Raw genomic sequence first — 72089 nt, 5'->3', positions numbered from 1 at the left:
ATGCATCGCTAAATCGCCATAACTAAACATGCATTGTCATTTTATCGAGTTTATCGACCGTGTCAATTAGAATTATCGTAGTTCACCGCTTTAGTTCACTTAAAACGTGATAGATAATAAATTGACATGACCTCTCGCTAAAACAATTAATTGAGACATAGCCTTACCAAATAGTAGAAACCATGAAAACCTATTTCGCGAGGGAGTGCACTCGGCTACCCCGGGGTACAAACCTTGTTACGTAGGGGAAGTGGGTGATAAATGTTAATCCACCGAATTCATGTTGATGAGGGTTTCATCGGCTACCCCGTGCCTAAGTTAATGTGGGTTTGGATAATGGACACATTTATTCGAAATTTGGATTGAACTCAACAAAAGTAATTGATAAGGGTTTCATCGGCTACCCCGTGCCCTTGTTGATGTGTTTTGGGCTATAGATAAATATTAGAGTAATTTTATCGACCGAGAGTTCTAAAAGTAGAATCGATTAAAGAGTTAATCCACCGAGTTATATTGATAAGGGTTTAATCGGCTACCCCGTGCCCAAGTTAATATGAATTTGGATCTTGGAATCATTTATCATAGTTGGGTAGAGGTCACTATGTAAATGCTATACTTGTTTACAAGTATTAAATAAAATGATAAATGTTAAGTTTTCCACTATTCCGTTGTTATATTGTTCTATTTCTTTACCACAATTCATATACGATATCGTTTCGATTTTTGATTCAAATCTCCATTAAAACATCGTAACTAAAGACAAAATTTGAATTTTCTTCTAAAACCTCAAATGGACCATTGATAAGGATCTCTTGTAAAGAGTATAGATAAAAGTTATTCATTATCAAACAGGTTTTTGATTCATGACTAACACTTCTACTTACAATGGATTATGTTTCATATACTTAATTGAATTAAGTACCTTGAAGCGATAAATTGTTTTGGTGATTAGATTTTCAGAATTCATAATTGACCAAAATAACGCAACCACTTCAATGAAAGTTTTAAGACTAAACGAACAAATGAAGAGTAATCTTCGTGAATTCAATTTTGCTTCTCAAAGCAAAGACTCGTTGAAATGAGTGGGAGCATTCTCTTAAACCGTTAAGATGAGGACGAGGTTCAAGAAGTAAAGATTATAATGGAATTGATACAAGGTAATGTTACAAGTAAAGTCATTGAGGAATGACGATACTAAACCTATCAATCCCGACCAATAAAGTTTCCATTGTCTTAAATGTTGGACACAAGAAAGGAAACTGCCCCAAATTATTGAAGAATCAACAAGTTAGTTGTGGGACATCTAATGGGACCTTCTTCGTTAAATGTTTATTTGATTAAACATAAATTTTGCTAGTATTACTTCGTCAATATTAGAAACCGGTGGTGGTTTTCATCATTATGTTTGATACATAGGATGATTAGAATATGACGACTAGCAACAATGAAATCAAGAGATAGAGTCATTGTGTACTAAATCTAGTTTTCGGGTTTGGAGTTGTACTTAATTGTGACTATTAAGTACATAAACTCTAAATAAGAATACAATTTGTTAAAGATACAAAAGAGGTTTCACTTTTGTGACCCTATACACCATGATTTGATGAATGGCTAGCCCATCATCAAGGTGATTATATTCTAAACCAAACTAGAATGATATATTATGAAGATGATGCAAGACTCAAATTGGTAACCCAAGATTAAACCTTAAATTTTGGAATGATGAACGCAAAGAGTTATCGAGTACTCTTGAAACCATTAGATTGTTAATGGTATGGTATATGCGTATCTTGTATTCAAAGCAAGATGTCTCGTGCCTTTTGGTTGAAAAGGAGATCGAGGTTGTATATCATCGATCCAAAATAGGTTAATCATTTTCTTTTACCAACGATTTAAGTTGACGCTAATATGTTCACTTAATAAGGTAAAAGGAGAAATCTTTGAAGAACTTCAAAGAGTTCAAGGAATCACGATTTAGTCGTGATGGGATTATCAAAGTGAAGACTTTGATATAAGCCAAAGGAAATGTGATATAGTATCACAAGTTAATCTTTCTTAGCACGCATTATGGAATAATGTGTGATTAGATAAGAAATCAAACGCTATTCGATATGGTTTGGATTTCAATCAAGTTACTTTGAGTTACTTGATCCTTTTGGGGATTTTATCATTTTTGTCTAAATTATTTTTCCACTAAATCGAATCATATGAGATATGAAATGGTAAAAGTACCATGTTTGTAAGTTTTCACAAGAAACAAATGCTCATTTTTCCCTTTCTTTTCTCACGAGTACGACGGGTTTGCGGCTCGTGAAGTCATCTTTCTAAAATACAAGTTTATTTTAGAAGACAGAGTGGGAGAAATTATTCAAGAGCCACAAAGAATGCCACAGAGAATGTTATGTCGCAAGAAACTGGTCCTTCTTGGCTACATGAGACGTTTTGTGTAAAATATTGTTTCTTTAAAACCTAGGAGGTTAAAATTCGTCACTTGTTAAAAATGATGAATTCATGCTACTTTTAAGAAAGTAAAGAGCTTATAACTTACAAAAGAAATTGTTTGATTCAAGTTGATTACTTCTAGAAAGTAATGGACATATGACTTACATAAGAGTGTTTAAAGTCACAACTCATTACAAGGCTTAGAGCCATGAAAATCCGAAACAAAAAGGCTTGATTAGTGACAAAGAGTTTTGCACTAATAAAGAGATATTTCAAAGCAAGATTGGTTGCAAAGGGTTTTGCACTAATTGAAATGCTTAAGTCTATTTGGATCTTCTTAGGGATTGTGTTTCATTATGAGGTTATGAAATACGAAGCAAGTGATAAAACCCACTTCTTCAAAAGAAGGAATGTATTCAATACATGTCTTGAGTTTAGTAGATTCTTGCAATCCTAAGATAATGTGAAACTTAAGAGAGGGTCTTAAGTAGGACATCAATGAGTTAGAATCAACATTTTGATCATGTGATAAAACATTTCTCGATAAGTCGAGAAGTTGTGTTTATACATGGAGTTTAGTGGGAGTTACGGAAATTTTAATTAGTCCGATATGTGGATGACACATTGATCATTGCGAATGATTTAAGACTTTTGGAGTATTATAATACATCTTGAATATCCGGATTTATGAAGATAAATCCACATGATATTAGGGTCAGTAAGAAGTCTTATGTTGATAAGATTCATGACTAGTTCAATTAAATTGAACATATTTGATTGATTTCATTTGCTTCCATTTGCCGAATCAATTAAAAAGAAATGATGTATAACACTTCATATGCTTTGAGTATGATGAATTGTTTTCAAAAATCGAATTTAAGTAATCTTTACCAAGTAAGCTAGAAAGATTACCCTTAAGTGCTTGCAGAAGCATTAAGGAAGTAAAGCAAAGTGTTTATGATGCAATATTGTGTAAGGGTGTTACACAAGTGACAATTGACAATTGAGATTGCGCATGGTTTCCGACAAAACCATAATCAAAACACATTAGGATGGTTAAGATACCATTGTGGCAATGTTAATTAAGAAGTAGATTTTCTAGAATCGTTCTAGGCAATAAAGAACAATGAGAGATATTTATAACGGAAATTGAGTACACTTGCGATCATGAGATGTGCAAGAAGGATGAGTCCCGCACACTGTGAAAACAGTGGGAGCTATTCTTAGGCTAGAGGGCCTATGTCTTGATTGGATCTCGACACGTACTTAGAAAGTTTTGTAATGCAAATGTATACATTACAAAGGAAAACGAGTATGTAGTGAGGTTGAGTAAGGTACAAGAAGTTGATAAAACCTACTAACCAAAGCCTTCTCAAAGGCTAAACATGATGAGTCATGTCATTTCAATTGAATTGAAATGAACAACTACGTACAAGATCAAATTAGATTATAGAATATGAAATAGTAATCAAGCATTGACTATTCATATGTGATAATCACATTTGTCGTTCGAGTTTTATTTTTAAAACTCTTTTATTATACTTTGTTACATCCAAACGGGTTGTGGAGACAATTGAACCCCGTTAAAGTGAACACGGATTAACATTGTATTTGCCCATAGTTACTTGTATGAGGTGACGTCTCGAAGTGACTAGAGTGTGAGGCGATTGATGGCAAGTTCAAGTGCCATAGAGTCATGTAAGATGACTAGTCGATCACATAGGCAGGATGTTAGGAACATTTTGTCGGGCCTTATGACCGCTTATAGAGTTCTGGCAAATTTATATAGCCTGGTCGTGGCGAGAGCTACTATAGTATTCTAATGAGTCGATTCTTTTGACTAAAGACTATTCTCCTAAGATGGCACAGTTTCAGATTAACTTTGATTTGTGTTACTACGACCTTCGTAAATGGGGTCAAATGGGCATATTTTGGGTTATGATGGCTGTGGCTAGTCGAAGGGAATGAGTGCGATAGGAATTGTCCATCCCCTTGTCAGGGTTAAAACAATATCTCAGGGCCACTCGAGGAGTAATGAACTGGAAATGCGTGGCCACGCTCGGAAGGTATCTATGATAGATAAATCCGGTCAATCAGTTATTCTCCAGATCGAGGAAACCACTCTCGATATGATCACTTGCAAGTACGACCTGAAAGACACCTTGCATTGAGTGGGAGATAGTAATAGGACAAGAGAATTTGTGAAGCACACTTGTCGAGGACAAGTGGGAGATTGTTGGGAAATGTGTCCTCAACAATAGTGCGATCACATGATTTAAATATCATTATTAAATCTCATTTTAAGAATACAATTGGGAAGTAATATTGTTACTGTCAACTGGTCAACATATATCGGTAATGATTGGCTGACTAGAGTTTGACATTACTGTCGTGTGACGGTGGTGATCAGTTGACCCCCTAGGTCATACCTAAAGGGCAATACTCTTAATTGATCATTTAATTAATCGTATAATGTTACGAGTTAATTAAATTACTTGAAAAATTGACGGACGATTTTGGAAGTAAAATTTACGTATCAAATTGAAATATGATTAAATGAGATACGGTCTGAGTAATCGAATTGTTTCATTACTCGGATGAAATTGTTGTTTAAAGAAACAATCGGAATTGAATGAATTATTATAAATGTGATTTATAAATTGGTAAAATATTTTGGTATAAGTAATTATGAATTACTAAGTCGATTTTTGTATATGACGTATTTTTATTAATACGTTGATTTTTAATATGATAAAAATACATTGCATTGTTACATGTCATGTAACATGTAACATGTGACAAAATTGACAAATGACAAAATATAAAATGGACTTTCCATTTTATAAGTACCGAAATATTAAGAGGGTTTTAGTGGAAAAATTGTGTTAATTATTTTAATAAGAGAAAACACAATGATGATCTACCTATGTGTAGCCATGCAAGCCTACATTTCTTGGGTAGAAAAATTAGCCCATGCATTGGGCTCTCCTACCCTCCCAATCGGTTCTACATAGAAAAGAACAAGAGTTCTTTTACTTAAAATAATTATTATTCACCATATGTATGTGTGGGTGATTATTATTATTCATTCAACCATGTAAAATTATTTTTAGAGAGATAAAAATAATACTCTTCCTCTCCACATCTCCTACCCGGTTTTAGGAGCTAAAATACCAACTATTTTGGTTCAATTTTTCATAAGATTAATATTATACTAGATCAAATAATATTAATTAGATTAAGAGAAAGCCTTGGGTATAAAGCTTAGGGAGAGATCTTATACTTAGATCTTGTTCATCCATAAGGAAAGCTCAAGAACAAAAGAAAAGGAGATTTCTTTTGTGCCCTATTAAACCGAAATACCCATTGTAAGGATGTGATTTCTCTTCTATTTATATTTGTTTGCATGCATAAAATCCGTTTTAATTTTATGACAAATTTTTAGACATATATGAGTATGTTAATATGTATATGAATCTACATTTCCTTCAACTATATCACATTTCCTTTGGCTTATATCAAAGTCTTCACTTTGATAATCCCATTACGACTAAATCGTGCTTCTTTGAACTTTTGAACTTCTTCAAAGATTTCTCTATTTACCTTATTAGGTGAACACATTAGTGTCAACTTAAATCGTTGGTAAAAGAAAATGAACAACCTATTTTGGATCAATGATTTACAACCTCGATCTCCTTTTTAACCAAAAGGCACGAGACATCTTGCTTTGAATACAAGATACGCATATACCATTAACAATCTAATGGTTTCAAGAGTACTCGATAACTCTTTGCGTCACTACAACAAATTGTCACTTGCGCCACGAATTATGTCACGGGAATTTATAATTCGTGGCTAAAATCTGCTTAGCTACGGGAAAAATGTATTCATTATTTTGGAAAAAATTTTATGCCACGGGATGACTTTTTCCGTGGCAAAAAGTTACTTGCGCCACGAAATAGGCTACACCCGTGGCAAATAATCATTTTAGGCACGAACTATGTCACACACACATTTAAATTTTAATTAGCCACGAATTGTTCCGTGGCAAAAAAAATTTAGCCACGAACTAACAAACTCCCGTGGCGAGTATCTTTTCCAACTTAAATTAAGATATTTTCATGTTAAGGCAAACCTAAAATCTAAAAGAAATTTAATCAAATATAAATAATATGAAAATGCATTTAAATATAAAATTTTGCAAACAGTTTGATTAATTTAATTAATATTTTTTTATTTACTTTAATAAGATTTTAAAATTTTATAAACTTATATGCAAGCAAAGAAAAGTTTATCGTCTAAATTTTTTTATTCTTTTAGAAATCACAATTACGTTTTGCAGGTTTTTCAAAACATTTCTAATTTAAGAAATTTATTTTAATATATAATTCTGTTTATTAGAGTCATGAGTTTCCTTTAATTTTTTAATTAAAACATTATAATCTTGAATAACAATCTTAAATGATCGTATCACATTTAAAAACATAGCATAAAAAATTAAATAAAGAAGTTATTTATCATCTATCTTTGATAAATCTAAAATTAACATATTGTCCAATTGGTTCATTTAAAATTTGATTGACAACTTTATTTGTAACATATTAATAGAAAAATTTGAATTTGATACAAAATTTAACTTGTTGAGAAAAAAAGTTTGGGAAAATTTTTTTTAGGAAAGAAAAAAAACGACAATTAGATTACAAAATTGATTAAATAAAATAAGTGCGCTGAGAAATAAAAGAAAAAAATGATCTTCCACAAATAAAATAAGAAAAAAACATATCGGAAAAATTATCAATATAAAAAATTCAAGGGTTAATTGATAAACAGTAACAATATAAGGACCATTTTTCATAATCAGTACCAACATAATCAATAATAAGTAATCACTACCAAAATATTAACTTTTTTCTACGATCGGTACTAAGTCGCCTGAAAATCTAATCTCAACCTACTTGAAAAAGTCCAAAAAGCTATCATTCAAGTACAAATCTCCACTCGCCCACTTCCAAAATCCCTCTCTTAGATGAAAACACCTTTAAAGTAGGAAAAAAAATTAGAGTAAGAAGGCGACTTGGTACCTATCGTAGAAAAAAGTTAATATTTTGGTAGTAATTACTAATGTTTGATTATGTTGCTATTGATTATGAAAAAGATGACTAAAGTTGGTAGTTTTATCAATTTACCCAAAATTCAATATGGAGAAATTTTTTTCTTTGAAAATGAGTACATCAGAGGGAAAATATAGAAATTATAATAATTTAAAGTCACATGTGCAAATAATGTGAAAAATTTGAGATAAAAACGGTAAATCATCACAAAGAGAAATCAGTTTAAGAAAATAAGAGATTTTGTTGTATGATAGTGTTTTTCGTGTTTTTTGAGTAAAAAGTGACTATTTTTTGGTTAATAGTGACCAATTTGGGGGGGGGGGGGCTTAAGTTATAAAAAGTGGTCATTATTTTACCAAAAAATGCTTAATTTTTCATATCGTAGGTACAGCGGTCATACAATAGCATTTGCGTAAAAAAATATACGAAAAAATGAGTAGAAGAAAAATGAAAAAAAGAATGTCGATAAACTAAAGAAATAAAAAAATGTTAGGAAAACACGATTAAATTTACTTTTTAGAGAAAATGGTTTTGCTAACTTGGACAAAAAAATGACGTCAAAATCATTAGTCGGGAGGGTAACATTGAAAATTTGATTGTTTTGGCCAAAGTAATGTTTTTCCCGCAAAAATTCGTAAATCATGTAACATTTTTGTAATTAAATAGTACTAAAGGTAAATTTTGAAAGAAAAAAAATAAACTTAAGAGGATTCAAAGTACTAATTATATCAACAAAATTAACTTTCAATTTCAGTAGCACATCAAAAGAACTCTACAGTTAAGCGTGCTCAGGTGAGAGTAGTATTGGGATGGGTGACCTCCTGGGAAGCCTCTTTGATGCGCGCGAATGCATGACCGGTGAAACCAAAGAACGTTCAAATGAATCGAGTTAACTAGCGAATCCAGTACCGAAATTGTCACTTCCAGATATGATAAAATATCGATCGTGAAAAAAATTTATTTAACATTTTATTTATTTAATTTTCATGTATATTTTTTGCCACGGGAATTATTTTTTGGCCACGGGAGGTATTAGCCACGAGAGAATTCGTGGCTAAAAATTTAATAATAGCCACGTTCTTGATTTTCCCGTGGCTATATCTTTGCCACGGCCACTTGCGTCACGGAAGGTATTCCCGTGGCCAAATGATTTAGTCACGGAAATTTAACACTTGCGCCACGAATTTAGCCGTGGCCCAAGTGCTCATTTGTAGTAGTGCGTTCATCATTCCAAAATTTAAGTTTAATCTTGGGTTACCAATTTGAGTCTTACATCATCTACATGATATATTATTCTAGTTTGGTTTAGAATATACTCACCTTGATAATGGGCTAGCCATACATCAAATCGTGGTGTATAGGGTCACAAAAGTGAAACCTCTTTTGTATCTTAACAAGTTTATATTCTTATTTAGAGTTTATGCACTTAATAGTCACAATTAAGTACAACTTTAAATCCAAAAACTAGATTGAGTACACAATTACTCTATCTCTCGACATTATTGTTGCTAGTCGTCATATTCTAATCATCTTATGTGTTGAATACAATGATGAAAACCTCCACTGGTTTCTAATATTGACGAAGTACTACTTGCAAAATTTATGTTTAATCAAATAAACATTTAAAGAAGAAGGTCCCATTAGATGTCCCACAACTAACTTGTTGATTCTTCAATAATTTGGGGTAGTTTCCTTTCTAGTGTCCAACATTTAAGACAGTGGAATCTTTATCGGTCGGGATTGATAGGTTTAGTATCGCTATTCTCAACAACTTTACTTTTAACATTAACTTGTATCAATTCCATTATAATCTTTACTTCTTGAACCTCATTCTTTTCTTAACGGTTTAAGAGAATGCTCCCACTCATTTCAAAGAGTCTTTACTTAGAGAAGCAAAGTTGAATCTTATGAAGATTACTCTTCAATTCAATCGTTTTAGTCTTAAAACTTTCATTGAAGTGGTTGCGTTATTTTGGTCAATTACGAATTCTGACAAATCTAATTACCAAAACAATTTATCGCTTCAAGGTACTTAATTCAATTAAGTATATGAAAAACAATCCATTGTAAGTAGATGTGTTAGTCAAGAATCAAAAACATGTTTGATAATGAATAACTTTAATCTATACTCTTTACAAGAGATCCTTAGCAATGGTTCATTTGAGGTTTTAGAAGCAAATTCATATTTGTCTTTAGTTACGATGTTTTAATGGAGATTTGAATCAAAAAACGAAATGATATCGTATATGAATTGTGGTAAAGAAATAGAACAATATGATAACGGAATAATGGAAAACTTAACATTTATCGTTTTATTAATACTTGTAAATAACAAGTAAAGCATTTACATTGTGACCTCTACCCAACTATGATAAATGATTCCAAGATCCAAATTCATATTAACTTAGGCATCGGTAAAGCCGAAAACAAACCTTTATCAATATAACTCGGTGGATTAACACTTTAATCGATTCTACTTTTAGAACTCTTGGTCGATAAATTTACATTAAAATTTATCTTTAGCCCGAAACACATCCGTGAAATCGAGAATACTTTCGTTGAGTTCAACCCAAATTTCGAATAAATGTGTCCATGATCCAAACTCATATTAACTTAGGGCACGGTGTACCGAAATACCCTTCATTAACATAAATTCGGTGGGTAGACATTTATCACCCACTTCACCAACGTAACAAGGTTTGTCTTACGGTAAAGCCGGCTCAACTCCTTTGTAAACCGGTACTTCATGGTTTCTACTATTTGGTAAGGCTATGTCTCAATTGTTTATTTTAGCTAGAGGTCATGTCAATTTATTATCTATCACGTTTTAAGTGAACTAAAGCGGTGAAATACAATAATTATAATTGACACGGTCGAAATACTCGATTAAAAAAGGATGCATGTTTTAGTTATGGCGATTTAGCGATGCATGCGACATATAAATAAAATGCAAAGCATAAATTAAATCCTAGTATGGCCTTCCTAAAATAGAAAATCTAATTAACTATTACATATTCGGAAACCAACTCCATTGGTCCCTTGAACTTCGGTTGAGGCACGCATCTCGAGGTAACACCGTCTTTAATGGATTTCCTTCTTGAGTGACACCGTCTTCAAGGAACTCCGAAATAAATAAATTACATAACAAATTACATAATTTCCTATTATACATTTGTAATTAAAATAAAATAAATCTATTAAATTACAAAACGGTGATACGAGATCACAATAAATTACAACCGAATCGATATTCCCATACATTTTGGGTAATATCAATTAAAAACTAAGGCCATACTAAGTAAAATTACATAAAATAAAATTACATAAAATAAAATTATGACAATCATAAATAAAATGTAGGATTATAATATATATGAACATGCCCAATTTTATGCTATATCGCCTTTAAGGAGCCAATATCGTATATTTATCGGTTTTTACGGATTTGCTTGATTCAACCTTTTAGAATCACAATAAATTACATAAAATCATATTTATGCACAAGTTAATTACCCTAACCAACTTAGGACTCAAAATTAGTCTCCACTAACTATTTGACTATAATTAACTCATATTTTTTAAAATTGTTCATTAATGGACTCAAAATTACAATAAAATGCAATAAACTTCAAATAAATCACAAAAATTTCAAATAAATTTGAAATTTGAAATTTAAAACTCATGAACATTCTGGAAAAAATACCATGACACTCATAATGTTCAAAAACTTAGGTTAAAATTTCGAAAAATTATCGGAAAAACTATGTTGCGGTTTATCTTATTTATCAATTATAATCATAAAAACATGAGAAAATTATATTCATAAACTTTTCAATTTTAAATCTGAAAAAGATAATAAAATGCAATATTTGACGTTTTTCCTTAGTCATGAAGTATGTTTTAGCAATTTTTCACTAATTAAGTCACTATTTATGCTATTTTTCATCAAAAATCCATAAATCATGCATGAAGACTTCATTATAGCCTATTATTTTACACACATCTTATAAAATTGCATGTGACAACATACTAAATTTCTATGACCAGATTCGAAATATTTCTCATATTAACCTATTTTTCATCTAAATCCGATTTTTATCATGAAAAATCCATATTTCGAGCATAAAAACTCAAAACATTCTAAACATTTCCAGATCATCTAAAAATAATATATGTGAAAACATATCCAAAAACCACTGGAAAATTCGATGTTTAGCTAATTTTCGTCCAAAAATGACATTTTTATCATAAAAATCACATTTTAATGCCAATATTATATAAAATGAACAATAAAATCCATAAATTAAACCAAAATATCCTAAAACATTTTAGGACCAAAAACTTTAACATGCATAATAAATTTCGTGATATTTCATAATAAACACAAATTTATAAGTTTTGTTTGTTAATCATATAACTCGGAAAAACAATAACCGATTTGCATGCAAACAACCTTGTGCTCTTGATACCGCTTGTTAGAAATCTATATCTCATTACTTAACATATTCATATATGTATCATTTTAATTTAGTCATAAAATTAAAACTAGATCTTATGCATGCAAACTAAAACAAAAAGAGATAAGAAAATCAATTTCTCACCAAATAAATTTCGGTCAAAAGGGGCACCAACAAGATCTCCTTCTTGTTAGTTCTTGAGCTTTCCATGAATATAAGGTTGATCCTCCAAAATCCCAAAGAAGAGATTCTCCTCTTGATTGCACCCAAGACTATCCCTTATCCCCACTAAATAATATTAGCTAGATATTAGTTTAGTAGTTTACCTTAAAATTGATTACTAACACTCATATATTACATTAATAATTTTAGTAATCTTTTAGAACAATTTGAATCAAAAACTCATCTAATTGATGAAGATTAAAGAGAGAGAAGAGAGAAAATACATGAACTTTTTGGATGTGATATTAGAATGAATGATAAGTAAAATTAAGAGAATAAAATTCTCTATACATCCTCACAAAACCGGTTGGAGGAGTTGTGAAAGACCAATGCATGGTCTTTCCTTTTTACTTTTGTTCTTATTAAGTAAAGTGGGTGTAAGACTACCCTACATTATAGGTAATCATAGTGTTTTATTTGTCTATTAAACAAAACACCCACTCACCCATACAACCTCCAATATTTCGCTTTACACATAATATGGACCACCATTTTATTTTGTCAATTTGTCAATTGTCACACAATATGTCACATGTAGTATGATACATGTTATTAATTAATTTAATGCATATTTATCACATAAATATCATTTCATGAATTAATTAAATTACATCCAATAAATTGACTAGTGATAGTTGATCACATAAATAAAATGGGTCATGTGATTATAATTCACAACATCTTGTAATTATAATTAACCATTCATTCCTATCTCTATTGTTTCTCAAACAATAAATAATTTTAGTAACAAGGCATTTTATTACTAAAATAAATCTTATTTAATCCCATTACAATAAGATAATTATTCTCTCTTACAAATCGAATTGTTCAATTTTAAGGAATTGATCAACTTGCATCGTCATACAATTAATCAACTTTATAGATAAGGGCATCATCCTTTAGGTGTGACCTTAAGGGATCAACTGACCACCACCGTCCCACGACAGTAACGTCAAACTCTAGCAAGCCAATCGTTACCGATTAATGTTGATCAGTTGACAATATAATTGAATCATCCCTTACGTATTCTTTATATGAGATTTAATAATGATATTTAAATCATGTGATCGCACTATTGTTGAGGACACATTTCCCAAAAAGACGTACATGCCATGATGTGATATATGCCTAGGGCATGATGAGACAATAACAAAATAATTCCCATGATATGGCTTGTGAAAGCCTTAAAGAACAATTGAAGACTTGTTCATATGTTTGATGATAAACTAAGTTAGGTGTTGAAGGGTTGCACAAACTTTAGTTTCCAAACTTAAAAGGGATTTGTTGTAATCCTAGGCTGATTTTATTGACGAAGGAGTAAGAAACTAGAAAAGTGTTTTAGTTTCGTGCATTGCAAATTCTACAAAAGAAATCTAAGTAAATTGTGATAAGCTGGTCAAGATAGGGATTAAGAGTGAATCCATCTATAAATGACTTTATCACAAGTTATGTGATAACAGTGGGAGCATCTTTCAAGTTAAAGAGCCCAAGTCTAGTAAGAAGACCAGACAAATACTTAGAGATAAATTCAAGTTATTAGAAATAACATTGAATAGAAGGAAATAGCAATTGACAAAGTTGGAATTTATGGATATAGGGTATATCCACTTGCCAAGCTTTTATTGCATTTCAACCAATGTAAAAGGTACACTATAGATTATAAGATATGAAGTAGTAATAGTGTATTGACTATTCATATATGATAATCGCATTTATCGTTTGAGTTTCATTAAATTCACCCATTACCTTGTCGCATCCAAATGGGTTGTAGAGACAAATTGAACCCCATTAAAGTGTAGTGGATTGACATGGTATTTCGCCTCTAGTTACTTATATGAGGTGACGTCTCGAAGTGACTAGAGTGTGATGCGATTGATGGCAAGTTCAAGTGCCGTAGAGTCATATGGGATGACTAGTCGATCACATAGGAAGACTGTATGGAACACTCTGTCGGGCAGTGACCGCTTATAGAGTTTTGGTAATTCATAAAGCCTGGTCGTGGTAAGAGCTACTATAGTATTCTTATGAGTCAATTCTTTTGACTAGAGACTATTCGTCCAAGTTGGCACAATTTCTGATTAGCTTTGATTTATACTCTACGACTTCGTAAATGAGGTCAAACTGGGTATATTTTGGGTTATGATGAACTGTGGCTGAACAAAGGGAATAGTGCAATAGGAATTATCCACCCCGTGTCAGGGTTGTTTGAAATCTCAATGCCACTCGAGGAGTAGTTAACTGGAAATGCGTGGCCACGCTCGGAAGGTATCTATGGTAGATAATTCCGGTCAGACAGTTACTCTCCAGATCGAGAAAACCACTCAAGATATGATCAAATGTAAGTACGACCTGCAAGACACCTTGCATTGAGTGGGAGATTGTAATAGGACAAGAGAATTGGTGACGCACACTTGTCTCGGACAAGTGGGAGATTGTTGGAAAATGTGTCCTCAACAATAGTGCGATCACATGATTTAATATCATAACTAAATCTCATATTAAGAATACGTGAGGGATGATTTATTATATAATCAACTGGTCATCATTAATCGGTAATGATTGGCTGACTCGAGTTTGACATTACTGTCGTATGACGGTGGCGGTCAGTTGATCCCTTAAGGTCACACCTAAAGGACAACTCCCATAATAGACAAATTGATTAATTGTATGACGATACAAGGTAATCAATTCCTTAAAATTGAACAAATCATTTGTGAGAGAGAATATTGATATCTTATTGTAATGGGATTAAATAAGATTTAGTTTTGTAATAAAAATGCTTTATTACTAAAATTGCTTATTGTTTGAGAAACAATAGAGATAAGAATGAATGGTTAATTATAATTACAAGATGTTGTGAATTATAATTATATGACCCATTTTATTTGTATGATCAAGTATCATTAGTTAATTTGTTGTATGTAATTTAATTAATTTATAAAATGATATTCATGTGATAAATATGCATTAAATTAATTAATAACATGTATAATACTACATGTGACATATTGTGTGACAAATGACAAATTGACAAAATAAAATGGTAGTCCATTTTATGGCACATGGACCGAAATGGAGGGAGTGTAAGTGGGTTGTGATTCGTTTATTTTATGTGATAAAATATAAACAATTGTACCTAGCCTAATCTAGCCTTACACACCTAAGTTGTTGATAAGAGCAAAAGGGAAAGGAGATTCCATTTTGGCTTGTTCCCCTTGTCCCCCCACATGTTTCCTCTTCTCTTTATAGAGAATTTTGGTCTCTTATTTCAATACTCATTCAACATCATTCATTCACACATCTCTTACATGCAAACTTTCACATATTCTCTCTATCTCTCTAAAACAAGATTTTGAGATTCACAAGCATTTGTTCATCCATTCTAATATCACAATAAGATTACTAGTGTAGTAATAGTAATAATATTAGAATCATTTTAAGGGTACTAGTATAATAATCTAGTTAATTAGTATACTAGTTTAAGGGTAAGTCTTGGGTGCAATCTAAGGAGGATTTCTATACTTGGGATCTTGGAGGATCATCCATCATATTAAGCTCAAGAACAAGTGAAGGAAGGTGACCTTACTTGTGCCCAATATTTCGAACCAACCTACAATGTAAGGGATATTGTTTTTCTTATAAATCTTTCATTTTGTTATGCGTGCACTAGATCTAAAGAATAAATAATTAAGAAGTTGATTAGTTCACTATTAGAGGAGTCTAATAATAGGTATATGAACCTAACACTATCATATTAATAAAAGCCCTTACCCCCTGGAGCAAAGGCACCGAAATATTCATTAAGCTAGGGATAGTCTCCCTGACCTACACAGAAACAAAGAAAATAAAATTTTTTGTCCAGGGACATCCCCCCTGGATGGGCCAATACCAGCAAAGAAAAATTCAAAATTACTGCTTCTCCTTAGAAACAGCATCAGCACTCCCACTCTTGGCCTGACTAGCCTCAGCATCAACATCCTGCTCCCCTGGAGAATCGACCTCTTGTTCATTGCCCATATTGTGCAGATCAGGATACTTAGAGGCAGCAAAGGCCATCTCAGCTTCAGGGTTCCAATTCGCCTTAGCCTCCACAGGCTCCGACATAGCAGCTGCCCTACCCTTAATATAAAAATACAGGGAGGCATCATCAAGCTTGAACTCTAAATCATCCCTCTCTAGGGTAAGCTCTTCATTCCTGTCCAACGCCTCCTGTAAAAGCTGTTTGTTTGAGCCTCCCTTAGCCTTAGCAGCATCCCTCTCAGCCTGCGCCTTCGCCAAATCAGCAGCCTTAGCAGCCAGGTCAGCCCGAGTAAAATCCAATTCAGACTTCAGCTTATCATGATCGGACCTCATAAGATCAATCCTGGCTACCAGAGAAGTAGGCTGATAAGCGTTGTGGAGATAGGCCGCGGCACCCTAACCAAAAACAAAAAGAATAGTATAAATATTATGTCATAATAATAAAAACCTCCAAATAAAATACACATATTACGAAATATACATAATAATAAAAATGGCGTACCTCCCTTACAGCAGTCAAGGCACTTGCCAAAAGGCTGACAGAGTGATCTACTGAAGTAACTGCCTGAGTAGCAGTCTCAATAGGATCAAGGGTGAGCATGACATCTGACTTGGAAGCAGCATAGTCCCTGATTTTTACTTTAGCAGCCTCCACATTATCTACCCTGGCTCTCACTTCCCTGACTGGGGAAAACATATCAACATCTTCTATTTTTCTCTTCTGAGCTGCTTCAACAGAGGCAGCAGGAATAGTAGAAACCTTGGGAGCATCAGATAACTCGGTTAAATCAATAACAGGCTCAGCATCACCGCCTTTCTGGGAGCCTTCCTCCTTAATCTTAGCCAATCTGGCTGAAAGATCAGCCATACCAAATCTGGCAAGGCGAGTAGATGACCTGATGGCTATAATATGAAACACTACATTAGCAATAAAAACTAACTATCATGGAAGAGCCAAAATAGGAAGAAAAAAGAAAACAAAATAGACTTAATGCCTGAAGTAGAAGCACTAACATCTTTTGAAGGTTTAGGTACCCTAGTAGCACCATCAGCTTTCAGGCAGCGAGGAAGATGGCCAGCCCCGCAACAGAGAGACCAAGACCTCTCCAATGGAGGAATAGCAAGAAAAGCAGAAATCTTTGCAGTAAGATACTCAGTTTCAATAACCAGATCATCAAATGCGCACACAGGAGGTATGATTCAATATAATTTTATTTTTTACTAACGAATAAACATGCAGGATAAAGGAAAAGCCAAAGTACCCACCAGCAACGCAAGCTTCATAGTTCAAATATGTCAGATTAGGGCCCACAGAATTGGTCATGATAAACATGTACCCAGCAGTCCAGTTCTTGTCATAGCCACTATCCAGATTGCTGAGAAGAGGAGTAGTGGAAGGCCTGACCTTGAAGCTTATATGGCCAGGGCTATTGATCTTGACAGCATAACAGGTCTTCAGGTCATCGAGGGAAAACGAAATATTGTGTTTTTTGCAGAGATACTCAACATAGCAGACTACTTTCCATACCATATGCATCATTTGATAAGAAGGAACACCGATTTCTTTAATAACCTCCACCATAAGAGGAGAGAAAGGAAGCTTACAACCTGCTCTGAAGGCCCAGTCATGAATACAGAACCAACCAGGACAGGCCCAATCAGCCTTGATAGGAGAATTTTCAGGGATCCAAACTTCGGAATCAACAGGAACAATTCCTTTATCTTTCAGCACCTTTTCAAATTCAGGCTTCAGGCGATTTGAGAGAGACTGATCATCTTTCAGAGCTTTTGTGGGTTTGAATTAGAAATCACCATGGAAAATTGAAATCATCTCGAGAGGAGAATCATTTGGTTTATCAACCACAGGAGGTTGAGCAGTAGAAGATGAAGGGAAATTTTCAGAAGTAGTTTCTTCAGGGTTTTGCACAAGTGGAGTTCCACCGCCCCCTGGAAGATTTCTTTTTTGCGGCCATTGTTGAAGGATTGTTAAAAATTAATCGAAGATTAAAAACTGGAAATTAAGGAACTTAAAGAAGAAGATTATTAGAAGAGAATAAAGTGGATTTTTTGGTGAAGATCAACTTAATAAAGTGAGGAAGTATTTATAGTCGGTGAAACTAGGGTTTCAACCGCAACTTGGAAGGGTAATTATTAAGGAAGTTGCAGTAATTGCAACACACGTCATAAACTGAACAACTAGCCGTTACAGAAACTGGTTAGTCACAATTCAACCGTTGAGCAGTTTTCCATAGTTGGAGGTTATCTCCTTATTTTTGTCCCGACTCATCGAAAATAAGGAGATAAGGGGCAATTGTTGGGCCTGGAAATCCGCAGATATCCCTGATCAATATCTTATCTTGGCCTGACTGACAGGATGTCAAGCTACCAGGACACATGAAGATAGGCGCCAGGCCATGGAGAGGACAACGGTCAAAATATCAGGACGATATTCGACCAGGAAGTCATATTATAAGAAGAATATACGCGCAGTATTAACAGCATTAATTGGAAAGATTCTGCAATTAAAGGCAGGAATTAAGGACGCAATAATGGACATTATTACGGGCAATTAAGACGGAATATTTGGCGTTAATGATGAGATAATCCAGCCATTCAGCACTACTATATAAGGAGCACTTGGAAATCATTCGAGGAGGAAAAACAAGATATATTCAAGCATACAATATTCTCTTACAACACTTAAGCTAATTACGATCAGTTGTGCTAAATATTCAATATAATAGTGAAATCCTCTCCTGGCTTGGTGCCCGTGGTTTTTTCCCATTTAAGGGTTTTTCACGTACAAAATTCCTTCTCTTATTGTTATTCTTTTATCATACATTAATCTTCTAGTATTATACCCTATCAACCTGACTCACAGACTGATTAGAGCTAGTTAACCCTACTTAGACTTACCCAGACCTGATTTCGCCTTACGCAAAATCCACAGAAAATAACTACTATTTATGTTATCTATCAACTATCCAAGTACTCGACTCCAAGTCCAAAGCGTGGCCCTAATCCCGATCGTGTCAACAAGCAAAACATGTATTTAACCTGCTCCCCATATAATCGGAAATATCATATGGATCGGCACAGGCCACCCCGGAAATAGGTGACAATTACACAGACACAACAAACGTCAGTTTCAGTGTGACACGACTCGAGTGTGTGAATATGCAACATGACTATGATATGAATGACACGATATCAAACAACCACCACCACGGTACCGGGACACGCCCAAACATAACGACAACCACACTGGTACCGGGACACGCCCAGACATACCAACAACCACAAACAGGTAGCGGGACACGCCTAGACGTACCGGGCCCGGAAGCCAGCCGGATCCCCTACCAGACGTCATGTCTCAACCACACGAGTCCCTCCGTAACTCAAGCCATTAACGTGCACATCCCTCTTGGAGTGGGAAGCTCAAGAGGCATCTCAAGCGTAAGACGGTCTCCCAACCGCCTTACGTCTCCATAACAACAAGTAACCCACCATGTCCTCCGACATACAAGACAATACAATAAATGCAAGATACCATATAATATGTCAATTACCAACTCATTAAATCGTCTTAACCAATATCATGTTATAATACAATGACCACTAAAATACTACTCACGTGACTATTTAAACATATATTAAAACTGATTAGGATTAACCTACCTTTTAGCTTACTCCGTAAGCAATCCGGCTAATAATAATCTTCCACAAAAACCATCACCTAAATATAATAATTAAATATATTTAATTACTAACTAATCTAATTAAATTAAATACGAATTCAATTAATTAAATAAAACTCCTCTTAAGCTATTTAATCCCGTCTCAAATACTCGCCAATCACATGGGTCAAATCCCGACTCATACCCATTATTTAATAATTAAAGTCCCAACTCATAACTAGACTCAAACACTCACAACTCCCTCCCACGGACACGGTTTAACCGTTTTTGGACAGCCCTCAAGTAGGCCCCCAAAACAGCCCCTACAACCACCATATCCATGACAATACCACCACCCATCACCACCGTGCACCACCCTCACTCCAACCACCATGCTCGCCCACGACAACCACCAATCGAACCCCCAAACAGTAGCCCTAACAACGACAAGAGCAGCCCAACAACAACATACATACACGACTTAAAACACCACCAAATACCGCCATAACCGCCACCACCGTGAGCCACCACCACTCCCATCTGGCCGTGGTGGTCACAGACTGCCCTACACCCCATCAACACCTCCTCACGAGCCCACAACCGCCTATAAACGACAATAACAACCACAACTAACAACCACTCAACCAATCCCGTATGCCCTCCTTAACACCCAATTTAAACACCCAAAATGCCACCCATTCTACCACCCACTACCACCACGTGACCCTCCCATCAACCCACGACACAACACACCCAAGGTCAGCCCAAAAAAACCACGAAAGGTGGGTCAAAAATCAGTCTTAAGACGGTCGCACAACAACAACAACAAATAACCCTATTCTAACTCGGTCAAACTCGTTATTGGTGGTCAACGGTGGTCAAAGGGGTGGCCAATGACTGTCCTAGGACAGGTCAAGGTCGAGGAGGGTCAATGGTATTAATTAAATAATATATAAACAAGTATAAGACGGTTTTACCTTACGATCTTGAGGCGGAGGGACAAAACCTCCATTTTCCTTTTCTCTCTTTTCTCTCCTCTTTCTCTCTAAGTTTTGGTGGATTTTATGAGATTGTTAGTGTAGAAAACAGGCAACAGGTAGCACATACGCATACACGAAGACATGCAAAGTATTTGTTGAAAACAAAAGTAACCACGATGACTCCAAGTTAAAATTTGAAATTGCTTGTTTGAAAATGAAATTTTGAAAACTACGCGACAAGACGTCACGCTTGGAATTGTTTTGAAATTTCGAGAAATTAACTCGTGTTTGAATTAAATCACATCAAATTTGCCAAAATTGATTTGCAACTCAAAAATTAAAACTCAAAACGCCATGGGTGAATTTTAAAAAAAAAATTGTGAGTGTGTTCATTTTAATTTTTGCGAGATCAAGACTGGAATTTGCAAAAGTGTTTTGAGAAAAACTGATGTCATGTATCAATTTTGCGGAAATGCGAAAACATTTCTCAAAATTTTCGACTGACATGGAAACGATTCATCGCGGATCGGGGCGACTAGCCCTTCCCCCCTAAAAAAAGAAGACAAAAACCCGTGTGTTTAAGGCTACGTCATGAAAACCGTGTCGAATTTCGCAAGACGTGAATCCAAGGAAATGTGAGTGTGAGAAAACACAACAATTTCTGGGTAAGCCTAAAGATGCATGAGCCCTAAGGCGAGAAAAGCAAGGTGTCGGGAAGAAACACAACTTGACAAGGACAAATCAAGGTGTGGATTTTTAGAAGCAGCCTAAAGAGGCGCGAGCTCCTGGGCGATGCAAGGGAACCCCCCCTCCCCCCTTCGGGAAAAGGCTCTGATTGTTTTGTATAAATAGGGAGCTTTGTGCTTCATCCGAAACACAAAAACCTTCTCTTCTTCTTCCACAAAATAATTCATGGATACTTTCGAAGATAGGTTGCGACATTGGTGTCGGGATTTATCGCCTCCCGAGAAGTATCAAGTCATTGTAATGGGAGTTGGTCAATTGTTGGTGCTTCGTGAAGTCAAGGTGCAACCCTCATTCCTTGAAGCATGCTCTCACTTTTGGGATGCGAAACATCATGTTTTTGTTTTTTTCCGGAAGGTGAAATTTGCCCTCTTGCCGAAGAGATGGGTACTATTTGAGGGTGATCGCGTTGTACTCTGGTGCTTCCTCCTACTCGGTTATGCTATAAGGAAAGGTTTCGTTCCATGCTAGGCTTGTCGACGAGCCAATAGAACTTCCTCCTTGATCCTCATGGTGTTGACATGTGTGGACAGCGGGGGGCCCACGGGGGCGCTTGGGAGGAAGAGAACAAGCGTTTGCATTTTTGTTGGAGTCGCCACCAATTTTTATGGGAAATTGGAATCGTTCGAATACCTCGTGTCATGTCAAGACACAAAGTAGAGACATGAACACTAAGCAATCGTTACCCTTAGCATTCTTTGTCTAGAATGACTCTCGTGGATGCCAATGAACACGGATGTTCACAGAAATCTGGAGTAAGGGGTGAGGGTACGTATTAGGAAACTCTTTTGATCGAACACCTAATCCCGCCCGCCTCGATAGCGGCCTCTACTAATGATTAGGGACATCATCTATACTCGATATATCGTCGGCTATATGCATGCGATGCAACATCCAAATTTTAATCCTAACATGTGAAAATTAACTAAGTCGGTTGACACGTAATTAGCAAACAATTGGGTCGAAGAAGGATTTAATGTTCAATTACATGTGAAAACATACAAATGATACAAGATACAAGGATAAATACAATAAAGAAAATTACAATAATGAAAAATTACAATAATTACAATGGATTAGGCGATTTATGTCGAAAATACCTTTAAAACGGATAATTTGAGAAAACGAATAAAGGAAGAATAAAAAGAATTAACGAACAAGACAGAAGGCGATAATACGATTAATATTTAATTATACGTAACTAATGAACTAGGTCAAGGCAAAAACGGAGTTCAGGGCCAGAATTCAACCCGGAACAGGCGCAACAGAGCTGCGTCTCTTGGAATAGGCGCAGCAGTTGCTGCGTCTGTTCCTGACCTGAATTCTGGCTGTGAAGCCGGAATTGCGTGTTGTTAATACTCGTCGGTAAATTTAATGATTGATTAAATTATTTACTCGGATGAAAGTGATTAGTAGGTTATTTACATGTGATTGAGGGGTCATAAAACAATAAAACACGGACGAGACAGAATTAAGACGGATTATTACATGAACGAGTGATTGATTAGTGACATGGGTGAATGAAATAAACTAAATAAGATGAATTAACGACAAATTAATGACGAATATGACAATAAACAGATGAAAATTTATCAAAGGATCGAATTCCAGAAACTCAACATGAACAAATTGAATTTCTACAACCCGGATTGAATTTAATGACGAAAACCCGCAAATATGAGATTACTTGGGATTTAAGTCGGAATTAATGATGAATTATGGGCTAATGAATGATAAACAATATACATGTGAAATTATTGTGCTATGCTATCGGAGAATTAAAGAACAAACGAAACAAAACAAATACTTAACGAATTACAGAGGACGAAGGAAGAAGAAAGGAAGCGAGAATCGTGGCACCTCACGAAGAGGCGCAGCGAGAAGCATGCGCTCCTTCGAAGAGGCGCAGCAGTTGCTGCGTCCTTTCTCGACGGTTGGTCTTCTGAAAATCCGTAAAAAGGGTTTTAAACAAGGTTTTAGAAATCGGTTTTAATTGGTATTTTCGACATAAATCTTACAATATGATGATACAAAAAGTAAATAAACAATAAAAGAGAGATTATACACCCTCAGACTTACATGTTTGACGAAACGAGAAGGACTAAGATATCGATTAGTGATGCTCGACGCGAATGTAACGAAAGTGCCCTCGTAAGAGGAAAACGATTAGATTAATTAAGTTGATTGATTGTGGAGTTGGTCAAATTGGTCGGTCATGCAAACGAGGCTGGTACTCAGAAGGATCCGAGCTTACGTAGTCGAAAGTTCAAGCACGTAGACGCCAAAAAGTAAGAACAAAGGTCTAGAATGCAAAGGGAGAAGAGAAGGGCGGACACTCGCGTGAGAAATATGAGGAGCGAAGGCTCCTATTTATACTAATCACGTGAAGGAATTAGGGTTTCGGAGAGTCTTTGGAAGTGAATCTCGGAAAGATATGAAAAAGATACGAAAATTACGCAGAAAAGGACCTGGGAAGAGGCGCAGCAGCCACTGCGTCTCTTGGAAGAGGCGCAGCACCTGCTGTGTCTGTTCCCAAGTGATTTCCTCCTGCGGAAGAAAGATTTCCGTGTTTAAGTTATGGTAGGACGGAATAATTTGGTTTTCCTTAATATTTTATGTGAATATCACGGGAAATTGTTTACCAAAGGATAAAGATTATGAAATATTTGTAAAATATGGAATAGAAACATCCGGAACATTCTGGAACATTCTGACTCGGGATTTAACGGTTATCAGAAAATGAAGACGGTTTTAGGCCCGTACTCCAAATGTACTCTAATTACTGTCAAAATGACCGTATCGGCACGTAGATGACAACTAAGAGGTAGACATTAATATTTGAGCAATCACTTGACGATAAACTTACGAACTGTCACAAATCGTTCTGCGTAGCAAACATGCGGCCCAATCATCACCGGGTGGTTTGCGAGAGGTGCAGAAATGAGGTATCTACAGAGCCCCCACTTTGACTGAGGCATGGACAAGGCGAAAGTCAAAGTATAGCCATCAGGTCAATCGAAGATTACAACCTGACGGCTATGGCGACGCGAGGCGGCTCAAGGGGTCTGAGCCAAGGACCTGTCGTCGGGAACATTTTAGAGTCTGTCGACTATCGGGGAGGGTCGTTTAAAGTCCATTAGACTACGTAAGGAGGCTCGCCAGCCATAAGAAGAAACCATACCTAAGACTTCTTCTCGAGATGAGTCCGGAGGTGCATGGGAGCTATTGAGCTAAGGTCAAGCGTGGGAGCTAAATAAGGTGAGTAGCAGGACACAGGCGGGAACTGCCGAGAGAAGACTGCTTGGGTAGTCTTCGAGAAATAATTGCAAATAGCAGGACACAGGCGGGAACTGCTGAGAGGAAACAATGTCGATCTCCATGTCTTGAGAGGGAAAGTGTATCCGCTTACTCTCGTTGGGGAACATGATCGGGAATTAATCTCCATGTCGTGAGAAAGAAAGTATATCCGCTTACTCTCGTTATAACGAAGGCGTGTCGAAACACCTGTGAAGGAATAAATGCTCGTTGCGACAAGCAAAGGTCTTGGAAGAAATAAATAATATGTAACAGTCTGCTGCTAGCTTGGAAAATGCGGGCCGGAACGAAAGAAAATCGTCAAACGGACCAAAAGGATAAAATAGCATCGGGGAAGAGGCGCGCCAAAGATGGGCCCACAAATAAAGAACTCATAACGAATTTTTGAAAATTCGTATGGAGGGAACACAAGGAAGAGGCGCAGCAAGAGCTGCGTCTCTTGGAAGAGGCGCAGCACCTGCTGCGTCTATTCCCCAAAGTGTATTTTCTGCGTAAAAACGCGATAATCAGAGGAGTTGAAATCATTATTTCGAAACATAAATTACACATTTCTCTCTCAAATCTTCACCATTTCCGCCAAGGTTTGATCCAAAAGCTTGCATTAATCATGACTAATCGAGGTATGTGTCTCATTCTTCCATTAATCTTCGGTATTTGTCCAATTTTGGATCGAAAAAATTAGGGTTTATGACCCAATTGATCGAAAATTTGGGGCTTTTCCCCCAAATGCATTTGCCTTGTCAAATTGACATTAAAAATGGATAATTGGTAATATAAGGAACATAACCATGTATTTGTCTCGAATTTTCGTTGAGTTTTGAGCCTTTGAGTGAAATTTGAGACGGTTTCACAGCTAAACCGTAAATTGCTTCGAAAATAGCCTTAGGATTGCCCATTTGCGATGAAACTTGATATTTGGGATCCTTGGATGATGGGTAAACTTCCTACCATCTCGGAATTTTGGTTTGCGACAGCTTTTTCAGGACACTTTTCTAGGGCATAATCGCTGTTATAACGAAATGCTGCCGAAATTTCGACTCGAACCCAAAACTAGGCTTCAAATTAGGCTTGACTTGACCCAAATTACCACATGAGTGATCGGGTTGGTGGGAATGGGGCCAAAGATGGCGCGAAAAGAGCGGTTTTAGTGCATCCAAATGCTTGAAAATCCCTTAACCAAGGCTTGTCGTCACGTGATGCGGCCTAAATTTGCTTTAATGTTGCAGATGATGAGGCTTCTACTTCTGGGAGGACTCCCATGGAGATAGACGTTGCTGCTGTCGAGGAGGCTTTAGAGCAGGCCTTCACCGCCGCGGTGATGGCCGCCGGGACGAGGTCCATGAGGAGGAGGTCATCGAGGAGGAGGAGGCCCCGAGGCGGGCCAACGTTGGACGAGGAGGTCGTCACCGAGAGGAGCTCTGCGTGGACCGACACAGGAGAGTAAGCACTTGCTGTGGGCTGCAGAGGGTCACCTGTCCTACAGGACGGTGAAGAGTTTGGTAAATAGGAATTCACTACTCATCACCCATCTTCTTTCATTCATTTGTTCATATCTTTCCCCATTTTAATTCAAAACTAAAGATAACTTTTGTTTCAAATCATAATAGGAGGCCGGGAACATCAGGTCGTTCTCGGGCTACACGACAGCGATGGAGTGCTACGAGCGGCTGTCGGCGGAGGAGCGCGCCATGATCGAGCGCGGAGCGTTCAGGTCTTTGGTGCAGGCCTGGAGGGGTATCGCGAAGAGGAAGCTGCGGGCTAACCTTAGCCTGGTCCGCGCTTTCTTGGACCGATTTTGGGATACAACTTCCACGTTTCACATGCCTTTTGGTGAGGTGGGAGTCACTCTGGAGGACTACGGCATGATTTCTGGTCTTCCGTGTGGGACTGAGGATGTGGAGTGGCCGGAGACTGCCATGAGGGTGGACTCGGCCGAGGCTAGGAGGTTGATCGGCTGGAAATTGTCGCCGAGGGCTCACACGATCTTAGGTTTGGTGCCCAGCTCCTACGTTCGAGACTACTTTGCGGGAAAGATCCGGCGTTGGTGACGATTGATGGGGGGGAGACGGCTCCTCCACCCACCACTGTCATACCGAAAGCAGGGGTCCGTTTGTGGCTCTGGTGGTTTCTGTCTTTGATTTACCTCGGAGACAAGGGCGAGAGGCTGTCGACGAAGCTTCTTCCCTTCCTTTCTGACCTGAGTTCCCTAGGGCGTTGGGACTGAGTCACTGATGGTTTTGCGGTCCTCATCCGCTTCATGAGGGCCATGGTTCGTCCGGAGTTGATTCAGAAGGGGACTTCTCCTGGGGCTATCGGACCTGGACTACTATTGGAGGTATGAACCTTCATTTAGATCAAAATCAATTCCTTTCCTTACCAAATTACGAAAGATCGTCATTGACTATCTTGCCTCGCAGGCGTGGGTGTACTCCTACTTCCCGGGCCTCGCGCCCAAGAGGACAGAGCCGCTGGAGAAGGCCTATCCCGTGGTGAGGGATTGGGTGATGTGCAGGACGAAGAGCAAGCGTTCTTCTCACGGTGTCTACCGGCAGGACGTGAACGCTCTTCAGCTAGATAGCGTAAGCATCTCATATTCATTTGTTCCTATATTGCTTTTAAATTGATCATAAGAATGATTCCTTTGTTTATCTTGTCCCAGTGGGTGCCCAGGCCTTGGGCGGAGTACGCTGACGTGCCTCCTTTTGTGGCTGAGGTCCTTCGACCTAGGAGCTCGAGCCGGCTGCTGTTGAGGACGTCGATGGGTCCTGTGTGGTACTTGGGCGAGCGCTTGGCTCGTCAGTGCTCTCGGGACGTGTTGACGGTTCCCATCGATCCTCCGAGGACGATGTTCGAGGAGCCTTCGAGGCGAGAGAGGAGGCGGACTTGGTTGGCGCTAGTGGTGACGCCCTCCTTCTTCCTGGCGAGGACTACTCGGCGTTCCTCTACGGGAGGCTGGCGTACTGGCCGGTAGTGGTGAGCATTTTTGCCCTTTCTCTTTACTTGATTTTTTGAGAACTATGATGAAAGATCATCGATTAATGAGAAACATTTGACTTTGCAGGAGGTTGAGGCAGCGGGCATCGAGCCCCCAGAGTACCCCGAGACACTCGAGTACACTGACGCGACCGGGAGGACGACGATCTCCGAGCTGCGTGACTTTGACGTGGCTGTGACAGATGCTGGCCTGGACGACTGGCAGCATCTGATTCGGAGGGTAAACCTCTAATTTCGCATAACTTTTTGTGTAAGAACACATTTGATTGAGTTTGTTCAATTATTGAGAACTTCTTTTTGAAAATGCAGGTCGCGCCGTCTCGATTCGTGGCGTTATGGAGGGTGGCCAACCGGCTGCGAGCTACTGCCGTCGAGGCACTTATCGGCGGTCGAGGCCGTCAGGTATGAACCTTGTGCCTGTTCTATTTTTGAATTTTGATTTTCCTATTTTTCTTGAAACGATTGACATGAGCCAATTTTGTTGTTTACAGGGTGACCACGAGATGGAGCGAGAGTTGACCCAGTCTCGGGAGGAGACAGCTCGCTTGTTGAGGGAGCTCGAAGTTCGTGACGCCAAGATTGCTGCTCTTGCGGCAAGGGTTGCAGAGCTGGAGGGCGACCAGCAGTAGTTTTGTGCAGTTTTTGTTTGTTTGTTGGTCGTATTTTGCACATTTGTACATTTGGACCTTTATTTTGAACATGTTGGACTCTGTTCGGGGCTCGAGCCCCCAGTTTGTTGTACATTTCCCTTTTTGGTTGTATATACGATGGCCTGAGTGCCTTTCCTGCTGGGTTGCGTTGCTTGTGCCTGCAGGTTAGCTTTGAACAGGTTTGGTAGATGACGGTTTATGCCGTCATGGCGCCGAAATTTACATAGAAATCACGCAAAACATACATTTGTATATACATATGGCTTTAATTAGCGCAAAACGAAAGACTCAAAAAAATGCAAAAATTTGCAAAAATTTTGCCGGAAATGACCGGACGGTAGGGAGGGTTACCCCCTAAAAAAAAGGAAAAACAGAAATCTATAAGTTAGAAGAAATGAAATAAATGAAATGAATGTAAATCGAAATGAGAATTATTTCCTAAAATGAATTAATAAAAATGAAAATTATTTCCTAAAATGAAAATGAAAATTATTTCCTAAAATGAAAATGTGCAAGTGTGGTAAAAAGACGAAAATGTCGATGTCGCCTCGAAATGCGTGCCTGCGGAATTAGGAAACCTGAAACATGGTAATTTTCGCGTATTTACCAAAATAATAACCCGTAGGAATAGGAAATTATTCGTCATGGAATTAGGAAAGATCCAACGCGGAAAATCACAGAAGTTGAGCTGAGGAAGAGGCGCAGCATGAGCTGCGTCCCTTTGAGGAGGCGCGGCATGTGCTGCGCCTGTTCCCAGGTGGTTCTGTTCTGGCAGATTTTTGGAAACAGAAATTAGTATAAATAGAAACGTCGATGGAGCTTTTATTCACACAATTCTTCCGTCTCTTCTTCGCCTTATTACATAAAATTCTCAAAATAAACTCTTCATCATGAATACTTTGGAGACTCGCTTGAAGGAATGGACCAACGAATTTTCGAACATGGAGAAATATGATATGGGTGCCTATAATCTTGGGTCGTTGCTGAGTTTAATACTCATTAAGGTTGTCAAACCGTTCTTGGATGCTTGTCTTGACTATTGGGACCCGAATTACCATGTTTTTGCGTTTCCTGGAGGCGATATTTGCCCATTTCCTGAAAAAATTGCCGCTATTGGTGGGTGGGACCCTGAACACTTGCCTGCCATTCCTTCTACTTCGCAAGGGTACAAGAGAAAATTTAGAGACTTGCTTGGGTTGACTAGACTTGAGGTGGACCGTCTAGTGACTTCGAAGGGAGTGCGAATGTTGGATTTCATAGATCGATTCATCAACAGGGCCGACCCCACCGTTTCTTATGTTGCTAGGCAGAGGGCATTTGGTTTTTGCTTGTTGCATGTGTATGTCTTCCAAGGGCATGTTGATGAAGACTTGAGAGGTGATCCCCGTCTTCTGGGCCTTGTTGAGCAAATGTAGCTACGCAGGAGCCCAGCTTGTTTATGCTTAGGAGAGATCATGTTGGGATTGGATAATAGGAAAGCCAATCGTGACCTACCGTATTTGGGAAGTCCCGTCATTCTGCAGGTAAAAGACATTTCTTTATTTTCTTCTTTTTTTTTTCGTTTTCGTTTTTTCGGTTTTTTTTTTTTTGATGTTTAATACCCGCTTTTGGTAGGTTTGGCTTATGGAACGGCTCCGATTGATCGAGCCCCCAGTTCATGTTCCTTCATATCATGCTCGTTCCATTGCAATGAGGACTAGGCTTTACATGGTGGATTTCACCCGAGTCTGCAATTATTGGGAGAACAAATTGAAGAGCGATGATGGTCCCTTGATTAGGTGGATTGTGCCGTGGTGGCATCTCAAATCTGTCACTGGAGTGTCTTCTTTGGATCCTACTCGGTCCGTGCGCATTCCTGGCTTGGAGTTTATGGTGTGCATCTTCCCGGAGAGGCTGATGAGACAGGTGGGACTGAAACAGACAATCCCTAAGCTTGATACTGTCCCGCAGACTACTGTGGCGCTTACTACAGAAAGCCGAAGAGAGTGGGCCATTAAATGGGCTCAAAGAAATGTATGGTTCTTGAACTCTTCTGCAAATGCCTTGTGGGTGTCGGATTCTTATCTGCGATGGAGGAAAGCTACTACTCCGGAAGAGCACGAGAGATTGAGGAAGCGCGAGCCCGGTTACTACAAGGTGCGCGAGGTAGAGAAAGAAAAAGAGAAGCATTTGACTGAGGGAGAGGAAGAAGTCGGGTTTCGAGTCGTTCATCCTTCGAAGAAACCGAAGACGTCTCCTGTCGTAGAGATGGTGATTGGCAAGAATGGAAAGTCTAGGCCTCGAGAAAGACCTTTGGTGATTAGGTCCGAAGTGGCGCAAGAGCGTCCGGCTCGAGGTCGTGACAAGAAATATGACAAGAACGACAAGGGCAAAGGGAAGATGGAGGAATAGCCCGAGTCTTTATTTATTATTTATTATTATCACTATTTTATTGTTGTAATAAAAAAAGGTGGGGTTTTTAGAATCCTAGCCTATTCTATTTTTATTATGTAGCGTACTATTATTATTAGAAAATGAAATAAAAAAGGTTAAATGGTTATGAAACCGTTGTGATTTTCTATTTATTATCCTTGTCGAATTCCAAATGCAATGCAAATGTCCTTCTATTTACATTTTAAATATAATGGGTTGTATCCTGTGAAGGATTGCCTACGTATTCACTTAAAAATATGAAATCAAACCCTTGCGCGTAGTTCGAGTAAATGTAAAAGAATAATTGTTCTAAGCAAGAGCTTGTAATGAACTTAGAAAATAAGCATGAGCTTTTTGCTTACTCTGAAGGTGCAAATTTAGTTTATTTGATGACATGAGGATGACAATTTTGTCAACATGCAAGAGCACAGTGACATTAGCTTATTTCAGCTTGGCCAGGGGCCGTTTATTTAGTGCCACAAGAGCGACACGTGGGGTTACGTGAGGCGCGTTTTTGTTCCTATTCTAGGAATAGTACTGCTTTAGTTGATCAAGGTTTGTTGGGTTTGAAAACTCATTCCTGTAGGAAATGTAGATTCATATACACTTTAACATACTCATATATGTCTAAAATAATTTGTCATAAAATTAAAACGGATTTTATGCATGCAAACAATAATATAAAAGAAGAGAAATAATGTCCTTACATTCAATATTTCGGCTATATTGGGCACAAGAGAGATCACCTTTCTCTTCTTGTTCTTGAGCTATTCCAATGGATGAACAAGATCTAAGAATAAGATCTCTCCCCAAGCTTTATACCCAAGGCTTAACACTTAATCTAATTAATATTATGAATACTAGTATAATATTAATCTAGTAGAAAAATGACCCAAAATTATTATATACACTTAATAATTTCGGCTATATGGGAGAGAAGAAGAAGAGAGAGTTTTGTCTCTCTAGAAATCTTATATTTTGATGAGTAAAAGAATGAATGAACATCCACTACCTCTTAGTGAATATTAGGCAAAAAAATGAGAAAAATCTCAAGTGTTTTTCTTCCCAAAAACCGGTGGGAGTGGAGGAAAGGAAAGAGCCAATGCATGAAATTGTTGCTCTTAACAATGTTCATAGGCTTGCATGGCTAGATTACTTTATAATCATTATGCTTTCTTATTTAAAATATAAACACAATTTAAGCCTAATCCCCTCCATTATTTCGGCATTTACATAATATGGAGTCCATATTATTTTTGTCAATTGTCTACATGTTACATGTCACATGTCACATATATTTGTTATGTAATTTTTAATATATTAAAAATTCAACGTATTATCAAAAATACGTCATATACAAAAATTGACTTAGTAATTTCATAATTACTTGTGCCAAAATATTTTTACCATTTATAAATCACAACAGATTGTATTTATAATAATTCATTCAAATCCAATCGTTTCTTTAAACATTAATTTCATCCGAGTAATGATACAATTCGATTACTCAGACCGTATCTCATTTAATCATATTTCAATTTGATACGTAAATTTTACTACCAAAATTGTCCGTCAATTTTTCAAGAAATTTAATTAACTCGTAACATTATACGATTAATTAAATAATCAATTAAGTGTATTGCCCTTTAGGTATGACCTAGGGGTCAATCGATCACCACCGTCACACGACGAAAATGTCAAACTCTAGTCAGCCAATCATTACCGATATATGTTGACCAGTTGACAGTAACAATATTACTTCCCAATTGTATTCTTAAAAATGAGATTCAATAACGATATTTAAATCATGTGGTCGCACTATTGATGAGGACACATTTCCCAACAATCTCCCACTTGTCCTCGACAAGTGTGCGCCACCAATTCTCTTGTCCTATTACTATCTCCCACTCAATGCAAGGTGTCTTTCAGGTCGTACTTGCAAGTGATCATATCGAGAGTGGTTTCCTCGATCTGGAGAATAACTGATTGACCGGACTTATCTATCATAGATACTTTCCGAGCGTGGCCACGCATTTCCAGTTCATTACTCCTCGAGTGGCCCCGAGATATTGTTATAACCCCGACTAGGGGTGGACAATTCCTATCGCACTCATTCCCTTCGACTAGCCACACCATCATAACCCAAAATATGCCCATTTGACCCCATTTACGAAGGTCGTAGTAACACAAATCAAAGTTAATATGAAACTGTGCCATCTTAGGAGAATAGTCTTTAGTCAAAAGAATTGACTCATTAGAATACTATAGTAGCTCTCGCCACGACCAGGCTATATAAATTTGCCGAACTCTATAAGCGGTCATAAGGCCCGACAAAATGTTCCTAATAGTCCGCCTATGTGATCGACTAGTCATCTCACATGACTGTATGGCACTTGAACTTGCCATCAATCGCCTCACACTCTAGTCACTTCGAGACGTCACCTCATATAAGTAACTATAGGCAAAACAATGTTAATCCATGTTCACTTTAACGGGGTTCAATTGTCTCTACAACCCGTTTGGATGTAACAAAGTATAAATTAAGGATAAAAGACAAATGCGATTATGAACATGAACAAAAACAACACTTTTATTTCATTTCAAAATCTAACAAAAATTTGGTACACGTTTAAGTCCCATGGACGCAACATGCCCATCATGCTTAGCCCGCGATAAAGGCTTGGTGAGCGGATCGGCTATGTTGTCATCCGTCCCAACCTTACAAATCGCAATTTCCTTTCTTTCAATGAAATCTCTTATTACATGATACTTTCTAAGTACATGTCTAGATCTATTACTAGACTTTGGCTCCTTAGCTTGGAAGATCGTCCCACTATTATCACAATAGAGAGTGATGGGATCATCGGCGGTAGGTACTACTTTTAGACCTTCCGTGAATTGCTTGATCCACATAGCTTCCTTGGCAGCTTCGATGCTTTGCTATGTACTCAGCCTCCGTTGTCGAATCCGCGATTCTGACTTCCTTGAAGCTTCTCCGCTTACGGCACCACCATTGAGCATGAAAACAAAACCAAACTGTGATTTCATGTCATCTCTATCTGTTTGAAAACTTGAGTCCGTGTATCCTGTAACACGCAACTCGGTGTCTCCTCCAAACACAAGGATAGAGTCCTTAGTTCTTCTCAAGTACTTAAGGATGTTCTTGACAAAGAATCCAAAGTGACTCTCACCTGGATTTGCTTGATATCTACTCGTCATGCTCAAGGCATACGAGACATCAGGACGTGTGCATATCATGGCATACATGATTGATCCAACAGCGGAAGCGTAAGGGATCAACTTCATGCGTTCAACATCATGGGGTTCGGAGGGACATTGAGTCCGCTCAATATCGTTCCGGTTACCATTGGTACCAAACCCCTTTTGGATTTGTCCATGCTGAATCGTCAAAGAATCTTATCAACATAAGACTCTTGACTTAGTGCCAATATCCTCTTGGGTCTATCTCTATAGATCCGGATACCTAATATGCGTTGTGCCTCTCCTAAATCCTTCATTTGGAAGTGGTTACCTAACCACTTCTTAAACGAAGACAACATTGGAATATCATTTCCAATGAGTAGTATGTCATCGACATACAAGATTAGGAACACAACATTGCTCCCACTGAATTTCATGTATAAACATGGTTCCTCAACATTTCGAGTGAAACCATTTTCTTTTATAACATGATTGAATCGATGATTCCAACTTCTAGATGCTTGCTTAAGACCATAAATGGATCTCTTAAGCTTGCACACTTTGTTAGGATTTTTAGAATCAACAAAACCTTCGGGTTGTATCATGTACACCTCCTCCTCTAAATGCCCATTTAGAAAAGCGGTTTTGACATCCATTTGCCATATTTCATAATCATGAAATGCGGCGATCGCTAACAAAATCCGTATGGATCTTAGCATGGCTACGGGGGCGAAGGTCTCATCATAATGGAGACCTTGGACTTGGGTAAATCCTTTTGCCACTAGCCTAGCTTTGTAGACATCGTCATGTCCTTCTATGCCATTTTTGACCTTGAATATCCATTTGCATTGGAGGGTCTTGCCCCTTTAGGCAAATCTACCAAGTCCCAAACTTGGTTTTCAAGCATAGAATCCATTTCGGATTTCATGGCTTCAAGCCATAAGGTGGAATTAGGACTAGAGATTGCGGCCTTGTAGGTGGCGGGCTCGTCACTTTCCATAAGTAACACATCGAGTGTTCCATCTTCTTCGATAAGTCCCACATATCGATCGGGATGGCGAATTACTCGGCCCGTCCTTCTTAGTGGAGGAGGTACAACCGCGTTAGACGACGAAGGAACATCTTCTTGCGTCTCTATCTCGGTTTGTGGCTCTTGAACTTCATCAAGTTCAAAATTTCTCCCACTCTGTCTTTTAGAAATAAATTCTCTTTCTAAGTAGACAGCCTCGCAAGACACAAACACTTTATGATCTTGAGGTTTGTAGAAGTAATACCCTCGAGAGGTCGAGGGATAACCTACAAAGATGCATTTTTCGGATCTTGGGGCTAGCTTGTTGTCGTTCTTAGTTTTGACGTAAGCATCACATCCCCAAATCTTCATATAGGATATATTTGGGATCTTACTCGTCCACATCTCACATGGAGTCTTTTCGGTGGACTTTGTGGGACTATTATTCAAAGATCGAATTGCGGTTTGTATCGCAAATCCCCAAAACGAGTTCGGTAACTCGGTTTGACTCATCATGGATCGAACCATATCTAGTAAGGTTCGATTTCTCCTTTCGGCAACACCATTAAGTTGAGGTGTTCCGGGTGGAGAAAGTTGTGATATAATACCACGACTTTTCAAGTGTGAATCAAATTCAAGGCTAAGGTATTCTCCACCACGATCGGATCGTAGTGCCTTAATCCTTTTATTCAATTGGTTCTCCACTTCATTTTGAAATTCCTTGAATTTCTCAAACGCTTCACTCTTATGTTTAATTAAATAGATATACCCATATCTACTTAAATCATCGGTGAAGGTTATGAAGTAGTCATAATTACCACGAGCGGTGATAGACAATGGTCCACACACATCGGTGTGTATGAGTCCCAATAGCTCACTAGCTCGTGTCCCTTTACCACTAAAAGGATTACGAGTCATTTTGCCAATTAGGCAATATTCGCATGTGCCATATGATTGATAATCAAATGGTGTAATCACATTAGACGAAATTAATCTTTTGATGCGATTCTCGTTTATGTGACCTAATCGACAATGCCAAATGAACGCTTCACTTGGGTCACTTGTTTTGAGTTTCTTTGATTGAATGTTATAGATATCATTTGTCGGATTTGAGGTCTCTAAAATGTAAATGCCATTGATGGAAGTAGCTTGACCAATAACCAAATCATTCCTAGAAATAGAGCAACGATTGTTCTTAATGACAAAACAAAAACCGTCCACGTCTAGCATGGCGATTGAAATAATGTTTTTAGAGAGTGTAGGTACATAAAAACAATTATGCAAATACAACTCAAATCCATTTGGCAAAGCTAAAACATAAGTTCCCTTGGATTCGGCCGCTACCCGAGGTCCATTTCCAAGGCGTAGATCCACATCTCCCTTGCTAAGCCTCTCCACATCTCTTAAACCCTGTAAATGATTACAAAGGTGAGAACCACAACCGGTATCTAGTACCCATGTCGTAGTGGAAGTATAATTTCTATCAATAACATAAATTTCTTTAGGAATTGTACCTTTTGGAGCAATGAGTCCTTCCCTTATATTTCGCAAATACATAGGGCAATTCCTAAGCCAATGTCCCATGCCATAGCAATAATGGCACTCATCATTAACATGCTTGAAGTTTTTGACTTTCTTTGCTTTCTTCTTGAACCTCTTGCCCTTTGAAGCAAGAACTTGATTGCTAGAGCTCCCACTAGCTTTGGCATCCTTATCTTCCAGAGATAAAGACCCTATAGTTCGTATGAGGTAGTCTTCCTGAGACGGACTCACACGAGGTCTAGTAGTAGTGGGTGGTTTAGAAGTGGTGATGAAATTAAGGTTTCCATCCGAACCTATCCCGAAATGAAGTTCTCTAGTTGTATCGAAATTATTGTTGGAGCATACGTCGTCAAGAACATGGTGATATGACTCAATGGTTATCGGTGTGGTAGCATTTGATGGATTCATTGTAATGCACTACAAATATGGAGGAAAGGAAATATTAACATTTGTCTTTTTAAATCATACTTGCAAATTTAACAAGATATGAACATTTATATAGTGACCTCTACCCAACTATAATAAATGATTCCAAGACCCAAATTCATATCGACTTAGGCACGGTGGGGCCGATACATCCTTTATCAATATAACTCGGTGGATTAACGTTTAATCGATTCTACTTTTAGAACTCTTGGTCGATAATATTACATTAACAATTATCTATAGCCCAAAACACATCGACAAGGGCACGGTGGGGCCGATACATCCCTTATCAAATACTTTTGTTGAGTTCAATCCAAATTTCGAATAAATGTGTCCATGATCCAAACCCACATTAACTTGGGCACGGTGGGGCCGATACATCCCTCATCAACATGAATTCGGTGGATTAACATTCATCACCCACTTCCCCTACGTAACAAGGTTTGTACCCCGGTGTGGCCGAGTGCACTCCCTCACGAAATAGGTTTTCATGGTTTCTACTATTTGGTAAGGCTATGTCTCAATTGATAGTTTTAGCGAGAGGTCATGTCAATTTATTATCTATCACGTTTTAAGTGAACTAAAGCGGTGAACTACGATAATTCTAATTGACACGGTCGAAAAACTCGATAAAAGACAATGCATGTTTAGTTATGGCGATTTAGCGATGCATGTGACATAAAATAAAATGCAAGCATGAAGGAAAAAAAATCCTAGTATGGCCTTTCCTAAAATAGAAAAACTATTAATCTATTACATATTCGGAAACCAACTCCATTGGTCCCTTGAACTTCGGTTGTGACACGCATCTCGAGGTAACACCGTCTTTATGTATCGCCATTCTTGAAGAAATCCGTCTTTAGAACTCGAATGAATAAAATTACATAATAAATTACATAATTTCCTATTATACATTTGTAACTAAAATAAATCTATTAAATTACAAAACGGTGATACGAGATCACAATAAAAATTACAACCGAATCGATATTCCCATACATTTCGGAAATACCAATTAAAATCTAAGGCCATACTAAGTAAAATTACATAATTCAAAATTACATAAATTAAAATTATGACAATCATAAAGGAAAAATGCAGCATTATAATATGTATGAACATGCTCAATTTTATGCTAAATCGCCTTTTAATTAGCCAATATCGCATATTACTTGGTTTTTACTGACGGCGTGATTTCAACATTTTATAATCACAAAAATGCATAAACTCATATTTATGCATAAGTTAATTACCCTAACCTCTTAGGACTCAAAATATAGTCTTCACTAATAATTTGACCATAATTAACTTTTATTTACAAAATTGTTCATAAATGGACCAAAATTACAAAAATAAGCTATTAAACTTCAAATAAATCACAAAATTTCAAATAAATTCAAAATTTGAAATTTAAATTCATGAACATTCTGGAAAAATCCATGACACTCATAATGTTCAAAATCTTAGGTTAAAAATTTCGAAAAATTTCCGGAAAAACAATGTTGCGGTTTATTGATATTTAATAAAATAATCATAAAAACATGGAAAAATTATTTTCATTAACTTTTCAATTTTAGATCTGAAAAATACAATAAAATGCAACATTAGACGTTTTTCCTAAGTCATAGATTATGTTTTATTAATTTTACACTAATAATGTCACTATTTATGCTAATTTTTCTTCAAAAATTCATAAATCATGCTAAAAGACTTCTTTATAGCCAATTATTTTACACACATTTTGTAAAATTGCATGTGACAACATATTAATTTTCTATGACCAGATTCGAAATTTAACTCATATTAACCTATTTTTCTCTTAAATCCGAATTTAATAATGAAAAATTCATTTTTCGAGCATAACAAGTCCAAAAATTATGAAAATTTACAGGTTATCTCAAAATAATATATTTAACAACATATCCAAAAACCAAGTGAAAATTCGAAGTATAGCTATTTTTGGACCAAAAATGACATTTTCACTCATAAAATCACATTTAAATGCCATTATTGTAAATTATGAACAATAAAAATCCGAAAAATTAACCAAAATATCCTAAAACACTTTAGGACCAGAAATATTAACATGCATGTGATAATTTCGTGATATATCATAATAACACAAATTTTATAAGTTTTATTTGTTATTCATATAACTCGGAAAAACTTTTAACCAATTTGCATGCAAACAACCGTGGCTCTTGATACCGATTGTAGGAAATGTAGATTCATATACACTTTAACATACTCATATATGTCTAAAATAATTTGTCATAAAATTAAAACGGATTTTATGCATGCAAACAATAATATAAAAGAAGAGAAATAATGTCCTTACATTCAATATTTCGGCTATATTGGGCACAAGAGAGATCACCTTTCTCTTCTTGTTCTTGAGCTATTCCAATGGATGAACAAGATCTAAGAATAAGATCTCTCCCCAAGCTTTATACCCAAGGCTTAACACTTAATCTAATTAATATTATGAATACTAGTATAATATTAATCTAGTAGAAAAATGACCCAAAATTATTATATACACTTAATAATTTCGGCTATATGGGAGAGAAGAAGAAGAGAGAGTTTTGTCTCTCTAGAAATCTTATATTTTGATGAGTAAAAGAATGAATGAACATCCACTACCTCTTAGTGAATATTAGGCAAAAAAATGAGAAAAATCTCAAGTGTTTTTCTTCCCAAAAACCGGTGGGAGTGGAGGAAAGGAAAGAGCCAATGCATGAAATTGTTGCTCTTAACAATGTTCATAGGCTTGCATGGCTAGATTACTTTATAATCATTATGCTTTCTTATTTAAAATATAAACACAATTTAAGCCTAATCCCCTCCATTATTTCGGCATTTACATAATATGGAGTCCATATTATTTTTGTCAATTGTCTACATGTTACATGTCACATGTCACATATATTTGTTATGTAATTTTTAATATATTAAAAATTCAACGTATTATCAAAAATACGTCATATACAAAAATTGACTTAGTAATTTCATAATTACTTATGCCAAAATATTTTTACCATTTATAAATCACAACAGATTGTATTTATAATAATTCATTCAAATCCAATCGTTTCTTTAAACATTAATTTCATCCGAGTAATGATACAATTCGATTACTCAGACCGTATCTCATTTAATCATATTTCAATTTGATACGTAAATTTTACTACCAAAATTGTCCGTCAATTTTTCAAGAAATTTAATTAACTCGTAACATTATACGATTAATTAAATAATCAATTAAGTGTATTGCCCTTTAGGTATGACCTAGGGGTCAATCGATCACCACCGTCACACGACGATAATGTCAAACTCTAGTCGACCAATCATTACCGATATATGTTGACCAGTTGACAGTAACAATATTACTTCCCAATTGTATTCTTAAAAATGAGATTCAATAACGATATTTAAATCATGTGGTCGCACTATTGATGAGGACACATTTCCCAACAATTCCCGTCTAGGTCTGTGATTCTAACCGCACCCCCTGGAAGTATGGATTTGACTAGAAATGGTCCGGCCCAATTAGGTTTGAATTTTCCCCGTGGGTCGATAGGTAGAAGAGCTCTAACCGATTTAAGTACTAAGTCTCCTTCCTTGATGTTCCTTGGCCTAACCCTTTTGTTGAAAGCTCGTTTGATACGTGCTTGATATGTTTGGACATTATGCAAGGCGCGTAGCCTACGTTCATCCAGGAGGATGAGTTCTTCATATCTATCCCTCTTCCAATCGGCTTCTGGGATTTGACTTTCGAGTAGGATACGCAAGGATGGTATTTCTAGCTCGACTGGTTGTACGGCTTCCATGCCGTAAATCAAATAGAAAGGAGTAGCCCCAGTGGGTGTCCTAACAGATGTACGATACCCCCATAAAGCAAAGGGTATCTTACTTGGCCAATCTCGAGAGTTGTCAATCATTTTCTTGAGAATCGTGACAACATTCTTGTTTGCCGCCTTTACCGCGTCGTTAGTTTGTGGTCTATAGGGCGAAGAGTGGTGATGCCTAATTTTATACTTGGCTAGCAATTGCTCAGTCTCAGCTTGGAAATGTGATCCATTATCACTAATGATCTCATGTGGGCAACCGTATCGACAGATGATGATGTTTTGTATGAACTTTGCTACATTTTTAGCCGTGAGACTGGTGTAGGAAGCTGCTTCTACCCATTTGGTGAAATAATCGATTGCCACTAGGATGAAGCAGTGACCTCCTGTTCCGGCTGGGGTTATCTTCCTGATTATGTCAATTCCCCAAGCATAAAATGGCCAAGGAGATGTCATTGTATAGAGCAATGAAGGAGGGACATGTTGTACATTCCCGAAGATTTGGCAATTGTGGCAATGTCTTACGTATTTGATGCAATCGGATTCCATTGTTGTCCAATAATACCCCAAACGTGTGATTTTCTTTGCCATCATGGGCCCACTCATGTGAGGAACGCATTCTCCATCGTGGACCTCTTCCATCACTTTCCGCGCCTGTGAATGATCAAGGCAACGTAGGATTACACCAAGAGGTGTTCTTTTGTATAAGTCTCCTTGCATGAGAACGTATTGGGAAGCTAGTAGGCGTATAGCACGTTGTCCCCTCTTGACCATATCGGGTGGATAGGTACCATTGAGCTTAAAATTCAGGATTGCTTGGAACCAGGGTTCCTGTGCGATTTCCTCTTCGTCGGTGATTTGGTGGACATAAGCCGGCTCTGACCGTCGTTCGATGCACAAAGGCATTTCCACCATGTGATCTGGCATATTAATCAAAGATGCAAGTTTCGCAAGAGCGTCTTCAAATTGATTTTCTTCCCGAGGTAAGTGTAGATATGTCACGTGATCAAAGAATTGGGCAACTTGGTCTATTCTGGCTTGGTATGGTGCTAGGCTTTCGCTTCGAATTATCCAAGATCCCGTAACTTGGTTGATGATCAGGGATGAATCTCCATGTACTCGGAGGTTTTTAATGCCTAAGCTCACTGCCGCTTGTAGTCCAATGAGACAAGCTTCGTATTCTGCAGCGTTATTTGTCACCTCGAAGTCGAGTTTGATAGCAATTGGTGTATGCTCGCCTTCAGGAGAAATGAGAAACACTCCTATTCCAAATACTCTTAAGTTTTATGCTCCGTCAAAATAAAGGTCCCAGGTGTCTACGTCAATTTGGAGTATATCCTCGTCTGGAAATGACCAAGTGTCTATCGTTCGTGCGTCATTGATGGGATTTTCTGCGAAGAATTCGGCAACGGCGCGCCCTTTTATTACTTTCAGAGGCACGTATTTGAGGTCAAATTCGGAGAGCATCAAAGTCCATCTTGCTAGGCGTCCATTGAGGACGGGCTTCTCGAAGAGGTATTTGACTGGATCCATTTTGGAGTATATTTTGACGGAGTAGCTAAGCATGTAATGGCGTAGCTTCTTCGTTGCCCACACAAGAGCGAGGCATGTCTTTTCGAGCTGTGAGTATTTGCACTCGTACTCCAAGAAATTCTTACTAAGGTAGTAGATAGCTCTTTCTTCACTTCCTACGGTTTGAGCTAGCATGGCACCCATGGTCAAGCTGTTTGATTCTTGTGAGATATAAACCAAGAGGTTGATCTCGTTGTGGTGGCATGAGCACTGGTGGTTTAGCCAATATCTCTTTGATTCGGTCAAATGCCTTCTGACAATCATCATCCCACATGGTGTGATCCGTTTTCTTGAGTTTCTTGAAGATAGGCTCGCAAATCATGGTGAGTTTCGATATGAATCGACTTATATATTGCACTTTTCCCAGGAATCCTCTGACTTCTTTTTCTGTTTGAGGTTGTGGCATTTCGATCAGGGCCTTGATCTTGGAAGGGTCTATTTCTATACCTCGTTGGCTAACGACGTATCCCAGGAGTTTGCCAGATGTTACTCCGAATGTGCACTTCTGAGGATTGAGCCTCATGTTGTACTTTCGTAGCCTTGTGAAAAATTTGCGAAGGTTCACAATATGCCCTTCTCTATCCTTGGATTTGACAATCATGTCGTCTACGTATACCTCAACTTCTTTGTGCATCATGTCATGTAAGAGTGTGGTTGCGGTGCGTTGATATGTAGCTCCGGCGTTGATCAATCTGAATGGCATGACCGTATAGCAATAGGTTCCCTATTGAGTGACAAAGGCGGTCTTATGCATGTCTTCTATGGCCATCTTAATTTGATTATAACCTGCATACCCATCCATGAAGGATAGTAACGCGTGGTCTGCAGTATTGTCCACCAATATATCGATGTGTGGTAGAAGGAAGTCATCTTTAGGACTTGCTTTGTTTAAGTCCCTAAAATCAACACAAACACGGATTCTCCCATCCTTTTTGGGTACGGGTACTATGTTGGCTACCCAGTCAGAATACTCGGAAACTTTGATGAACCCGGCTTTGAATTGCTTGTCAACTTCTTCCTTAATCTTGAGAGCCCATTCTGTTCTCATTCGTCGAAGCTTCTGTTTTACAGGTTTGAAACTTGGCTTAATCGGGATTCTATGTTCGGCGATATCCCTGTCGATCCCTGGCATGTCTTTGTAGGACCAAGCGAAAACATCTTTGAATTCGTTTAGGAGGTCTATGAAATCGGCACTTTCGGTAGAGCTCAAGGTAGTCCCTATCCTAAGTTCTTGGGGTTCTAGTTCGGTTCCTACATTGATGGGTTCGGTGTCCTCTATTACTGGTCCCCCTTCCCCTTCCTGTAGTATTTCTTTGGCTACGTAGGGAGGTATTTCGATCGAGTCTGGGGTCTTGGTCATCCTCGGTATCATCGTAAACAGAATTGCACTCAAGATAACACAAAGCGTAAGCAGAACCTGATTTATTCATATTAAAGTTTGAGTAAAGTTGAAACAAAGAAGCCAACTGATCCATGGTCAGTGGCGGCAAAGGGACAGTGGTTGGGACATTTTACGAACTACTGTGACTACTCGAGGCTAAGCTAGGAGAAACAAAGGGAGTGGGGATGACGACAGGAGGAGACTCTCTAATGACTTCTCTAGACTCCGACTCGAACTCATCGTCTTCCGGTTCTCCTTTGAACATATCTCCTTTTCCAGTGGTGAGCTTGAAGAGTCTTCCTTGATTGTCGGTCCATTTGATTGATTTTCTCCATCCTTTATGCTGACTTGCGTTGGTTTCTGTGATTAACGCGGTGGGGTTGAAACGATCGTCTTGAAGTATCATGGTAATGATCTCATCCTGCGCGGCCCTAATAAATCGATCTTCTCCAAACAATAGGCTAACAACTTGTTCGTCTAAGCAAGGTGCTTGACGGGTTTTGACGGTAGGAACCGTTTCTGGAGGGATGAAGTAGCAATCGTGAAAGATCTCGATTCCGGCTAGCTTCCTCTCGAGATAATGCCAAGGCTCGGGAAATCCGTGAAAGAGTTCTAGACTTCCTTCCTTAACAAAGTACCCATTTAGGGTAGGGAGATAGGGTCGCATTTGGACTCCTACATGCTTACGGTTTTGACTTGGGCGAGCATTTCGAGAACCTCTTCTTTGGTGGGTTTGTACCCTAGTCCAAGTGGTATCCTTTTTTAGTTGCCTTCCTTGTATGGTGCGAAGGTGTTTCTTCGGGTAGGGTTCAAAGGCATTCCAGGGAAGTATCCCTGGGTTTTGAGCATGTGGTTGACCACCAAGTTGGAGTAGGGATCATAGTATAAGGGTGCCAATTCGCTTTCTATGACACTTATGCTTTGGAAGCCCCCAAGTTCGTATACGGGATCTGCAAGGACTTGATTGTTTGACTGCTTTTCGATTATTGCCTTGATGGGCGATGAAGTGATCGTCACCACTTTGTCATTTAGTGGGATCTTGATCTTTTGATGGAGGGTGGATGTTACCGCTTTGGAAGCGTGAATCCAAGGTCTTCCTAGAAGTATGTTGAAGGAAGCTTCGATGTCCACTATTTGGAAATTAACCTTTCGCTCAATTGGCCCTGTGGCTATGGTTAGGTTAACAAGTCCTACCACTTTTCGTCGTGTACCATCATATGCACGCACACCTTGATTGGTAGGGATCCAATCCGACTCTTTCATGCCTAATTTGTATGCCGTTTTGAGGGGTATGACGTTGACCGTGGAGCCATCATCTACCAAGGTCATTGGCACGTTCTTCTTTAGACAAATTACAGTGATGTAAAGAGCTAAATTGTGACTAGCGCCAAAAGGTGGAAAATCTTAGTCTGAGAAAGTAATAGGATTACTTAGCTTTGGTGATTCTTGGAAGACCAAGTTGACTACATCTTCGGGTGTCGAGTTATGTGCTACATTTAGTTTGGCCAAAGCTTGCAGTAAAGCTTGGCGATGTGGGAATGAGCTCGCTATTAATTGCCAGACTGAAAGATCGGCCTTTGTCTTCTGTAATTGCTTGAGCAAATGGTCAGTGGAGTCCTCTTCGTTATCATTTGGTGTGACAACGTTGGTTGGACCATTTTGAGTAGTGCTTTGATATGGACGACCCGAACGAGTTAGGTGGTCCACATCTTGGTCTTCACCGTTTTGGACTATTTCCTTGGCTAGGGAGTTCTCAATAAGGTACTCGTCTTCATCATCGTCGGCCCAAACTCCATTGATTGTAGCTAGTTTCCTCATTCTCATGATTTCACCCTCTAGTCGTATGATTTGGTCGACTACTTTATCTACCACGGCGACTATTTCTTGCATAGTAGCGTTTTGAGAGAAGATCAGTGGCATATGCTCTTTGGGTGTTGCGTTGGGATCGCGTAAAGTTGTCACCGTATTTCCTAATTCCCAAACTTGCTTATCCACACTCCTTGCCCATGTGATGAAGTCGGAAATGGTAGAGGAGATAGTAGAATAGAACCCTTCATTCTCGATTGCATGGATTTCATCTTCAATTGGAGAAATGAGGTGTGAGCAATCTAAGGTAGATTCGTCACTTGTAATCACTAGAACTCCAAGAGGATTCTGAGTGTTGTTGGGTTTACCTCCCGGCGGTATTGGAAATCGACCATCTTCAATCATGTCTTGAAGCACATTTTTCAACTTGTAGCATTTTTCTGTGCCGTGCCCCTTGCCCCTATGGTATTCACAGTACGAGTTCTCGTCCCAGAATTTGGATTTCCTTTCGGGTTCGGGAGTAGGTCCAATGGGTTGGAGTTTACCTTGCTTCATTAACCTTTTTAGAGCGTTGGAGTAAGTGTCCCCAAGATTTGTGAATTTCCTTGGTGGGGTTGTTTTCTTTGATGGCTCGAGAAGGTTAACTTCATCTGTCTTGCTAGTGGAGCCGTATGAACGACTTGTTGAACCTTGATATCCTCGACCTACCGTTTTGGATAAGAGTCCTTTACGGATGTCATCTTCAATCCTTGTCCCTAGTACGGTTAAGTCCTTAAAAGTTTTGATATTTATTGAAGGAAATGTAGATTCATATACATGTTAACATACTCTTATATGTCTAAATAATTTGTCATAAAATTAATTACGGATTTTATGCATGCAAACAAAATAACAAAGAGAAGAAATCATGTTCTTACAATGGGTATTCGGTTTAATAGGGCACAAAAGAAATCTCCTTTTCTTTTGTTCTTGAGCTTTCCTTATGGATGAACAAGATCTAAGTATAAGATCTCTCCCTAAGCTTTATACCCAAGGCTTTCTCTTAATCTAATTAATATTATTTGATCTAGTATAATATTAATCTTATAGAAAAAATTGAACCAAAATGTTTGTTTTGGGTTCTCAAAACCTTTTGAGAGAGAGATTTTAGAGGATTTTATCTTTCTAAAACTTAATACTTTTTGGAAGTGTAATGTAATGAATGAATGATGCACTCTTGCATGTAGTGTATGTTAAAAATTAAAAGACAAAAACACTTTGCCCTTTTTCTTTTTCAACCGTGTAAGAGGAGAGGAGAGGGGAAGAGAAAGACCCAATGCATGCATTAGTTTGCCTTCACAAGGTAAATAGGGTTGCATGCCTACTCTCCTAATATAATCATTATGTTTACCACTAATTGTAAACACAATATTAATCCTAATCCTCCTCCAAATTTTCGGCACATTTGTATAATATGGATTCCATATTATTTTGTCAATTGTCAATATGTCACATGTTACATGTCACATAAATTTGTTATGTATTTTTAACATATTAAAAATCAACGTATTGTCAAAATACGTCACATACAAAAATCGACTTAGTAATATCATAATTACTAGTACCAAAATTTTACCAACTTATAAATCGCATTTATAATGATTCATTCAAATCCAATCGTTTCTTTAAACAATAATTTCATCCGAGTAATGATACAATTCGATTACTCAGACCGTATCTCATTTAATCACATTTCAATTTGATACGTAAATTTTACTTCCAAAATCGTCCGTCAATTTTTCAAGTAATTTAATTAACTCGTAACATTATACGATTAATTAAATGATCAATTAAGAGTATCGCCCTATAGGTATGACCTAGGGGTCAACTGATCACCACCGTCACACGACAATAATGTCAAACTCTAGTCACCAATCATTACCGATATATGTTGACCATTGTGATAACACAATTACTTCCCAATTGTATTCTTCAAAATGAGATTTAATAATGATATTTAAATCATGTGATCGCACTATTGTTGAGGACACATTTCCCAACAATCTCCCACTTGTCCTCGACAAGTGTGCGTCACCAATTCTCTTGTCCTATTACTATCTCCCACTCAATGCAAGGTGTCTTTCAGGTCGTACTTGCAAGTGATCATATCGAGAGTGGTTTCCTCGATCTGGAGAATAACTGATTGACCGGATTTATCCACTCTGGATACCTTCCGAGCGTGGCCACGCATTTCCAGTTCATTACTCCTCGAGTGGCCCTGAGATATTGTTATAACCCTGACTAGGGGTGGACAATTCCTATCGCACTCATTCCCTTCGACTAGCCACACCATCATAACCCAAAATATGCCCATTTGACCCCATTTACGAAGGTCGTAGTAACACAAATCAAAGTTAATCTGAAATGTGCCATCTTAGGCGAATAGTCTTTAGTCAAAAGAATCGACTCATTTGAATACTATAGTAGCTCTCGCCACGACCAGGCTATATAAATTTGCCAGAACTCTATAAGCGGTCATTAGGCCCGACAAAATGTTCTTAACAGTCTGCCTATGTGATCGACTAGTCATCTCACATGACTCTATGGCATTGAACTTGCCATCAATCGCCTCACACTCTAGTCACTTCGAGACGTCACCCCATACAAGTGACTATGGGCAAATACTATGTTAATCCGTGTTCACTTTAACGGGGTTCAATTGTCTCTACAACCCGTATGGATGTAACAAAGTATAAATTAAAGATAAAAGACAAATGTGATTATGAACATGAACAAAAACAACACTTTTATTTCATTTCAAAATCTAACAGAAATTTGGTACACGTTTAAGTCCCATGGACGTAACATGCCCATCATGCTTAGCTGCGATAAAGGCTTGGTGAGCGGATCGGCTATGTTGTCATCCGTCCCAACCTTACAAATCGCAATTTCCTTTCTTTCAATGAAATCTCTTATTACATGATATTTTCTAAGTACATGTCTAGATCTATTACTAGACTTCGGCTCCTTAGCTTGGAAGATCGTCCCACTATTATCACAATAGAGAGTGATGGGATCATCGGCGGTAGGTACTACTTTTAGACCTTCCGTGAATTGCTTGATCCACATAGCTTCCTTGGCAGCCTCTCGATGCTTTTTGCTATGTACTCACCTCCGTTGTTGAATCCGCTGCTTCTCGCTTCCTTGAAGCTTCTCCAGCTTACGGCACCACCATTGAGCATGAAAACAAAACCAACTTGTGATTTCATGTCATCTCTATCTGTTTGAAAACTTGAGTCCGTGTATCCTGTAACACGCAACTCGGTGTCTCCTCCAAACACAAGGATAGAGTCCTTAGTTCTTCTCAAGTACTTAAGGATGTTCTTGACAAAGAATCCAGTGACTCTCACCTGGATTTCCTTGATATCTACTCGTCATGCTCAAGGCATACGAGACATCGAGACGTGTGCATATCATGGCATACATGATTGATCCAACAGCAGAAGCGTAAGGGATCAACTTCATGCGTTCAACATCATGGGGTTCGGAGGGACATTGAGTCCTGCTCAATATCGTTCCGGTTACCATAGGTACCAAACCCCTTTTGGATTTGTCCATGCTGAATCGTCGAAGAATCTTATCAACATAAGACTCTTGACTTAGTGCCAATATCCTCTTGGGTCTATCTCTATAGATCCGGATACCTAATATGCGTTGTGCCTCTCCTAAATCCTTCATTTGGAAGTGGTTACCTAACCACTTCTTAACAGAAGACAACATTGGAATATCATTTCCAATGAGTAGTATGTCATCGACATACAAGATTAGGAACACAACATTGCTCCCACTGAATTTCATGTATAAACATGGTTCCTCAACATTTCGAGTGAAACCATTTTCTTTTATAACATGATTGAATCGATGATTCCAACTTCTAGATGCTTGCTTAAGACCATAAATGGATCTCTTAAGCTTGCACACTTTGTTAGGATTTTTAGAATCAACAAAACCTTCGGGTTGTATCATGTACACCTCCTCTTCTAAATGCCCATTTAGAAAAGCGGTTTTGACATCCATTTGCCAAATTTCATAATCATGAAATGCGGCGATCGCTAACAAAATCCGTATGGATCTTAGCATGGCTACGGGGCGAAGGTCTCATCATAATGGAGACCTTGGACTTGGGTAAATCCTTTTGCCACTAGCCTAGCTTTGTAGACATCGTCATGTCCTTCTATGCCATTTTTGACCTTGAATATCCATTTGCATTGGAGGGGTCTTGCCCCCTTAGGCAAATCTACCAAGTCCCAAACTTGGTTTTCAAGCATAGAATCCATTTCGGACTTCATGGCTTCAAGCCATAAGGTGGAATTAGGACTAGAGATTGCGGCCTTGTAGGTGGCGGGCTCGTCACTTTCCATAAGCAACACATCGAGCGTTCCATCTTCTTCGATAAGTCCCACATATCGATCGGGATGGCGAATAACTCGGCCCGTCCTTCTTAGTGGAGGAGGTACAACCGCGTTAGACGACGAAGGAACATCTTCTTGCGTCTCTACCTCGGTTTGTGGTTCTTGAACTTCGTCAAGTTCAAAATTTCTCCCACTCTGTCTCTTAGAAATAAATTGACTTTCTAAGAAGACAGCCTCACAAGACACAAACACCTTGTTTTCTTGAGGTTTGTAGAAGTAGTAACCTCGAGAGGTCAAAGGATAACCTACAAAGATGCATTTTTCGGATCTTGGGGCAAGCTTATTGTCGGGTTTAGTCTTGACGTAAGCATCACATCCCCAAATCTTCATATAGGATATATTTGGGATCTTACCCGTCCACATCTCACATGGAGTCTTTTCAGTGGACTTTGTGGGACTATTGTTCAAAGATCGAATTGCGGTTTGTATCGCAAATCCCCAAAACGAGTTCTGTAACTCGGTTTGACTCATCATGGATCGAACCATATCTAGTAGGGTTCGATTCCTCCTTCGCAACACCATTGAGTTGTGGTGTTCTAGGTGGAGTAAGTTGTGATATAATACCACGACCTTTCAAGTGTGAATCAAATTCATGGCTAAGGTATTCTCCACCACGATCGGATCGTAGTGCCTTAATCCTTTTGTTCAATTGGTTCTCTACTTCGTTTTGAAATTCCTTGAATTTCTCAAACGCTTCACTCTTATGTTTCATCAAATAGATATACCCATATCTACTTAAATCATCGGTGAAGGTTATGAAGTAGTCATAATTACCACGAGCGGTGATAGTCATTGGTCCACATACATCGGTGTGTATGAGTCCCAATAGCTCACTAGCTCGTGTCCCTTTACCACTAAAAGGATTACGAGTCATTTTGCCAAGTAGGCAATATTCGCATGTACCATATGATTGATAATCAAATGGTGTAATCACATTAGTTGAAATTAATCTTTTGATGCGATTCTCGTTTATGTGACCTAATCGACAATGCCAAATGAACGCTTCACTTGGGTCACTTGTTTTGAGTTTCTTTGAATGTATGTTATAAATATCTCTTGTCGGATTTGAGGTCTCTAAAATGTAAATGCCATTGATGGAAGTAGCTTGGCCAGTAACCAAATCATTCCTAGAAATAGTACAACAATTGTTCTTAATGGCAAAACAAAAACCGTCCATGTCTAGCATGGCGATTGAAATAATGTTTTTAGAGAGTGTAGGTACATAAAAACAATTATGCAAATACAACTCAAATCCATTTGGCAAAGCTAAAACATAAGTTCCCTTGGATTCGGCCGCTACCCGAGCTCCATTTCCAAGGCGTAGATCCACATCTCCCTTGCTAAGCCTCTTCACATCTCTTAAACCCTATAAATGATTACAAAGGTGAGAACCACAACCGGTATCTAGTACCCATGTCGTAGTGGAAGTATAATTTATATCAATAACATAAATTTCTTTAGGAATTGTACCTTTTGGAGTAATGAGTCCTTCCCTTATATTTCGCAAATACATAGGGCAATTCCTAAGCCAATGTCCCATGCCATAGCAATAATGGCACTCATCATTAACTTGCTTGAAGTTTTTGATTTTCTTTCCTTTCTTCTTGAACCTCTTGCCCTTTGTAGCAAGAACTTGATTGCTAGAGCTCCCACTAGCTTTGGCATCTTTATCTTCCAGAGACAAAGACCCTACAGCTTGCATGAGGTAGTCTTCCTGAGACGGACTCACACGAGGTCTAGTAGTAGTGGGTGGTTTAGAAGAGGTGATGAAATTAAGGTTTCCATCCGAACCTATCCCGAAATGAAGTTCTCTAGTTGTATCGAAATTATTGTTGGAGCATACGTCGTCAAGAACATGGTGATATGACTCAATAGTAATTGGTGCGGTAGCATTTGTTGGATTCATTGTAATGCACTACAAATATGGAGGAAAGGAAATATTAACATTTGTCTTTTTAAATCATACTTGCAAAATTAACAAGATATGAACATTTATATAGTGACCTCTACCCAACTATAATAAATGATTCCAAGACCCAAATTCATATTAACTTGGGCACGGTGTGGCCGATGAAACCCTTATCAATATAACTCGGTGGATTAACGCTTTAATCGATTCTACTTCTAGAACTCTTGGTCGATAATATTACATTAACATTTATCTATAGCCCAAAACACATTCAATAAGGGGACGGTGTGGCCGATGAAACCCTTATCGAAAAACTTTTGTTGAGTTCAATCCAAATTTCGAATAAATGTGTCCATGATCCAAACCCACATTAACTTGGGCACGGTGTGGCCGATGAAACCCTCATCAACATGAATTCGGTGGATAGACATTTATCACCCACTTCCCCTACGTAACAAGGTTTGTACCCCGGTGTGGCCGAGTGCACTCCCTCACGAAATAGGTTTCCATGGTTTCTACTCTTTGGTAAGGCTATGTCTCAATTAATTGTTTTAGCGAGAGGTCATGTCAATTTATTATCTATCACGTTTTAAGTGAACTAAAGCGGTGAACTACGATAATTCGAATTGACACGGTCGATAAACTCGATAAAATAACAATGCATGTTTAGTTATGGCGATTTAGCGATGCATGTGACATAAAATAAAATGCAAGCATAAAATAAATAAATCCTAGTATGGCCTTTCCTAAAATAGAAAAACTCTTTAAATAATACAAATTCGGAAACCAACTCCATTGGTCCCTTGAACTTCGGTTGTGGTACGCATCTCGAGGTAACACCGTCTTTATGTATCGCCATTCTTGAAGAAATCCGTCTTTGGGAACTCCGAATGAATAAAATTACATAATAAATTACATAATTTCCTATTATACATTTGTAACTAAAATAAAATAAATCTATTAAATTACAAAACGGTGATACGAGATCACAATAAAAATTACAACCGAATCGATATTCCCATACATTTCGGGAAATACCAATTAAAATCTAAGGCCATACTAAGTAAAATTACATAATTCAAAATTACATAAATTAAAATTATGACAATCATAAAGAAAATGCAGCATTATAATATGTATTAACATGCTCAATTTTATGCTAAATCGCCTTTTAATTAGCCAATATCGTATATTACTCGGTTTTTACGGATTTGCGTGATTTCAACATTTTATAATCACAAAAATACATAAACTCATATTTATGCATAAGTTAATTACCCTAACCTCTTAGGACTCAAAATATAGTCTTTACTAATAATTTGACCATAATTAACCCTTATTTATAAAATTGTTCATAAATGGACCAAAAATACAAAATTAAGCCATTAAACTTCAAATAAATCGAAAAATTTCAAATAAATTCAAAATTTGAATTTTAAATTCATGAACATTCTGGAAAAAATTCCATGACACTCATAATGTTCAATAATCTTAGGTTAAAAATTTCGAAATTTTTTTCCGGAAAAACAATGTTGCGGTTTATCGATATTTAATAAAATAATCATAAAAACAAGGGAAAAATTATTTTCATTAACTTTTCAATTTTAGATCTGAAAAATATAATAAAATGCAACATTAGACGTTTTTCCTAAGTCATAGATTATGTTTTTATTAATTTTCACTAATAATGTCACTATTTATGCCATTTTTCTTCAAAAATTCATAAATCATGCTAAAAGACTTCTTTATAGCCAATTATTTTACACACATCTTGTAAAATTGCATGTGACAACATATTAATTTTCTATGACCAGATTCGAAATTTAACTCATATTAACCTATTTTTCTCTTAAATCCGAATTTAATAATGAAAAATTCATTTTTCGAGCATAACAAGTCCAAAAATTATGAAAATTTACAGGTTATCTCAAAATAATATATGTAACAACATATCCAAAAACCAAGTGAAAATTCGAAGTATAGCTATTTTTAGACCAAAAATGACATTTTTACTCATAAAATCACATTTAAATGCCATTATTGCAAATCATGAACAATAAAAATCCGAAAAATTAACCAAAATATCCTAAAACATTTTAGGACCAGAAATATTAACATGCATGTAATAATTTCGTGATATATCATAATAACACAAATTTTACAAGTTTTATTTTGTTATTCATATAACTCGGAAAAACTTTTAACCAATTTGCATGCAAACAACCGTGGCTCTTGATACCGATTGAAGGAAATGTAGATTCATATACATGTTAACATACTCTTATATGTCTAAATAATTTGTCATAAAATTAATTACGGATTTTATGCATGCAAACAAAATAACAAAGAGAAGAAATCATGTTCTTACAATGGGTATTCGGTTTAATAGGGCACAAAAGAAATCTCCTTTTCTTTTGTTCTTGAGCTTTCCTTATGGATGAACAAGATCTAAGTATAAGATCTCTCCCTAAGCTTTATACCCAAGGCTTTCTCTTAATCTAATTAATATTATTTGATCTAGTATAATATTAATCTTATAGAAAAAATTGAACCAAAATGTTTGTTTTGGGTTCTCAAAAACCGGTTGAGAGAGAGAGATTTTAGAGGATTTTATCTTTCTAAAACTTAATACTTTTTGGAAGTGTAATGTAATGAATGAATGATGCACTCTTGCATGTAGTGTATGTTAAAAATTAAAAGACAAAAACACTTTGCCCTTTTTTTTTTTCAACCGTGTAAGAGGAGAGGAGAGGGGAAGAGAAAGACCCAATGCATGCATTAGTTTGCCTTCACAAGGTAAATAGGGTTGCATGCCTACTCTCCTAATATAATCATTATGTTTACCACTAATTGTAAACACAATATTAATCCTAATCCTCCTCCAAATTTTCGGCACATTTGTATAATATGGATTCCATATTATTTTGTCAATTGTCAATATGTCACATGTTACATGTCACATAAATTTGTTATGTATTTTTAACATATTAAAAATCAACGTATTGTCAAAATACGTCACATACAAAAATCGACTTAGTAATATCATAATTACTAGTACCAAAATTTTACCAACTTATAAATCGCATTTATAATGATTCATTCAAATCCAATCGTTTCTTTAAACAATAATTTCATCCGAGTAATGATACAATTCGATTACTCAGACCGTATCTCATTTAATCACATTTCAATTTGATACGTAAATTTTACTTCCAAAATCGTCCGTCAATTTTTCAAGTAATTTAATTAACTCGTAACATTATACGATTAATTAAATGATCAATTAAGAGTATCGCCCTATAGGTATGACCTAGGGGGTCAACTGATCACCACCGTCACACGACTGTAATGTCAAACTCTAGTCAGCCAATCATTACCGATATATGTTGACCAGTTGACAGTAACACAATTACTTCCCAATTGTATTCTTCAAAATGAGATTTAATAATGATATTTAAATCATGTGATCGCACTATTGTTGAGGACACATTTCCCAACAATTTTGGTACCTCAAATGATTGGCATAGATGGGTTTGAGATTGTCCACGAACTTCTCCACAAGGGTAGCCTCATCCGGGCGTTCAACTAGTTGGGTACTAGTCTTCCTCCACCTACTTAGGAAGTCGGTGAATCCTTCTTTGTCATTTTGGGTAAGAACCTCTAGAGTGCGCATGTTAACTTGGATCTCGGCATTATCCGCATATTGTTTAGAAAACTCGATTGCGGCATCTTCCCAAGTAGCGACCTTCTTGTGTTCTAAGGAGTAGAACCATTGCTTCGGGATGGTGTCAAGAGATGAAGGAAAGATCCTTAAGAACATCTCGGATTGATGCCTTTGATAGACATGTAATCCTTGAAGGCATGGATGTGGTTCAAAAGGTTCTCGTGCCCCTTGAATGTAGGGATATCCGTCATATTGAAGTTGGTTGGCAATTTGGAATTGACGGCTTCATACTTACGATTGTTCTCCCTATAAATGGCATCCCCTTTAAGGTACATCAATTGCTCCTCTAAGTATTGGAGTCTTTTCTCGGCTACAGTTAGTCCCATGGGAGGATTTTCATCCCTGGATTCATCCGCGGAGTCACCTATTACTTCACTTTCATGGGGAGGCAACCTTCCCTCTACGGCGTAGATCCGGCCCTCGATGGTCTCAAGGCGATCATGGACTTGGTCTTGGGTATCTTGGATACGCGCTAGTGCGGCTAGGATTCGATCATTACCATCTTGAAGTTGGTGGAGGTTTGTTTCACTGGATCCAGGCATCTTGAAAACTGGATAAGAGATCGATGACGAATCAAAACACGATCGACAATTCTAACACACTTGCAAAAAGAAGAAATGTTTTGACTCGTGAAGTGGGTGTGTGCCACTTGTGTTGATTGAGCTTTGAAGAAAATACAAGGTTTTGAAAATGTGTATCCTAGTCAACTATAGTGTAGTTGTAGGAGTGGACTCGAAGTGAGGTTTTGAAATGGGCTTGTGGCCCGAATTTTGACTTGACAAATGGACAGAGTTTTGACTGGGTTTTGCGCTAATCAATGGCCTCTTCTTTTTTTTTTGAAATTTTGATTTTAAAAAAGCATTTTGATTTTTACAAAAATCGTCATGGTTCTAGTTAGAAATGATGATCACGTAAGGTACAAACATTCATACAAGCATTATAACGGGATGCTGAGTGCATTTAAAAGGGTTTTGGTTTAAAGGGTGGGTTGTCATACCGAACCATCAAACCCGAAGTCTGTGGGGAGGCTCGTACCGAACACGAGTAAGGCCGATTCCTAGTCCATTTCCTCAAGTAGAGAAGGCCCTTGAGCCCTTGATACAAACAAGAGTAAGCATCATGGTATGGATGACGTCAATCGCTATCCATCCTTAGGCCCAAATAAGAATTAGGACCATTTAGACGGGACGATTGGTCGAATGGGTTGGGTTGGGCCTAGGAAGACCGAATAAAACGGTCTAGGAAGACCGAGTTATGAAAACCGACAATTGTCTTGTACAAATTATTCCCTAACCTTGTTCAAGTTTCACCCTTGGCTACACGTAAGTGTATTATCCCCAGCAGAGTCGCCAAACTGTGGACAGCGGGGGGCCCACGGGGGCGCTTGGGAGGAAGAGAACAAACGTTTGCATTTTTGTTGGAGTCGCCACCAATTTTTATAGGAAATTGGAACCGTTCGAATACCTCGTGTCATGTCAAGACACAAAGTAGAGACATGAACACTAAGCAATCGTTACCCTTAGCATTCTATGTCTAGAATGACTCTCGTGGATGCCAATGAACACGGATGTTCACAGAGATCTAGAGTAAGGGGTGAGGGTACGTATTAGGAAGCTCTTTTGATCGAACACCTAATCCCGCCCGCCTCGATAGCGGCCTCTACTAATGATTAGGGACATCATCTATACTCGATATATCGTCGGCTATATGCATGCGATGCAACATCCAAATTTTAATCCTAACATGTGAAAATTAACTAAGTCGGTTGACACGTAATTAGAAAACAATTGGGTCGAAGTAGGATTTAATGTTCAATTACATGTGAAAACATACAAATGATACAAGATACAAGGATAAATACAATAAAGAAAATTACAATAATAAAAAATTACAATAATTACAATGGATTAGGCGATTTATGTCGAAAATACCTTTAAAACGGATAATTTGAGAAAACGAATAAAGGAAGAATAAAAAGAATTAACAAACAAGACAGAAGGCGATAATACGATTAATAGTTAATTATACGTAACTAATGTACTAGGTCAAGGCAAAAATGGAGTTCAGGGACAGAATTCAACCCGGAACAGGCGCAACAGAGCTGCGTCTCTTGGAATAGGCGCAGCAGTTGCTGCGTCTGTTCCTGACCTGAATTCTGGCTGTGAAGCCGGAATTGCGTGTTGTTAGTACTCGTCGGTAAATTTAATGATTGATTAAATTATTTACTCGGATGAAAGTGATTAGTAGGTTATTTATATGTGATTGAGGGGTCATAAAACAATAAAACACAGACGAGACGGAATTAAGACGGATTATTACATGAACGAATGATTGATTAGTGACATGGGTGAATGAAATAAACTAAATAAGATGAATTAACGACAAATTAATGACGAATATGACAATAGACAGATGAAAATTTATCAAAGGATCGAATTCCAGAAACTCAACATGAACAAATTGAATTTCTACAACCCGGATTGAATTTAATGACGAAAACCCGCAAATATGAGATTACTTGGGATTTAAGTCGGAATTAATGATGAATTATGGGCTAATGAATGATAAACAATATACATGTGAAATTATTGTGCTATGGTATCGGAGAATTAAAGAACAAACGAAACAAAACAAATACTTAACGAATTACAGAGGACGAAGGAAGAAGAAAGGAAGCAGGAACTGCGGCAGCCTCACGAAGAGGCGCGGCAGAATCGCGCGCTCCTTCAAGAGGCGCGGCGATTCTTTGCATCCTTTCTCGACGGTTGGTCTTCTGAAAATCCGTAAAAAGGGTTTTAAACAAGGTTTTAGAAATCGGTTTTAATTGGTATTTTCGACATAAATCTTACAATATGATGATACAAAAAGTAAATAAACAATAAAAGAGAGATTATACGCCCTCAGACTTACATGTTTGACGAAACGAGAAGGACTAAGATATCGATTAGTGATGCTCGACGCGAATGTAACGAAAGTGCCCTCGTAAGAGGAAAACGATTAGATTAATTAAGTTGATTGATTGTGGAGTTGGTCAAATTGGTCGGTCATGCAAACGAGGCTGGTACTCAGAAGGATCTGAGCTTACGTGGTCGAAAGTTCAAGCACGTAGACGCCAAAAAGTAAGAACAAAGGTCTAGAATGCAAAGGGAGAAGAGAAGGGCAGACACTCGCGTGAGAAATATGAGGAGCGAAGGCTCCTATTTATACTAATCACGTGAAGGAATTAGGGTTTCGGAGAGTCTTTGGAAGTGAATCTCGGAAAGATATGAAAAAAATACGAAAATTACGCAGAAAAGGACCTGGGAAGAGGCGCAACAGCCCCTGCGTGTCTTGGAAGAGGCGCAGCACCTGCTGCGTCTGTTCTCAAGTGATTTCCTCCTACGGAAGAAAGATTTCCGTGTTTAAGTTATGGTAGGACGGAATAATTTGGTTTTCCTTAATATTTTATGTGAATATCACGGGAAATTGTTTACCAAAGGATAAAGATTATGAAATATTTGTAAAATATGGAATAGAAATATCCGGAACATTCTGAAACATTCTGACTCGGGATTTAACGGTTATCAGAAAATGAAGACGGTTTTAGGCCCGGACTCCAAATGTATTCTAATTACTGTCAAAACGACCGTATCGGCACGTAGATGACAACTAAGAGGTAGACATTAATATTTGAGCAATCACTTGACGATAAACTTACGAACTGTCACAAATCGTTCCGCGTAGCAAACATGCGGCCCAATCATCACCGGGTGGTTTGCGAGAGGTGCAGAAATGAGGTATCTACAACATGTTGTCTCTTATCAACATCTTTTCCAATCGCTTGGATGCTAATATTTCAGAGGTGGCTAGGAGAAAGGCTCTTGCCTTTTGCCTAGTGCATGCTTACCTTCTTGTTGATGCTTTGAAGAAGGAGGGGCCAAGGTGGTATGGTAGCATGACCCTTGTTCATGTTGTCGAGCAAATGGAACATGGGTGGGATCCATCGTGGTTAGTGCACGGTGAGATTATCCAAGCTTTGGACAAGAAAGGTTCTTGTGGAGAAGTCCTTTCGTCATCTTACCATGAGGAAGAAGTTGTATGCGGATAGCTTTGCATGCACCGAGGCCTATTGGACCTCGAAATTGATGGAGGAGGGCGGCCCTTACATCTGTTGGGTGGTGCCGTGGTGGCACTTGAGGTCCTTTACGGGGTTGCCCGCTCCGGCCGCTTCTTCTTGCTCTTTGATGGTTGTGGGCTTGAAGGTTGCTTCCTTCATCTATACGGAAAGGGTTATGGGGCAAATGGGCCGTTAACAAAAGGTGCCCGCTCAACATACTCTCGTCCAAGAGAGTGTATTCTGAAACTCCGAGCTTGTGGATGCTTTTGAGAGGTGGTGTGCCACTCGGCCATTGTGAGAGGTACCAAACCCCGCTTTCCCGACATAGGGTGACTCTTGCTTATGTCAAATGGTCAAGAGCTTCAACCTTGGAAGAAAGGTCAAAGCCCCGCAAGGATGAAGTCATTGACTTCAAGTATAGGGAGGCGGCCATGGCAAATCGCGCCTACCTTGAAGACTTTGGCGATGATGTGAGCCCGGATGTGATGAGGCCGCCGAAGCAGAGCAGTTTGGGTCCCAAAGAGGCGGTGAGCCGCGTGTGGGCTTGGCTTGGACCGAGCATAGGGTCGTGTAAGAGCCCGGGCGTTGTTGTCGTTGAGGATCCGTTCCGAGGAGGAAGCCCATGCTAGGCGGGCTTGCAAGAAAAACAAGGAGAAGATGCATCCCAAAGGCAAAGGCAAGGGTAAAATGGAAGAGTGAAGACCTTCATTACCCGCTTTATTATTATGTTGTATTAGCATTTGAGTGTGTTTTTATTATGTTGTACTAGTTATGTATTGTGTGTTTGCTAGTATTATTATATATGACGTCTCAGTCAACACTCTAGCTTGGCAAGCCGTGGACTTGTTTAGCTTTATTGTTGTCAAGTTTGTAATCCTTCCTATTATCAATTAAATAAGAGGATTATTTGTGCTAAAAATATGTTGTGAACATTTGTTGTTTCTTCCATCCACCTTGTAAAGGTAATTCGGTTTGAATTGTCCTAAACATTGCACATGTGAAGGGGATTTTTGTGGTAAGGGAGAGAGACCTTTTTTGTCATTTTTTTGTCTTTTTTATTGTGAGGGAAAGAGGATGAGTGTTTTTGAAGTTTGAATGGGTTATTGTTTTTGTGTGCGAGGATGGTTGTATCCTTCTTGTGTAAGAAAGGATTGCCTACATATTCACCTAAAGAGGTTAAATCAAACCATGCTCGTAGTTCAGGTGTTTTGTTTGAGTTGGGGTGTGAATTTTTTGTTTGGGTGTTGTGGTTATATCCTTCTTGCGTAAGAAAGGACTGCCTACGTATTCACCTGAAGAGGTGAAATCAAACCATGCTAGTAATTCAGGTGCTTTGTTTGAGTTGGGGTGTGAATTTTTTGTTTGGGTGTTGTGGTTGTATCCTTCTTCCGTAAGAAAGGACTGCCTACGTATTCACCTGAAGAGGTGAAATCAAACTATGCTCGTAGTTCAAGTGTTTTGTTTGAGTGTGCAAATGGATGGTGCCTTTGACAGATCAAAGGCTGCTGGAAACATGGTAAGGTGTCGTAACTTAAACTCGATTAAACATGCAATTTTAAATCAGAACTTTTGAGGAATTGACTTGAAAGGAGGATTGCGGTCACTAGTTGTGAAACTAGGGAAAGGTCGTTGGTTGTTGGTGCTAAGGTTCAAGGGTAGTATTTCTTGAGTTGGACTAGGTTGGTTAGGTTTGTGAAGTCTTCCACGTCTAGGTCACTCAATCTCATTGCGCCCCCCGAAAAGATTTTCTTAACCAAGTATGGCCCGGCCCAATTGGGTTTGAATTTCCCCCTCGAATCAACGGGTAACGCTGCTCGAACCAACTTGAGGACCAAGTCGCCTTCTTTGATGTTTATGGGTTTGACATTTTTGTTGAATGCCTATTGTATACGTCGTTTGTATAGTTGGACATTGAGTCGCCGTTCATCTAGGAGGGTGAGTTGCTCGAACCTTCGACGGGTCCATTCCGCCTCATGGACTTGACTTTCTAGTAGGATGGGTAGAGATGGGACTTCCAATTCCACTGGTTGTACTGGCTCTATACCGTATGCTAGGTAGAAGGGTGTTGCTCCTGTTAGTGTTCGAATGGAGGTTCGGTATCCCCAAAGTGCGAATGGGAGTTTGCTCGTCCAATCGCGATAATTATCCTGCATCTTTTTTATGATGGTGATGAGTGTTTTGTTTGCTGCCTCTATCGCTCCGTTGGTTTGGGGACGATATGGGGTGAACGGTGTCACTTGATTTTGTATTTGTCTAGCAATGCTTGCGTTACGGCCCGGAAGTGGGAGCCTTGGTCGCCGATGATTTCATGGGATACCCCATATCTGCAGATGATGTTGTCTTGGATGAACTTGGCCACTTGTTTGGCGGTCAAGACTGTATAGGATTGTGCTTCTACCCATTTGGTAAAGAAGTCGATTGCGGCGAGGACAAAGCAATGTCCTTTGGTGCCTATCGTGTTGACTTTGCCGATGATGTCGATGCCCCAGGTCGAGAAAGGCCAGGGTGATGTCATGGTGTATAAAAGGGATGGTGGTATGTGTTGTATGTTGGCAAAGATTTGGCAATTGTGGTAATGTTTGACGTAGTTTCTGCAATCGGCTTCCATGGTGGTCTAGTAGTAGCCTAACTGCATGATTTTTCGGGCTAGCATCATTGAGCTCATGTGGGGGCCACACTTGTTGGAGCTTGTGTCCTCCACAAATTAGTGTGATAACATTTGTAAATCTCTTACAGGTTCACAAGGGTATACTTCGTATATTTAATCAGTTGATTAACGTTTACCTAATAACGGTTGGCTTGCTAGAAAGTTTGACGTTATTATCATACAGATGGCGGTGATCAACTGGTCGCTAAAGGTCACACCTATAGGACGTGTTTGAGAAATGTGGTTATAGAAATATAATCACATTGATGCCCAAAATGACTAAAAAGTTAGTCAATATGTTGATGAGAGAATTATTTAATAAAATTAAATAATATTAAGTTGAGACGAATTAACTGTCAATTCGTAAATTAAATATAATAAGTTATATTTAGTTAAATATATTTAATGTTAGCTTGGACGAATTAATCTGTTAATTCGTAATTAAATATAATCAGTTATGTTTAATATCAAAAAGATGAATGTGTCATAGTGGTAATAGTGAGGGTACACAAACCAAGAGGTCATGGGTTCGATCCTCACTAGATGACAATTCAACACACTTTATATATTTTTGGAAAGACCAAAAATAAGGAGAATAATCTCCTTATTTCGGTCAGTTTGGCCGAAATTAGGAAAGACTTTTCTTTCCTAATTGACTCCAAAATTTCGGTCTGTATAAAAAGAAAAGGTAGAGAATTATTTCTACCCTAATGCTTTTTCTTGACCTTGCCTCCTCTCTCTCATCACAAGAACACAAAAACAACTAAATTTTACAGAAAATTTTAGATCGATTTCTAGCATAATCAAAGGGCATATCTCATATCGTCTTGGGTGCAACTAATAGGCGAGTATCAATTTTGATATTGTTCTTAGGCCAATTTTGCTAGGACCGAAGGTTAATTCTAAATCCTTTATACTTTGTTTATGTATTTTGTTTATGACCATTGATCATCATTGTTAAATCGTTATAATCCTTCTAAATTAAGGGAAGTATACAGATTATTTCCCACAAGTGGTATCAGAGCATTAGGCCACGATTTTATTTTTTGATGATTTTCATAAAATATGTATGTAAACAATGGGGATTTCGAAACAAAATTTTAGGGTTTTCAGCTGAATTTTTTTTTTGTGCCGAGAGAAGTTTTTTTTTCGGCCTGTTTTTCCTTTGTTGATGATTTATTTCCATTTGATTCATATGAATTATTGTTTTAATATGTTAAGATGATAATAAAATGAATTTGTAGATGCCTTGATTTAATTCGGATTAAATTAAATTGTTAATGGAATAATCATGTCGATGAGACAAGAACTTGTTTTTGCTATATAGTTTTAGCATATAAGATTAATCATGTTCATTAATTCACTTGCTAAATCACGTTCTATATGGCAACTGTAAACATTTTCTTCATCGGTTTTGTTTTAGGGCAATTCTTGCCGCAAGTTTTTTTTGTGACGGTTGTTTTATTTTTATTTTTTTTTGCCGTTGTTGTTTTTTTCGTTCGGTACTGTTCACCGTGAACAGTGTTCATTAAAAAAAAAAAAAAATTGTTTTTTGGGTTATTTTTTTCTTTTTGCCGAATCTAAAAGAAAAAGAAAAGGAAAGTTTTTCTTTCCTTGTTTTTGCCTTATTTCCGAAAAAAAAAATATATTTATTGGCTGTTTTTTTTTTAGCCGTGAACAGCTGATATATATAAAAAAAAAAAAAAATTGTTTTTTTTCAGCCGAGACCAAAATAACAATTGGATTTTGTTTTTTTTTTATTTTGGCCAATTAGTTATTGTGAATCGGTTCACAATTTAAATGATACCGAGTTATTTTAAAGCAGTTTAAAATTTTGACGGATAGAATTCATATTACAAGTCTAATATGGATTAAGAATGAAATTAATGTGATTAAATTGCGGAATTGTCACTTAATTTAATTTAAATAGGTGGTTTGGATAAATTAATCAACATAATTAAAGAATTGTGTAATGTATGTTTAATTTATTTTAGTTGATGCTTTTAATTTTGTTGAATGAATCGAATGAATGAATTTTCTTTTACGTATTTAATTTTGCAATCGGTTGTAATTTGTAATACTTAGTGTGGCCTTAGTCAAATTATGTTTTCGTAATGAAGGAAACATGATTTTTATGTAATTATGAGATCTCGAATCTCCTTTATTTTAGTTTTGGGTTTTGAAATTAGAATGTAATAAATAGGTCAATTATGTAATTTTATTTATTGTAATTTCAAAGAAGACTAAAGATGAAGATTCAAGCTCACTCCCGCTACATGGATCAAGATGGAACATCAAGACAAGCTTCTCGGGTCCAAGGATGGATTCCAAACTTGTATTTATTGTTCATTTTGATAGGATAGGCCACACTAGGACTTTTACTGTTCTTTTTTTTTTTTACGTTTTCATTATTATTGCGTTTCATTCACATGTTAGTAATTGCATCATTTTCCGCCTAAAACCAAACCACCTACTACTAAAATGCATTAAAATTGATTCATATAGGTTGTATGTTAGTTTTCATGGACATGCAGATGTCACAGACTTTAAGCCATCACTTTAGTTTAATCATTCTCGCATGCTAGATTATAGTTCACTTAAAATGAATTTAAATAAAGTTGATGGGAACTTCCTCTAAAACGGAAATTGAGATTAGTCTTTATAAGGGCAAACATCTATGAATCCCTTCTTCGTCGGTAGGCCTAATATGACCCCTTCTACGTTGGGTAAGTAGTTGTGTTGACTTAGTTTACTTCAACATCATAGTCCGAAGAGTTTCTCGTGATTATGATGGACTAAAGATAGTATTTACAGAAATTTATCGACCAAGAATTCTAACGGTAGAATTAGCTAAAAGGTTAGCTTATCAGTTTACAGAGAATTGAGTCTTGGGGTCATTTATATAATTCTTGAGGGAGGTCAATTGTATAAATATTTTGAGTCTTCGCGTTATGACATTAGTTCATTAGACTTAAAATAAAAACGATGCACATGCTTATTATTTTATTCTTCTTTCGCAGTGTAGAACACGTTTATTATCAATAATACTGTTACGACAAATGGCTGGAAATAACGCAATCCCAATGCCTAGTGCCACACTAGATCGTTCGTCCTGGCTTAAAATGTTCATGGACCAAATGAATCAGTCCACTCGACTGAAGAATGATGGATCCAATTTTGCGGAATGGGAGGCGGCACTACGGAATGCTGCCACTTCTGACGGTAAGCTCAGGTATTTAACTGAGCCAATACCGGTCAACCCAGGCCCAAATGCAGAAGTCAACGAGTCACTCGCTTATAGTGATTTCGTTATGGAAGCGGGTGCGATAAAGAACGTACTCATCTTTGTAATGAAAACCAATTTGCAGAGACGTTTCATTGCCCAAGGTGCAAACAAGATTTTCACCACGCTCACTAACGAGTTCTCAAAGGCACCGAGAATCGTTACATATGAGCATACATGTCGCTTCTTTGATGCGAAACTCCGAAGGGCCAATCAAGGTTAGCCCACATTCTTCACATGATTGAGAATGTCGAGAAGCTGGAGGCACTGAATTGTAAAATCAGTGAGAGCATTGTCATTGACCGAATGCTTCATTCTCTTCACGATGGTTTTGCCCTTTTCAGGGCGAACTACTATATGAATGACTTGAAAAAGAGTCCTCATGAGCTACACTCCCTTCTCGTACAGACCGAGAAGGATATGAAATTGAGTGGGAGCGTGAAGCAGGATGTTCTCACGATTTAAAACAAAGGTAAAGGTAAGGGCAAGGCTCATGGCGACCTAGCTGTAGGTAAGCCAAAGTTTAAAAAGCCAGGAAACGGTAAGAGTGCACCTGGTGAGACTAGTGGCTCACAGGGCAAGACAAAGAGCAAGGGCGGTGACATAGAGTGCCACCATTGTCACAAGATGGGACATTGGAGGAGGAACTGCCCGTCCCGTCTACCGTGAGGACATCAAGGCGAGCCGCGTCGTTCTGTTGGTATGTCATCTTATATTCATATGATTGAGATTAACCATGCAAGTTTCGGAACTTGGGTACTAGATACTTTTGGTTGTGGTTCTCATCTCAGTAATCATTTGCGGGGCCCAAAGAACATCATACCTCTCGAAAAAGGTGATGTGGACTGCGAGTCGAATGGAGCACGAGGTGTGCGCCTCGAAGGAACATATGTAATCCAACTCCCTAGTGGTTTTGAGTTATCTTTAAATAATCACATTACTATGTACCAGTTTATCTAAGAATATTATTTCTGTTTCCGTACTTGCTAAAGACGGTTCTACATTTTCAATAAAGGATAATAGTTGTATTTTCTCTTTTAATGAAATGATTTATGGAAAAGCAGTTTCCATGAATGTAATTTATATCTTAGATCAAACCACGGAAGTATTACACATGAATAATAAGAAATTAAAGGTTGGTGACAAAGATCAAACCTATCTATGGCATTGTCGAATGGGACACATAAATGAGAAACGCGTGAAGAAACTCGTCGATAATGGGACTATTCCCACATTCGGATTTTCTACATATGGCACGTGTGAATCATGTCTCATTGGCAAGATGACTCGAATTTCCTTCAAAGGTGTTGGAATGCGCGCTAGTGACCTATTAGGACTCATACATACGGACGTATGTGGACCTATGTCAATTACCGCTAGAGATGGCTATAGATATTTTATCACTTTCATGGACGACTTGAGTAGATACGGATATGTCTACTTAATAAAGCATAAAAGTAAGTCCTTTGAGAAATTCAAAGAATACCGAGAATAGGTCATGAAACCAACTGGGTAGAAAGATTAAAGCACTCCGTTCGGATCGGGGTGGCGAATATCTTTCAAATGAGTTTGATCAACACCGAAAGACCGTGGAATCGTTTTGCGATTAACTCCACCGGAGCACCTCAATTGAATGGTGTGTCCGAGCGGAGAAATCGAACCTTACTTGATATGGTTCGATCCATGATGAGTCACACGGTAGTGCCCGATTCATTATGGGGTTATGCTCTTTTGTAAGCCGCTCTTATACTTAACCGAAGTCCGTCTAAAGTCAGCGACAAGACTCCATATGAAATGTGGAAGGGAACGGTCCCTAACTTGTCCTTTATTCGGGTTTGGGGCTGCGAGGCTTATGTCAAGTGGAGACACGAGGATAAGCTCGGCCCGCGATCGGTCAAGACATACTTTATAGGTTATCCAAAAGGAACATTTGGTCATTACTTCTATTCGCCTACCGAACATCGAGTTTTTGTTGCGGCTAGTGCGGCGTTCTTAGAGAAAGAATTTCTCGAGAACAAGTCGAGTAATAGAACCTTCGAGTCTGTCGGAGATTCCCGGAACCAACAACCGAGAAAGATGGAGGAAGTCTGTACCTCCAACTGATGATACGGTTAATATTCCCGAGGAACCTAGGAGGTCGGGTAGAGACTCTCATCCTCTGGACAGATACATTGGTATGGTCGAGGAGAATGATGTTTTACTTCTAGAAAGTAATGAACCCGCAACCTATAAAGGTGCTATGGCCCATTCCGACTCAAAGCTATGGCTCGAAGCCATGCAATCCGAGATGGACTCCATGTATGAGAATAACGTATGGGATCTAGTTGATTTACCTAATAAGGTAAAACCTCTCCAAAGGCAAATGGCTTTACAAAATAAAGCGTTACGTAGACGCGCAAACCAGATATCTATAAGGCACGACTTGTGGCAAAAGGTTTCACTCAAGTGCAAGGATTGCATTATGATGAGATTTTTGCACCTGTAGTCATGTTACGTTCCATTCGGATAATCTTAGCGATTGCCGCATTTCATGATTATGAGATTTGGCAAATGGATGTGAAAACCGCCTTCTTAAACGGTTATTTGGAGGAAGAGTTGTACATGGTGCAACCCGAAGGTTTCATAGATCCTAAACATCCTAAGAAAGTATGCAAACTTAAGCGTTCCATTTATGGACTTAAGCAAGCTTCTCGGAGTTGGAATCATCGTTTCGACCAAGTGATAAAAGAGTATGGTTTCACTCGATCGGTCGAAGAACCATGCTTGTATATCAAGTCGAGTGGGAGCAAGATTGTATTCTTGATATTGTATGTCGATGACATACTCTTGATTGGGAATGACATTCCTCTCCTATCTTCGGTTAAAGAATGGTTGAAGAACCATTTCCAGATGAAAGATCTGGGTGAGGCACAACGCATTTTGGGAATCCGTATCTCACCGAGATAGATCACGACGGATGTTATCACTAAGTCACGAGTCTTATTTGGATAAGATTCTTGAGAGGTTTAGCATGACCAACTCCAAGAAGGGGAACCTTCCAATGACGTCCTGGGATGCGATTGAGTAAGTCTCGATCCCACGACGCCTGAAAGGGTTGAACGCATGAGTCGTATTCCTTATGCATCTGCAATAGGATCGATCATGTATGCCATGATATGCACACGTCCAGACATGGCATATGCATAGAGTATGACGAGTCGGTACCAAAAGAATCCAGGTACCTACGGAGGACTATGGATTGGGTATTGACTTATGGAGGAGATACTAAGCTATGCGCAACCGATTCTGTGAGATGCTAGCTTCCAAACAGATCTCGATCCGGGTTCGTCTTCACTCTTAGTGTGTTGTAGCAGATTCTACTACTGAATCGTTGAATTATGATAAGCATGTAGGGCATGTTATTTCCATGGGAATTAAACGTGTTCCTGAGTTATGGTACTTGATTATGAATTTGATACATTATCGTTTTCATATACTATTTATAACTTCATCGTTTAATATATAATATTTTGTTTTCATGTGGATTGTACTGACAACATTGAACGCCACAAAGTGAACTGAATTACATTATATTTGTTTTGGTCCGTAATCGCCAATGTGAGCTGATAACTCCGGCTATTATATTGTGCAGTCGATTGATGGTGGGTTCAACGAGCCATAAGTCAAACGGTTGGCCCGATCGATCACGAGATGCGAGATTATGACGATACCTCGTAGGACAACTTTTTGTGACAACGTAATGGAGTCCTAAATGTTAATAAAAATTCGGTGCCAGGTCGTGGATAGGACATCCATTGTGTTCCTAGAGTCGATTCTTTTGACTATCGACTGTCTCTTGAGATTAAGCGTTTTTGGGTGACTTTGGTTTCTTTCTCACGGTCTGCCGTGAATCGGAGGCTAAGTAGATTTTTTTCTGGGTCATTTCATACTGTGCTTACATCTGCAGGATTCGAGTTGAGAAAATATCCAACCCTTATCAGGTATAGTTATTTCTCGGGGCCACTCGAGGAGTTGTAATTGAAATGCATGGCCATGCTCGAATGTTGATTCGTTTATCGCTTAAGTTACTCTCTAGTCGGAAACCACTCTTGATATTGATCGCTTGTAAAATACGACCTTTGTGAATTCGGATTTGCAAATTGTTTTACATTGAGTGGGAGAAATTTTATAGGATATGAGAATCGGTTATCGCACATAAACTTGTGAGGACAAGTGGGAGTTTGTTGGAGCTTGTGTCCTCCACAAATTAGTGTGATAACATTTGTAAATCTCTTACAGGTTCACAAGGGTATACTTCGTATATTTAATCAGTTGATTAACGTTTACCTAATAACGGTTGGCTTGCTAGAAAGTTTGACGTTATTATCATACAAATGGCGGTGATCAACTGGTCCCTAAAGGTCACACCTATAGGACGTGTTTGAGAAATGTGGTTATAGAAATATAATCACATTGATGCCCAAAATGACTAAAAATTTAGTCAATATGTTGATGAGATAATTATTTAATAAAATTAAATAATATTAAGTTGAGACGAATTAACTGTCAATTCGTAAATTAAATATAATAAGTTATATTTAGTTAAATATATTTAATGTTACCTTCGACGAATTAATATGTTAATTCGTAATTAAATATAATCAGTTATGTTTAATATCAACAAGATGAATGTGTCATAGTGGTAATAGTGAGGGTACACAAACCAAGAGGTCATGGGTTCGATCCTCACTAGATGACAATTCAACACACTTTATATATTTTTGGAAAGACCAAAAATAAGGAGAATAATCTCCTTATTTCGGTCAGTTTGGCCGAAATTAGGAAAGACTTTTCTTTCCTAATTGACTCCAAAATTTCGGTCTGTATAAAAAGAAAAGGTAGAGAATTATTTCTACCCTAATGCTTTTTCTTGACCTTGCCTCCCCTCTCTCATCACAAGAACACAAAAACAACTAAATTTTACAGAAAATTTTAGATCGATTTCTAGCATAATCAAAGGGCATATCTCATATCGTCTTGGGTGCAACTAATAGGCGAATATCAATTTTGATATTGTTCTTAGGCCAATTTTGCTAGGACCGAAGGTTAATTCTAAATCCTTTATACTTTGTTTATGTATTTTGTTTATGACCATTGATCATCATTGTTAAATCATTATAATCCTTCTAAATTAAGGGAGGTATAAAGATTATTTCCCACAACACTCTCCGTCGTGGACCTCTTCTATAACTTTCTTGGCTTTGTTGTGGTCAATGCAAAGGAGAAGGATTCCCTGGGGTGTTCTGTTGTATAGTTGCTCTTGGTTTACCACGAATTGTGATGCAAGTAAATGGATGGCTGTGGACAGCGGGCCGCCCACGGGGGCGCTTGGTGAAGGTCGGAAACAAGCGTTTGCATTTTGTAAGGAGTCGCCACCAATTTTTATGGGAAATTGGAACCGTTCGAATACCTCGTGTCATGTCAAGACACAAAGTGGTGACATGAACACTAAGCAATCGTTACCCTTAGCATTCTATGTCTAGAATGACTCTCGTGGATGCCAATGAACACGGGTGCTCACGGAGATCCGGGTAAGGGTGAGGGTGCGTATTAGGAAGCTCTTTTGATCGAACACCTAATCCCGCCCGCCTCGATAGCGGCCTCTACTAATGATTAGGGAAGTTATTCGTACTTGATATATCGTCGGCTATATGCATGCAATGCAACATCCATAGATTAACCCTATCATGTGAGAATTTAACTAAGTCGGTTGACACGTAATTAGCAAACAATTGGGTCGAAGTACGGATTTATGCTCAATTACATGTGAAAACATACAAATGATAAAAGAAATACAATAATTATAAATTACAATAATGAAAATTACATTAATTACATTGGGATAGGCCATTTATGTCGAAAATACCTTTTAAACGGATGATTTGATAAAAAGAAATAAAAGAAAGAACTAAATAAACTAACGAACAGGAATTAGCGTGATAATACGGATAATAGTTGGTTAATACGAGCTAATTAAACTAGGTCAAGGCAGAAACAGAGTTGAGGGACAGAAATCATCTGAACAGCGCAGCAGAGATCTGCGCCCTCTAAAGAGGCGCAGCGATTCTTTGCGTCTGTTCTCCAAGGGTGAGTTCTGGCTGTGAAGCCGGAACTGCAAATCGTTAATTTGA

Source organism: Silene latifolia, chromosome X (assembly GCF_048544455.1).
Source record: "Silene latifolia isolate original U9 population chromosome X, ASM4854445v1, whole genome shotgun sequence".
Lineage (NCBI taxonomy): Eukaryota > Viridiplantae > Streptophyta > Magnoliopsida > Caryophyllales > Caryophyllaceae > Silene > Silene latifolia.
This window is presented reverse-complemented; position numbering follows the sequence as displayed.